The 70771-nt window shown below is 44.5% G+C and overlaps 5 protein-coding genes across 9 annotated transcripts in view; 3 read left to right on the top strand and 2 right to left on the bottom strand.

Moving 5' to 3' along the window:
• Window positions 1-9006: 9006 nt before the first annotated feature.
• On the top strand, window positions 9007-10506 carry LOC103650790 (serine/threonine-protein kinase SAPK3). The gene is made up of 4 exons (XM_008676356.2): window positions 9007-9071; window positions 9607-9711; window positions 9811-9909; window positions 10104-10506. Exons 2-4 carry the CDS (start codon window positions 9646-9648, stop codon window positions 10359-10361), a joined length of 423 nt encoding a protein of 140 aa, XP_008674578.1. The 5' UTR covers window positions 9007-9071; window positions 9607-9645; the 3' UTR covers window positions 10362-10506.
• A 1473-nt stretch (window positions 10507-11979) lies between these two features.
• Window positions 11980-23634, top strand: LOC103650791 (probable potassium transporter 2). The gene is made up of 9 exons (XM_008676357.2): window positions 11980-12216; window positions 12769-13006; window positions 13255-13503; window positions 13620-13670; window positions 20593-20853; window positions 20967-21019; window positions 21667-21781; window positions 21861-22115; window positions 22246-23634. Exons 1-9 carry the CDS (start codon window positions 12175-12177, stop codon window positions 23331-23333), a joined length of 2352 nt encoding a protein of 783 aa, XP_008674579.1. The 5' UTR covers window positions 11980-12174; the 3' UTR covers window positions 23334-23634.
• A 209-nt stretch (window positions 23635-23843) lies between these two features.
• LOC103652296 (spermatogenesis-associated protein 20) lies at window positions 23844-36673 on the bottom strand. Its single transcript, XM_020550375.2, has 15 exons — window positions 36293-36673; window positions 36106-36178; window positions 35843-35864; window positions 35642-35720; window positions 35475-35507; window positions 35167-35315; window positions 34936-35092; window positions 30927-31167; window positions 30596-30837; window positions 29719-29982; window positions 29538-29648; window positions 28513-28737; window positions 28183-28386; window positions 24627-24803; window positions 23844-24254 (listed from the first exon to the last, which is right to left on the bottom strand). Exons 1-15 carry the CDS (start codon window positions 36551-36553, stop codon window positions 24045-24047), a joined length of 2448 nt encoding a protein of 815 aa, XP_020405964.1. The 5' UTR covers window positions 36554-36673; the 3' UTR covers window positions 23844-24044.
• Window positions 36674-66509: 29836 nt separating this feature from the next.
• Window positions 66510-68466, top strand: LOC100280091 (uncharacterized). Of its 2 annotated transcripts, XM_023301878.2 has the most exons (4): window positions 66510-66714; window positions 66800-67233; window positions 67302-67877; window positions 67973-68466. In XM_023301878.2, the coding sequence occupies exons 1-4, from the start codon at window positions 66684-66686 to the stop codon at window positions 68264-68266; spliced, it is 1335 nt and encodes a 444-aa protein (XP_023157646.1). In that variant the 5' UTR covers window positions 66510-66683; the 3' UTR covers window positions 68267-68466. The 2 variants fall into 2 exon arrangements, with proteins under 2 accessions (XP_023157646.1, NP_001344878.1); NM_001357949.1 differs by lacking the exon at window positions 66510-66714 and having other exon boundaries at window positions 66828-67233; window positions 67973-68408.
• Window positions 68467-68843: 377 nt separating this feature from the next.
• LOC100282292 (cullin-1) overlaps window positions 68844-70771 on the bottom strand; it is a 5969-nt gene continuing 4041 nt past the window's right edge. For 2 of the 4 annotated variants that reach the window (NM_001155204.3, NM_001412103.1), the window contains exons 4-9: window positions 70496-70681; window positions 70351-70398; window positions 70089-70271; window positions 69922-70008; window positions 69480-69566; window positions 68844-69366 (exon numbers count right to left, since the gene is read on the bottom strand). In NM_001155204.3, coding sequence (NP_001148676.1) covers window positions 69316-69366; window positions 69480-69566; window positions 69922-70008; window positions 70089-70271; window positions 70351-70398; window positions 70496-70681 — 642 coding nt within the window. In that variant the 3' untranslated portion in view covers window positions 68844-69315. The remainder of the gene's footprint in view (window positions 69367-69479; window positions 69567-69921; window positions 70009-70088; window positions 70272-70350; window positions 70399-70495; window positions 70682-70771) is intronic. The other 2 variants (XM_020549720.3, XM_035965846.1) reach the window with 2 other exon arrangements.

Consider the following 70771-nt stretch of genomic DNA (forward strand, 5'->3'; position numbering starts at 1 on the left):
ATGAAATAGGGCAATACCTCGATCCAGAGTTTGAATCACGAAATCCCAACAAGATCGAGGGAGATGATGGAGAACGCCGGGATGAACGGATCTCCAACAAATCTTCCAAATATGAGAAGGCACAAGTGGGTTTTGGAGTGGAGAAGGTGTGAAGGAGAGAGAGGAAAAAGAGTGGGCGGCGACGACTGGAAAGTGAAACTGAGAAGAAGAGAAGAGAGGAGGGGGAATAGGGGAGGCGTCGGTCGGTCAAAAGACAGAAAACCGGTTCAACCGGTTATAAAACCGGTTCAACCAGTTTCTGGTCAGACTGCACAGTAAAAGCGCGTAGAAAAAGGCATTGATTGCGCGGAATTTCTGGCAGACTGACAGCGCAGACTGCGAAACTGACGGCGCAGACTGCGACGTAGCCTGACAGCACGGACGCGGAGGTGGTCAAAACCAGTTCAACCGGTTTTTATACCGGTTCAACCGGTTTCCACCAGGGGAAAACCGGTTGAGTGACCTACTCAGCCGGTTTACTCAACCAGTTTCCAGATATTTCCCGGAAGGGCTATAATAGCACTTAGCAAATATGACATGAGTGATTTTAATGATAAAAATGGTATTTCTCATGACATATTGCACAAACAATCAATTTACATCCATCAAACTTGATCAAAATTTTAGTTATTAAGACACGTTTCGAGAATCCAAGATATTTAGTTCACTCCTAAGAAAGCAAAACCTAGTCTCATTGAGAGGTTTTGTGAAGATATCGGCTAGTTGATTTTCGGTGCTCACATGAAACAATTCGATATCTCCTTTGGCTTTGTGGTCTCTCAAGAAATGGTGTCTGATGTCAATATGTTTAGTTCTAGAGTGTTGCACCGGATTGTTTGCAAGTTTTATGGCACTCTCATTGTCACACAAAAGTGGAATTTTGTTAAACTCACAACCAAAATCTCTAAGGGTTTGCTTCATCCATAACAACTGTGCACAACATGCACCAGCTGCTATGTACTCAGCTTCTGCAGTGGAAAGTGCAACACAATTTTGTTTCTTGGAACTCCATGATACTAAGGACCGCCCAAGGAATTGGCAAGTCCCAGTAGTGCTTTTTCGATCTACTTTGCAACCGGCATAATCTGAGTCAGAGTAGCCAAGTAAATCGAAAAGGGAGCCTTTGGGATACCATAATCCTAGGTTTTGGGTGTGGACTAAGTATCTTAGAATTCTCTTAACTGCTACAAGATGACAATCTTTAGGGTTTGCTTGAAAGCGTGCACACATGCAAACACTCAACATGATATCAGGTCTAGATGCACATAAGTAAAGCAGTGACCCTATCATTGATCTATATAATTTTTGATCTACAGGTTTACCTTCCTCATTTAGGTCGAGATGTCCATTTGATGACATTGGAGTCTTGGCGTGTTTTGCCTTTTCCATGCCAAACTTCTTGAGCATATCTTGTGTATATTTGGTTTGGCATAGAAAAGTACCTTCCCTGAGCTGTTTGACTTGAAATCCCAGGAAGTATTTAAGCTCGCCCGTCATAGACATCTCAAACCTGTTCGTCATTACTTTGCTAAACTCAAGCTCTAGGGGCTTGTTTAAGCCCGTAGAGTGCCTTGTGAAGTAGATAAACATGGTTTGGCTTCTTTGGATCTTCAAAGCCCGGTGGTTGCTCCACATAGACCCTCTCTTGTAGTGGTCCATTTAGAAATGCGCTCTTGACATCCATTTGATATAGCTTGAAATCATGGTTAGTAGCATAGGCAATTAATATTCTAATTGACTCTAACCTTGCTACCGGTGCATATGTTTCACCAAAATCAAGTCCTTCCACTTGAGTGTAGCCTTGGGCAACCAATCGTGCTTTGTTTCTTGTAACTATGCCATGTTCATCTTGTTTGTTCCTAAAGACCCATTTAGTCCCAATCACATTATGTTTGGGTCTTTGGACTAAGGACCAGACTTCATTCCGGGTGAAGTTGTTCAACTCCTCTTGCATGGCAATTATCCAATCCGGATCACTCAATGCTTCTTCAACCTTAAGTGGCTCAAGAGAGGAAACAAACGAGTAAAATTCACAAAAATTAGCTAAACGAGATCGAGTTGTTACCCCTCTCCTGATGCTACCCAGGATGTCGTCCACCGGATGATCCCTTTGAATAGTATGATGGACTCTAGGATGAGGCACTGATGGTTGTCTTTGTATTTGCTCCTCCTCATCATTCACTTGATCAAGAGGCACTTCACCATCAACACTTTCGTGTTCATCCTCTACCACAGTTGGCATTCTTTGATGATTTTCTTCATGACTTGGATGACTTGAGGTTGATGGGTTTGCTTGGGTAGAGAATTTGTCACCCACCACCTTTGCACCCACATCAACAACCTCATTGGTCATCCAGAAAGTTCCTTCCTCATCATCCTTTTCTTGAGGTCTCACTTCACCTATTGCAAGTTTCTTTATGGCCTCACAAGGTAGTTCTTCTTTTCCTGCAGTGTCATTAGAAACATGCCCTTGCGAGCCATTAGACTCATCAAATGTCACGTCTATCGCTATTTCAACAAGACCGGTGGTATTGTTGAAAACACGATATCCATGCGCATTTGATGCATAACCAAGAAAGAAGCCCTCGTCCACTCTAGGAGCAAACTTTGAGCTCTTGACTTTCTTGTTAAGAATAAAACACTTACAACCAAATAATCTAAAATAATCAACTTTAGGTTTGTTACCAGTGAGAAGCTCATAAGCAGTCTATTTGTAGATCTTGTGAAGATAGAGACGGTTGATTGCATGACAGGCGGTGTTGACCGTCTCTGCCCAAAAGTTGTCAGGTGTCTTATACTCATCCAACATGGTTCTAGCTGCTTCAATTAAAGTTAGGTTCTTTCTTTCCACAACACCATTTTGTTGTGGAGTGTAAGGAACCGAGAACTCATGTTTGATTCCTTCTTCGCCTAAGAATTCTTCGACACCTGTGTTCTTGAATTCCGTCCCATTATCACTTCTCACTTTCTTGATTTTGAGCTCAAACTCATTTTGAGCTCTTCTCATGAATTTCTTCAATATTTCTTGAGTTTCACCTTTATCACTCAAAAATAAAACCCAGGTGAATCGAGAAAAATCATCAACAATGACTAAACCATACTTACTACCACCAATGCTAATGTAAGCCACAGGTCCGAAGAGGTCCATGTGAAGAAGCTCCAATGGCCTCTTTGTTGTGACCACATTCTTTGATTGATGTGGGACTCCATGTTGCTTTCCTGCTTGGCATGCGCCACAAACCCTATCTTTCTCAAATACAACATTTGTTAGTCCAATGATGTGATTATCCTTTTGAAGTTTGGCCAAATTCCTCATACCGACATGGGCTAGCCGGCGATGCCATAGCCAACCCTTGTCGGACTTTGCCACTAAACAAGTCTCAGGCGTCACTTTACTTGTTGTGAAATCAACGAGATAAAGCTTGCCCTTCAAGCGACCCATAAAGGCAACTGAGGAGTCCTCCCTTCTAAGGATCTTCACATCCACATCAGAGAATAAACAATTATAACCCATTCCACAAAGTTGTGAAACGGACAACAAATTATAGCTTAAAGAATCTACCAATAAGACATTTGAAAGTGATTGTTGGTCAGAGATAGGAATTTTACCAATACCAATCACCTTACTCTTGCCACTATCTCCAAACACAATTTCTTGTGCTTCTTGAGTTAGTTGCAATGAATGAAACATGTCTTCCTCCCCGGTCATGTGATTTGTACATCCACTGTCAAGCACCCAACTTGACCCACCAGAGGATTAGACCTGCAAAACAAGTTTAGGCTATGCTTTTAGGTACCCAAATTGAATTGGGTCCTACAGTGTTAGTTATAGCCTTGGGTACCCACACACTTCTTTTCATGACTTTTCTTTTAGTGTAGGCACCCACATATTTGACAACCAATTTCCCTAAATCCCTAGTCAACATATAATCACAAAGATAAGAGTGAGAGATGGGAGCATTAAATTGTTGTCCACTTGAGGATCCCACTTCCTTCATCTTACTCTTTGTGGAACTCAAGTTTACCTTAACTTGAGGTGACTTGTCATTTGAGGAGTGAATCCTCCCCAAGGCATCATATAGGGTGGTTCCCTCTATGAACTTGGGGGATCTCCACCCCTTATGCACTGTGCTAGGGTTTTCCTTGGATGAGTTGAACCCAAGCCCCCTTCTTCCATTGTTGGACTTTAGGGACTTGTACTTGGGTTCAACTTTCTTTAACCCATCATTGCTAGAGCATCTTTTCAATATTCCTTTGACCTTCACCTATGGGTTATTCTTCCTTGCATGGTTAGTTAGACAACAAGAAGCATGATATTTGGCACAATGTTTGCAAAAATTATCATTTAAGGAGCTAGACTTAGATTCAATCACTAAAGATGAGGCATTGATGTTCTTGCAATTTTCAAGTTGCACTTGAAGTTCTTGATTTTGAACATTCAAGCTTAACATGCTTGTTTCAAATGCATTCTTTTCATTTGCAAGATTAGCTATAGAGGTTTTCATATTAATTATTTCTTTATCTTTATTCTCTATAGTTATCTTGACTAAAGATACTTCCTTAGTCAATACATCTAGCATTTCATCTTTATTGTGAAGCAATTCTTGAAGCTCTAGGTTTCTTTCCTTTTCAAGGATAAGCAAGTCTTCTTGAGCATCAAGAGTTGCTTTTCTTTTATCTAGCTTCTCCATTAATTTGGTGATAACATTGTATCCATTCAAGCCAAATTCTTTAATCATTTTATTTTTCATGGCAATTTGTTCATCATCATCATCATTTGGAAAGTCATTACTAAATAAGGTTACCTTATCTCCTTTTGCCATGAGGCAAGTTGGAGTGTAGGAGTCGTCTTGTAGGTTAGTGAAGAGTTGCGAGCTTGACGTAGATTGGATGGCCACGTTTGCCACCACTTCCTCTTCCTCGGAGCTAGAACTCTCTTCATCGGAGTTCCATTCTTCACCAATATGGGCTTGACCATATTTCTTCTTCTTGAAGTATCCCTTGGTCTTGCCTCCCTTTTTGAACTTGTCCTTCTTGTATTCCTTCTTGGCTTCTAGTTCCTTTTTGTTAGGACAATCCGCTATGAAATGACCTGTTTGGCCACATTCATAGCATGCCCTCTTCTTTCCTTTCCTTTGGAACTTGTCATTCTTCCTTACAAATTTCTTGAATGTTTTGATGAACATAGCTGTGTCTTCATCACTTGAGCTATCTTCATCACTTGAGGTCTCGACCACTTTCTTTGCTTTGTGGTCTTTGTTCTTCTTGGGGTGTCTTGTTCATTGGTGATTAAGGCATGAGAGTCTCTTGTCTTGATGGGGGCTTCTTCGGACTTGTGTTGTTGAATCTTTGCAAATAATTGATGAGGCGTCATATCCTCATAGTCATCACGATCCCTTATCATCCTTGCAAGGCTCTTATCCTTTTCTTTATATGCTCTCATGAATAATCTTGTGACCTTGGAGTCACTCCAATCTTCATTCCCATGTACTCTTATTTTGTTGACTAACACCATCAACCGATCAAAGAGTGATTGAAGCGACTCACCCTTTGTCCAATCATATCTTGCGAGCTCACTTTCCAAAGCTTCAACTCTATGTCTCTTAGCTTTGGGATCTCCTTCATGTGACATTTTAAGAATATTCCAAATGTCACGGGCATCTTCTCTTCCTTGAACTTTCCGGTATTCTTCCGGACAAAGACTTCCTTTAATTATGCTCACTGCTTGAGCATTGCGATGAACCTCTTGCATCATTTCCGGAGTCATCTCTTCTCCTTGGGCGGGCTTATACATACCTACATTAACAATCTCCCAAAGACTAGGATGCACACCGATTAAATGCGACTTCATCTTGTCGGCCCACTCGTCATAGTTTAACTCACTAAGAGTTGGTAACTTTCCAAGTGGGGCGGAAGAGAAGTTGGGAATATAATTTCTAGAGTAATCGAATTGAACTTTACTAAATTCGTTACCTTTGCTTTTGGTAGATGATCCTTTAGTGTTGAGACTTACCTTGCTCAACACCTTCGACACCAAAAGATCCACTAGATCGTCATTGTAATCAAATGTTCCCTTACCTTTATCTTCTTCGGCCTTTCTTCTTGATTCTTCTTCCTCGGCCTTTTTCTTAGCATCTTCCTCTTTCATTTTGAGGAACATTTTCTCGGCAATCTTCATGGCGAGGTCGAGGACCTTGGGGTCCACTTCCTCTCCGGAAGATGTGATGGGGATTTCCTCAAGGAGAGGATCCACATGGTCCCGTTGAGTAGACATGATCGTTTCCTCACGTGGTTAAGCATAAAACAAGGTACGTACCTCTGATACCAATTGAAAGTAGCCTAGAGGGGGGGTGAATAGGCTACACCTGAAAATTTTCACTAAAAACTTCGAGATAGGTTAAATTAAAGTTGCACTGGTGCAAACCGGTTCAGTTGATTTTAATTACAACTGAACAAGTTTGAACCTGCTCAACTTAAATTAGATAATCTGTTAAACAAATACGAAGTAGTGAAGAATATAGCTAAAGACTTGCCCTACACAAAATCTACTCGAATGGATAATATGAACCGACCAACGAATTTAAAGCGCTTAACAACAACACACAAGAACACGCAATATAACCCGAGGTTCGGCAACCACCACAAAGGTGTCCTACTCCTCGTTGAGGAGCCCACAAAGGGCCAGGTCTTTTCCAACCCTAATCCTCCACAAGCCGACCACAAAGGTCAAGGCAATCTCTTCTCAAATAAGCTCAAAGAGCGGGTGATACAAACTTCTTGGGGTCGTCCACAAGTTTGGAGACTCCCAAGCAACCTCTAACCGTCAAGGAACACGAGGTTCCAAGAGTAACAAATCCGCACAAGGTTAAGTTTGCAACGAGCTCAAGAACAAGGAGAATAGGAGAATCGAGATGAAATTGACAGCGTGTTCGATCGAGTTCACCTCACACCAAGGGTCCTTCAAATGATTGAAGGAGATGCGATTGCGGGTGTGAAAGGTGAAATGAATGCGCTTGTTGGAAGTTTGGTCAGCCAAGATTTCGTGGGAGAGGCAGAAGTAAATGAGAGAGAGAGAGTGTGAGGGGGTATATAAAGGATCCCCCAAAAGCTGGCAGCCGTTGGGAGAAAAGGAGTCAAAACCGGTTGAACCGGTTTTCAGACCGGTTGAACCGGTTTCTACCAGGGAGATCCCGGTTCACTGACCTACTCAGCCGGAGACTCGACCGGTTTCAAAACTGGTTGAGTAGAGGAAAAATCCGGTTGAACCGGTTTTCCAAAAAGATCTGCAACGACTTTTCTGACAGCTCTGACTGTCAGACAGGTCAGAGCAGGGATGGCAGAGGAGCAGTCCCAAAACCGGTTGAACCGGTTTCCGGACCGGTTGAACCGATTTCCAGGGCTGAAACCAAATTTTGAGTAAATTTAAGAGAACAAACATGGAGTATTTGTGGGAAGTGAAATTTGTTTTTCTCAAGGGCATTCATGACCTGGAAAAATATTCTCGAAGATGTTTTCAAAGGATTTTGAACTTAGCTCATTGCACAACTTACTTAACCATCGCGAATCCCTCTTAATTGCACAGCGATTCCTATGACTCAAGAATTATAAATTTAGCACCGTCGATGTTTCTAAGCACTTGGAGCACGCCATTTGATGTGGAATTTTAAATCCGCTGTGCTTTCTATTTTTATGCTCGTAAGATCTGTGCTTCTCCTGTCTGTAGAATTACTGTGTACATGCTAGGAGCAAACTTGTTAGAATCTCAGTTTGTTTTGTCATTTAATCACCAAAACTCTCAATTAGGTTTGATTGCACTTACAATATAAAAGAATTATATTTTAGAATGATGTAATAGAATCAATACTAACTATTAAGGGGGCAGTGTAGACTGCCCCCGCCTGCTATCCCACCCGCGCTGATCCCTCTTCGCGAAACCCACACGCACGCCCGCCTCCGCCGCCGTGAATCCCTCGCCGCGAAACCCACCTGCGCGCCTCCCCACAGCGAATCCCACCCGCACGCCCGCGCCTCCTTCGCCAGCGCCTCCCCCGCAGATTCATCCGGCAGAATCATCCGGCAGAGTCATCCTCCGATAGCCACGCGCGGGTGGCGCCCCAAATCCTCATCTTCAAGCCGCGAGCAAACAAATCCCACTCTGACCGTGATCCCCACGCCGTTCTCCCCGTCAACTACCACCTCCTTAACTCTCACGCCATGGATTGCAGCGATATACCCGCCCTCTGTGCCGTCAAAGATCTCATCTCCATCCCATCCCGACGTCGTCCCCATCCGTCTCGCCCCGCCCCGCAACCAAATCCCGTGCGAGCAAGCAGCGGCGAGGGAGAAATCATCGGTCGCGAGCTCCAAATATCGGTCGCGAGGGAGCAAGCAGCGGTGAGGGAGCAATCATCGGTCGCGAGCAAGCAGCGACGAGGAAGCAGCAACGGTGAGGGAGCAGCGGCAGGTCCCCATACTAGCAGCGGCGAGGGAGCAATCATCCGGCAGACTCATCGGTCGAGGGAGCAAAATCATCGCCGCTAGGTCCCCATACTAGCAGCGGTGAGGGAGATCGTGAGCCACCAGCCGATGGGATACCGGTCACGAGCTCCGCGTAGCAGAAGCAATGTCGATTTGCAGCCGTGGAAGCCTAACGACCTCGCCATCGCTGCCAGGTATTCCCAGTTTAATATCACCACCAGTTCTAGGGGATTGAGCTCTGCCAAACATAGTGAAATCTTGCATCATATGGCAGCATTACATCGTCGCTGCTCGGGGTTGTAGGCGAATTTTGGGCGGAGAACGTGCTGTGTTTGGACCGCCAGTGTGGAGGCACACGATGTTGTCCTAGACCATGCCGAGCACGGGCTCGTTCTGCGCGATGTTGGGGAGCCCCCGCAGGTCGCCGTCGCCATCGTCGTCCTGTGGGGACGAGACGCGGATGAGCCAGGCGATGTCCTCGAGCATAATCAACAGTTGGAACTCCAGCATACATAGCCCTCGAGGTTCTTTCCAGAAAAGAGTATGATGGAAAGGTGAGTTGTAATTTACTTCACTTCATGCTTGATAATTCTCAGTTCTTTGTTGTATGTGTATCTGCTTTTTCCCCTACATCAATCAATGAGATAAAAGGTTCGTGGCCGCGGCACTTAACAAAACTGGAAGTCGTAGTTCCTTCAGTTTTTGTTTGTATCATGTATCTTTAGGACTTGAAGTCGGCATCTTTCAGACAAACATGTTTTGTTTTCTAAGTACTGCAGCAGTACTTACTGCAACTCATAAAAAGAAGGCCTTGAAAGTAACTGACTTATCTTGTGTCTAGAGTTTGACTCGTGCTGCATATAGAATTAGCATTGGGATTTGTTTCTAATGTTGTGTGGTCACAGTAACTTACCATTTAGGTACCAGTTGGTTTCTTGGCTCGTTTTCACTGAAAATGCTTGCATTGAAGACAAGCAGGAATATGGAGTTGTATATCCTTCAAGTGCTGCTTTTAGGCTTCTGAATCTCACATCGGTAGGGTAGATTTTAACACTGCATGTTGTGACAGAACTCATTCTCCTCGTCCAGGTAGTAGACGTTTGGTCCTGTGGTGTCACGCTGTACGTGATGCTCGTGGGATCATATCCATTTGAAGATCCTGAGGATCCAAGGAACTTCCAGAAAACGATCAGCGTAATCATCTCCCTTTTCCTTCTGTTGGTTATCATAGCTTGCTTCAGTTGCTTGTTTGGTGATTCTGAAAGCAATTTCAATGTCTCTTGTGCTTGGCAGAGAATTCTTGGCGTGCAATACTCCATCCCGGATTATGTGAGAGTGTCTTCAGACTGGAGACGCCTTCTGTCTCAGATATTCATTGTCGATCCTTCAAAGGTACTTCCTCTCTCAGTTCAGTAAATCCAAATCCAAGCTGGCCTAATCGTCAGAGTTCAGATCACCTCCAAAAGGCAAATATTTCATATGCTGATTATACTGAGGTGTGGATCCTGCAACCCTGGACAAACAATTTTCAGCGTGATGACTGACAGTGAATTTCTTGTGAAACGTCCTCTACCTGAAACTGAAAGAGGATCACGATCCCGGAGATAAAGCATCACCAGTGGTTCCTGAAGAACCTCTCGAGGGAGATCTCGGAGAGGGAGAAGGCCAACTACAAGGACACGGATGCCGCCGAGCCGGCGCAGGCCGTGGACGAGATCATGCGGATCGTTGAGGAGGCCAAGACCCCCGGTGACATGTCCAAGGTGGTCGACCCGGCGCTGCTGGCCGAGATGGCAGAGCTGGAGAGCGACGAGGAAGAGGCAGACACCGATGGCACCTACTGATCGCTCCTGCATGCAGCTCAGCAGCTGCTCAGTCATGGTGTCCAGTCCTTGTGCTGCAGACATGGCGCCGCCGAGCGCCCGAGCTTAACCCGTGCGTGTGATGACGGATGTTGTATTGCACTCTTTACTCTGTTTGTATAATAAAAGTATGTACAATATTGTACAATTGCAGATTGCCTTGTACAGATAAACTAGTGTGCACTGATATACTCTGTCCCAAATTCTATGTTCCAAAACGGTTTAAATAATTTTATTTTTTAGAGAGATCAAAGTAGTTTTAAGTATGATTAAATTTATATAATAAAATAATACTAATTATGATACCAAATAAGTATCATGGATATTTAAGTATGATTAATTTATAAATAATATTACATTATAATCAGCTACTACAGAAAATTAAAGATAAAACGAAGCGTCGATCATGACAGAAGCCAAAATATATTATAGAGAGGTCATATCGCGGATGGTGTCGAGGGCCAGAACGCGACGCTGGGGCTTCTTTCGTGCTTGAGCGGCAGGAGCGAGGCCCACGAGACGGACAATGTGGACGCCCTCGTTCCACTCTTATGCTATTTTATATCTTAGAATGTGAATACTTATGTTTTTCTATAATAATCATGGGTCATTTTCACTATCATGGGAAATTCGGATCTGTGTTCGTCTCATTTCCTGGACCCATCTTTGCAGCTCTATATCTGTTTCAGACCACGTTACGTTATTATGTGTTTCCATTGCAACGCACGGGCACTCACCTAGTATAATAGAAAGTACTGATTGAGGAAGAATATGGTGGCAGGGAATGGTTAGAGGTGGCTTAAGCCAGCACGATGGTAAGACTGAGACATAACTTAAGGATTGTTTAGTTCGTGACTAACTGTGCCACACTTTACCTAAAGTTAGTCGTCCGAATTAAAGAAGTAGGGTATGTTTGGTTCGTGACTAACTATGCTACATTTTGTCTAATATTAATCGCCCGAATTGAATAACTAACCTTAGATAGAAAAAAATAGATAAAGTGTAGCAAGTTAGTTAAGCTCTTAACTTTAGACAAAAAAAAGTTATACAAAATATGCTAAGTTACTAAACATGTCTTTACTCTCTCGCCAAGGTAGACATGGTGGACTCTGTGCTGAGCCAAGTTTGGGTCGTGAAAAAAAATCGGCCTTCAAATTGGGCTGTCATGTGTGTCATGCTGCGTGGACATCTATAATAAAAACTAGACTCAATCAGAATATAAATAAACAAAAATAAGATAAAATAATAATTGCACATTGAGAAACGAGTGAATTAATGAATCAGTCATCATAGCCTAGGCCCTTCCTCCGCCGCTCCGCGTACGCGCCTCCACAGGATCGGGCCAGCAAAATCTAAGACTCTATACAAAATTCCGGAAGATCAACCTATAAAGTAGAATTACACTAATATAGGCTATAATAATATGATAAAAATGATATATTAAAAGTTATGTGATTGTATCTAACTGTCTATTCAATTTTGTATTATATAATTTTACTTGGATAGTATTATTTTGTTAGTGTTATTTTTAAAATGAAATCTTGAACGACATTCCCCATGTTAAAATGGAGATATAGTCATGATGAAAGACAAAGACACCATACACAACTGAGTTAACTCATGAGATAAAGATTTACCTAGAGATTAGTTGATTTATTAGCCTAATGTGCTAGAACTGGAGACCATTGGAACTGGGGGGCTGTTTCCTTGAACAGGCTGCACACCCACTGGTTCGGGCCTGCGCCTCCACCGTGCCCGCGAGGTTCGTGACCTGACGCAGCCGCCGATCGAGTTAATGGACGCCGAGGCTGGCGTCGCCGGCGCCGACCAGCTGCCGGTAGGGAGGCCATCTCTCATTCTCTCGTTGCCGTGATTCCGCTCTCCTCCTCCTTGCCTGTCGTTGGTGGAGACATTGATGTTGGTCGACCTCGGGGTGGGCATCGAACGGCCCGTGCCCGCCCACCCCGGTGGTCTGTGCGTGTGCCCGCGTCGCGATCGGGGTTGTCCGGGGGGTCGGATTTAGGGGATTCCGGTGCGGATTAGATCGATCTCTCTGTCTTGCCTGATTCATTCCTCCCCCTAGGTTCCAATGTAAAGGGTACATTACTCAAATGTTTCGGTTCTGTCGTGGTGACAATGGTGGAGCAGGAAGCTGAAACTCGAGACCAGCTTATGCGTTTTGATTTTAACCGGGGTATCACTGATGTTAAGCAGATATGGACGTATATTCTATATCACCATGTTGTTATTATATATAAACAGTCGTAATTAACGAGCATTGTGCTACTGCTACTTTAGAGCGAGCATTGTGCTACTACTATTTTAGAGCGCTGCTTTGAATATGCGGAGCATGGTTCCTAACGGATGTCGTTCTGCCTTGCAATTTCAGCGGAGGCAGTACTACATGAATCTATTGCTTTTGGCTTACCAGAGCTTTGGTGTTGTTTACGGTGACCTAAGCACATCGCCTCTTTACGTTTATAAAAGCACATTCTCTGGAAAGCTCAATCAGTACCAAGATGAGGAGACAGTGTTCGGTGTGCTTTCCCTCATCTTCTGGACCTTCACTCTGATTCCTTTGCTGAAGTATGTCACTATTGTGCTGAGTGCTGATGATAACGGTGAAGGTGCCTATAAATCTCTTTCTTAACATCCCCTGTCTTTTCATGTGCCTGGATGGAGTGGGATTAGTTTGTTGTAATCCAGCATGTATATCGGCTAGCAACGATATGCAAGAAAAATTAAGGCTATATTGTTTATCGTCCTAATAAATCTTATATTAAATGAATAATATCCCTTAATGTATCTTCTGAAAGAAGGCCTATCTTCGCACTTGTAGCTTACAAATGACTAAGGGCTGCCTACACTTTTGTAGGCGGACCATTTGCTCTCTATTCGCTTCTTTGCAGGCATACAAAACTCAGCTTGCTGCCAAATCAACAAGCAGCTGATGAGGAACTATCTTCATACTACAGAAATGGGTTTGCACCTAGCAATGGATCTTCACCTTGGTTAAGAAGGTTTCTGGAGAAGCACAAAAAAATGAGAGTTGTGCTTCTTCTCATAGTTCTCTGTGGCGCTAGCATGGTGATTGGTGATGGTGTCCTCACCCCAGCAATCTCAGGTGGATACTTACCACAATAATCTATTTGATTTCCTCTCATGTTGAGCAAAATTGCAGTTATCAACCTTTTCTATATATTTTTATCATGCTTCATTCTGCTTGTTCTTTTCTTGCAGTCCTCTCATCTATGTCTGGATTACAAGTTCGAGCTACTGGTTTAAAGCATAGTAAGTACAAATCATCTCGTGAACTCATAACTCTTGATGCAAAAATATTGAAAACACACCTGGTTTTTGTGGGAGTACCAGCAGTTGCAAATTTATGTCAATTTGTAAATTTGTTTGATAAATAGTAGAAGAAATTTCAAAGGGCTATATTTGGGTTCTCAAAATTATCACAAAACTATGCATTTTAGAATTATTATCATAGAACTATATAAATTTGTTTTAGAATTAAGGACATGTACAACAATGTTGTGACTAGTGTTTGAACAAGTGATGAAGACATGGATGACTTCCTGATTAGAATATGACTACATCAAATCATTTTGAGCCCTACCTTTTTTTGTCTTGGTGATGAATAAGGTCACAAGGGACATATAAGGGATATCCCTTGGTGTATGCTTTTTGCATAGTCTAGTTGATGAAAGTCGGGCAGGAGTAAATAGGAAACTAGAGTCATGGCGAGAGACTCTAGAGTCCAAAGGTTTTAGACTCAGTAGAACTAAAGCCGAATATATGATATTATCTTTGACATTACTACATATGAGAAAGGAGATGTTAGTTTGGAAGGTCAAGTAGTGTCCATTGTTAGCTGATATATCAGACTTGTGTCTCCTACCATATAGGCGCAGGATACCCTACCATACATGTGCAGGCATCCTTGCCTTTCTAGCTACAGCCGCATATAGGAAGATATGGATTCAATCCTCCCATTTAGGGGCAGTGATTGTTTCCTTCCATTCCAGGAGATCTCAGGGTACTGTTTCTATAAACCTGAGATCTCCCACCTCTCTGTCCCTCTATATATATGTGCGCCTGTACTACTCTATTCATCAATCAATATAGACAGCAATTATCTTGCTATCATGGTATCACGAGTTCAAGTTCACATCCTCCTTCCGCTGCCCTCACGCGCAGACCTCTAGCTGCGCCGCCTTCCTCCCCCTGCGCGCCACGTTTTGGCTGCGCCCTCTTCTTCCCTCTGCGCGCCATCCAGGCAGCGCCCTCCCCTGGCCATGGCTGGTCTGGAACAGCCACCCCTCCTCGACGACGCTGCGACCCAGGCCGCAGCAGAGCATGAAGCTCGCCTCCAAGCTGCTGCTAGGCGTGATGCTGCTCTCGCCCAAGCCCTTCAGGCAGAGCAGGAGGCGGCCACCGCGGCCCAGGAGCGCGATGTTGCTGCCGCCCGGGTTCGCGCTGCTCGAGCGCGCAGCCCATGCACGCGCCCTTGCTGCTCAGACTGCCGCCGATGGCAGCCCTGTCGACGACACTCAGTCCCACCACTCTGATCCAGCGGGTGGTGATGACAAGGGCCTCCACGACGCCATCCTCCTTCACGAGGCTGCTGCGATCGTCAACCTCCACTCCCAGGCCGTCGCTGTGCAAAACATCCGGAGCCTCGTTCACGTCGTCCTCGACCTCGCCAACAACAACTACACTCGCTGGCGTGATGAGTTCCTTCTCGTCACTGGCAAATACTCCCTGGACAGCCACATCCTCGACGACACTCCCGCGCATCACTTCCCCGACTGGGCACGCATGGACTGCGTTGTCAAGTCCTGGATCTCCGGCTCCATCTCCCCGGATCTTGCTGAAATGGCCATGGAACGCGGCGCCACTGCCCGCACCACTTGGCTGACTCTCGAGAATCAGTTCCTCGGGAATCGGGAAACTCGCGCCCTCCACCTCGACGCTCAGTTCCGACACTTTGTCCAAGGTGATCTACCTGTCTCCGATTACTGTCGCCGTTTCAAAACCATGGCAGATGCCCTCGGTGATCTTGGTGAACCAGTCACCGACCGGACGTTGGTCCTCAATGTTCTGCGCGGCCTCAGCGACCGGTTCTCCGACATCGGCCGTCATCTTCGCCTCGGTCGCCCCTTTCCGACGTTCCACGACGTCCGGGCCACTCTCCTGTTGGAGGAACTCACGATGGCCCATCGTGCGTCTTCTCCATCCGCCGCCCTGCTTACCTCCACCAAACCTCCACAAGGCGGGACTTCGACGGCCTCCAACAAGGCTCCCGCTGCTTCCAACAAGGCGCCTTCGGCTCCACGCTCCGGCCACCCCAACCGTCGCAGCAAGAGGGGTGGCCACGGCCGCCAGGGTATTCTCCCATTCCCTGGCACTGGTCCCGGCCTGTGGCCCTCCCTCCAAAACCCTTGGACTGGGGCCATCCAGATGTGGCCCGGCCCACGGGCGCCAACCCCACAGCAGCAGCAAGGTCTCCTGGCGCAGCACCAGGCCCTGCTGCCTCCGGCGGCCCAGCAACAGCAGGTTTTTTATGCTGCTCCTGTCTCCATCGCCCCTCACCAGGCGCTGCTGGCCCACCAGACCCAGCAATATGTTCATGGTGCTCTTCAAGGACAGGGAGGCGCCCCCCTGCAACACACTCTGCAGACCGGCCCCTTGCAGGGAGGCGCTACCCACGGCATGCTGGCTCCGCCGACTACTCCTTCTTGGGACGCTCAGTCCCTTGCATCCGCTTTCAGCACTGTGTCCCTGACTCCGCCCCAGCAGACTGACTGGTACTTCGACACAGGTGCTACCTCCCACATGACCTCCAACGCCGGTACCCTATCCAATACTTCAACTCCCTCCCTTACTGCACCTTCTTCCATTATTGTCGGTGACGGCTCACTTCTTCCTGTCATTTCCACTGGCTCCACTACTTTACATAATTCTTTACATCTCAACAATGTTCTTGTGTCACCTAAACTTATTAAGAACCTCATTTCCGTTCGCCAGTTTACTACCGATAATCACTGTTCCATTGAATTTGATCCCTCTGGTTGCTCTGTGAAGGATCTACTATCTCGGAACGTGATCGTCAGGTGCAATAGCTCCGGGCCCCTATACCCCCTGTGCCTCCCTGCTGCACACAGCTTCATCGCCAGCTCCACTCCGTCACTTTGGCATCGCCGTCTTGGTCACCCTGGCCACGAGTCCCTCTCCAAGCTCGCATCAATCGTTCCCATGTGTAATAAAGATGCTAGCTCTCCTTTATGCCATGCTTGTCAGTTGAGTCGTCATGTTCGCCTTCCGTTCCGCACGTCCACTTCTCGTGCGGTTAACAATTTTGATCTTATTCACTGTGACCTGTGCACATCTCCCGTTTTAAGCGTCTCGGGCTTCAAATATTACTTAGTCGTTCTTGATGATTGCTCACATTACTTATGGACTTTCCCTTTACGACTAAAGTCTGATGCTTTTCCAACTCTCACTCAGTTTTTCGCCTATGTGAAAACCCAGTTTGGTGTCACGATTAAAGCTGTGCAATGTGACAACGGGCGTGAGTTTGACAACTCCAGCTCCCGAACGTTCTTCCTCACCCACGGTGTCCTCCTCCGCATGTCCTGCCCCTACACCTCATCTCAGAATGGTAAAGCTGAGCGCATCATCCGTACTACCAATAACACCATTCGCTCTCTTCTCTTTCAGGCCAGCATCCCTCCAACCTTCTGGGTTGAAGCGCTTCACACAGCAACACTACTTCTCAATATTCTACCCACCAAAACCCTTCATTTTTCCACTCCTCATTTCGCCCTCTTCAAAACTGTACCCTCCTACGAACATCTTCGCGTGTTCGGGTGCACCTGCTATCCCAACCTATCTGCCACCACTACCCACAAACTTGCTCCCCGTTCCGCTAAGTGTGTTTTTCTTGGCTACTCGTCGCACCACAAAGGGTACCGATGCCTCGACCTCCTATCCAACCGTGTCATTCTTTCCCGACACGTTGTTTTCGATGAGTCCACCTTCCCCTTCGCCGAACAGCAACCCACTGCCTCCTCCCAAGATTTTGACTTTCTGGACACAGTTACCACTAACCCGGTGCCGCCACCTATAGGCCCACCACCTCTGTTTTTTTCAGGAATCCCACCGGACACTGCTGCTCCTCCCAGCACACCTACAGGCGCTGCTGTTCCTAGCGCCCCTGCTGCTCCCAGCGCCGCTGTTCCCGGCACCCCAGCAGCAGGCGCTACTCCCCCCAGTGCTGCTAGTGGGGCGCACGACGCCACTGCACCACGCCGGTTTGGCCAAGTCTTCACGCGCCGTCCACACCCCTCTGTCCAGGACCCGGCCACTACAACCAACCCGGCCGGTCTGGACGGCCCTGCCATTTCGCTTGGCAGTGCCGCTGCTTCATCGCATCGCCATCCTCCACCCGGAGCGGTGGCTGTCTCCCCAGTGATTAACCATCATCGCATGGTCACGCGCGCCAAGGCTGGCTTCCGGGTGCCAGCATTGTTCCACGCCGCCCCTCTATCTCCAATTTCGAAGACTTTCCGTGGCGCTCTTGCTGATCCTAATTGGCGAGCTGCCATGGAAGATGAGTATGCTGCACTATTGCAGAATCACACATGGGATCTGGTACCTCGACCCCATGGGGCCAATATTGTGACCGGCAAGTGGATTTTCAAGCACAAATTTAATGCTGATGGCTCTCTTGAAAGGTACAAGGCTCGCTGGGTTCTCCGTGGATTTACGCAACGACCCGGCATTGATTTTGATGAGACCTTCAGCCCTGTCGTGAAGCCTGCTACTGTGAGAACTGTCTTATCATTGGCTGTCTCTAGCAGCTGGCCGATTCATCAACTTGATGTCAAGAATGCTTTTCTGCACGGGACTCTTTCTGAGACTGTTTATTGCAGCCAACCCTCAGGCTTTGAGGATACAGCCAGTCCACAACATGTTTGCAGACTCAACAAGTCCCTATACGGACTGAAACAGGCACCACGTGCCTGGCATTGTCGCTTTGCCACTCATCTGCTTTCCCTGGGATTCATCGAGGCCAAAAGTGATACATCTCTGTTTGTCTACCATAAAGGAACTGACACAGCATATTTGTTACTCTATGTCGACGATATTATACTCACAGCATCTTCCATTGTTCTCCTCCGACACATCATTCAGGCCTTACAATTGGAGTTTGCTATGAAAGATTTGGGTGACCTACATCACTTCCTGGGGATGCAAGTTCAACGACGAGATGGCGGCCTCTTTCTCTCGCAACGTCAATATATGCTGGATATTCTGGATCGGGCTGGTATGGCAGATTGCAAGCCTTGTTCTACGCCTGTCGACACAAACCCAAAGGTTTCTGCAACTACTGGTACTCCTGTTTCTAATCCATCGGATTTTCGCAGCTTAGCTGGTGCACTTCAATACCTCACTTTTACCCGACCAGACATAGCATATGCTGTGCAACAGATTTGTCTTCACATGCATGATCCTCGCGAGCCTCACCTTGCCGCCTTGAAGCGCATTCTTCGTTATGTTCGTGGCACTCTGCATTTGGGTCTTCAGTTGCGCCCTTCTTCTCAGGCTGAGTTACTTGCATACTCTGATGCTGACTGGGCTGGATGTCCTGACACACGTCGATCCACTTCAGGCTTTGCAGTTTTTCTTGGTGATAACCTTATTTCTTGGTCCTCCAAACGACAGATGACTGTGTCTCGCTCCAGTGCTGAAGCCGAGTACCGGGCCGTCGCCAACACTGTTGCTGAATCCACCTGGCTGCGCCAGCTTCTGGCCGAGCTTCGTCACCCGTTACGTCGTGCCACGTTGGTCTATTGTGACAACATCAGTGCAGTCTATATGTCTTCAAATCCGGTCCAGCATCAGCGCACCAAGCACATTGAGATTGATTTGCACTTTGTTCGGGATCGGGTGGCTCTCGGCGATGTCCGCGTTCTCCAGGTGCCTACTACCTCCCAGTATGCAGACATCTTCACCAAGGGGCTTCCCTCTACAGTCTTCACAGAGTTCAGATCCAGCCTGAACGTCTGCGGTACCGACGATCAGACTGCGGGGGCGTGTTAGCTGATATATCAGACTTGTGTCTCCTACCATATAGGCGCAGGATACCCTACCATACATGTGCAGGCATCCTTGCCTTTCTAGCTACAGCCGCATATAGGAAGATATGGATTCAATCCTCCCATTTAGGGGCAGTGATTGTTTCCTTCCATTCCAGGAGATCTCAGGGTACTGTTTCTATAAACCTGAGATCTCCCACCTCTCTGTCCCTCTATATATATGTGCGCCTGTACTACTCTATTCATCAATCAATATAGACAGCAATTATCTTGCTATCATCCATGAAGGACATCTTTTAGTATTTAGGATCGATGCTACAGAGAGACAACGATATTGATAAAGATGTTACTGGAGAATCAAAGCAGGGTGGCTAAAGTGACGTCAAGCATTTGCCGTTCTATATGATAAGAGGGTACCACATAAGCTAAAATGCAAGTTTTATAGGACGACGGTTATACGTATTATGTTGTATGGTGCAAAATGTTGGCCTATAAAAAGATGACATTCAATAGACAAGTGTTGCAAAAATGTGTATGTTGCGTTGGATTTATGGCCATACAAGAAGAGATTGAGTTTGGAATGATGATATATATGATAGGCTAGAGTTAACACTAATTGAAGAAAAGCTTGTCCAACACCAGCTAAAATGGTTTGGACATGTCCAACGGAGCCCAGTGCGTAGTGGGATCCTAAGACGTGATAGCAATAGGAAGGGAGGCAGAGAAATAGCAAAGTTGACATGAGAAAAATAGTAAAAGGAGACTTGGAAGGATTGAATGTATCTAAAGATTTAGCTTTGAATAGGAGTGCATGGAAAACAAATATCTATGTGCCTGAACCTTGACTTGTGGTTTTTGTTGGGTTTCAAGTCTAGCCTACCCGAACTTGCTTAGGGTTAAAAGGCTTTGTTGTATATTATCCTAGTCTCCTAGAACATTAGTCAATGAACTAAAATGCTTGCATTTTTCCTGTATTTCTGTGTCTTTTATGAAGATTACCTTTTATCATTTATATATCAAAATTCTCTGGCATGCTTTTTAGAATCACTAGTTTACTTCAGAAATTGATCCTGCTGTGTTTCGCACGTGGTTTGTGTCGTATCCAGGTTCTGTAGTTCTCCTTTCGTGCATTGTGTTGGTTGGTCTATTTGCCTTGCAACACCGAGGTACTCAGAAGGTTGCATTCGTGTTTGCACCCATTGTCATCATCTGGCTGCTTTCCATTGGAGGAATTGGTTTATACAACATTCTTCATTGGAATCCAAATATATATCAAGCTCTCTCTCCATATTATATGGTTAAGTTCTTTAGAAAGACAGGTAAAGATGGTTGGATTGCTTTAGGAGGGATCCTTCTTTCTATGACAGGTTAGTTACTATCAGTGTGGTGGTGATGTATCATGTTTGCCTTTGCCTTCCTGTTTTTTATAACCTGGTTGCCATTTAGGACTGAATCACCAGGTCTACTTTCCACTTTTCAGGCAGTGAAGCAATGTTTGCTGACCTTGGTCACTTTACGAGTGCATCTGTCAGGGTGAGTAGAACTAGTATGATCCTCTGTCCATCAGATTTTTTTCTTGAATAACACAGGAGAGTTGCTTATCATTTCATTGTGAGAAAAGGTACAACAAGCCATGTTTATAAAAACCAGACTCGAGGTCCTAAACACACACCCAAGTTGAACTAAAAAAACTTGCCCAAAGAAACTACATGATCACCTGACTGCACCGGTATCTATACCCCTGGGGTCAGCGACCTAACTAGGATCTGTCCATTAGAATTTCAAGTGGAAAACATTTGGTTCTTTCAGGTATATCTTTTTATGTTATATAATTCTGTTAGGTGGTGAATTGTGCTGTGTGATGAAGTAGACATGAAAAATGACTTAGATATAATCTTTATGTTTCCTTGCAAAAATAACAGCTAAGTTGTTGCACTAATCAAATTGTACATGTAAAAGAAATTTATTTCAACATGCTCATTTTAAAGTACATAGCCTGCATATTTGAGACATGTCAGAAACCCAAAAGAAGCCAGCCTAGTTAATTGGGTAGTTCCTAATAGATTTTTGAAGTGTCTGATTTGTCTGTAACTAAAGGATACAACTTATGTTTGGTTGAACTATGCACCTTCTGAAACAAAATATATTTTGAGTGTACAATTGTTTTCTCCTCGGTTCAGGTTGCCTTTATTACTGTCATATACCCATGCCTTATACTACAATATATGGGTCATGCTGCATTTCTGTCAAAGAACACATTTCACATGCCGACAGGTTTTTATGATACTATCCCAGGTTTGTGTCTCCTCCCTCACCCCAACCCCTCCCCTTTTTTCCTGGATGCAGTGTAATTTAAATTTGTAATTTCATGCAGAACCTGTGTTTTGGCCTGTATTCGTGGTGGCCACACTCGCTGCAGTTGTTGGTAGCCAAGCTGTTATTTCAGCAACATTCTCCATTGTGAAACAATGCCATGCTTTGGGATGTTTCCCACGAGTGAAGGTTGTTCACACATCGAGGTGGATCTATGGGCAGATATATATTCCAGAAATAAATTGGATTCTTATGGTTCTTTGTGTTGCTGTCACTATTGCATTTCGTGATACTACTCTTATCGGCAATGCCTACGGTAAGCTTTTAGCATTGATTCACAAACATCAGGATCCTTCTTGTATATTTTTTTTAGAAAAAAAAATCAGCATTCTCATGCACTGGGAGTCTGAGCGTAGTAGTTTACTTCTTTCTTGCTGTGTTTCCAGGTATTGCCTGCATGACTGTTATGTTTGTTACTACATTCTTGATGGCATTGATAATCATCTTTGTTTGGCAAAGGAACATAATATTTGCCCTAGTTTTTCTGGTTTTCTTTGGATCCATTGAAGCTGTATATCTTTCGTCATCTCTCATGAAGGTTACTCAGGGAGGATGGGTTCCTCTTGTGCTTGCTTTCATATTCATGTCAGTCATGTACATTTGGCACTATGGGTTAAGGAGGAAGTACCAGTTTGACCTACAGAACAAAGTATCAATGAGGTCCATCTTATCTCTCGGTCCAAGCCTTGGCATAGTTCGGGTTCCTGGTATTGGATTGATTTACACGGAGCTGGTCACTGGTGTACCCTCCATTTTCTCACATTTTGTCACTAATCTCCCTGCCTTCCATGAAGTCCTGGTCTTCCTTTGTGTGAAATCAGTGCCAGTGCCGTATGTTTCACCGGACGAGCGATACCTTGTGGGTAGGATTGGACCTAAAGAATATCGGATGTACCGTTGCATCGTTAGATATGGTTACAAAGATGTGCAGCGGGACGATGACAATTTTGAGAACATGTTAGTTATGAACATTGCAAAGTTTATTATGATGGAAGCTGAGGATGCATCTTCTTCAGCAAGTTATGATGTCTCTAATGAAGGAAGGATGGCGGTCATAACAACCACCGATGCCTCTGGCAGTCCATTGGCCATGAGAGATTTCGACGGCCTAGCCGACTCCATGACTATGAGGAGCAGCAAATCAGAAACCCTTCGAAGTTTGCAATCCTCCTACGAGCAAGAATCCCCTAGTGTAAGCCGGCGCCGCCGTGTTCGCTTTGAGGTACCAGAGGAGGATGGCATGGGCCGGCAAGTGAAAGAAGAACTCATGGCGCTGGTGGAAGCGAAACATGCTGGGGTGGCATACATCATGGGCCATTCTTATATCAAAGCTAGGAGGAGCTCAAGTTTCCTGAAGAAGTTTGCTATTGATGTTGGCTACTCTTTCCTCCGGAAGAACTGCAGAGGTCCATCAGTTACGCTGCACATTCCACACATTAGTCTGATAGAAGTGGGCATGATCTACTATGTTTAGCCTAATGCCCATGGCCAAAGTTGACATGTGGATACCCGGCTGGGACAATTCTGTTTTCCCTTCAGTCCTATCTGGCAGCTTGTGCTTTCTGGGCCAAGGATCCTCGTGCGCTTAAGTTTCAGCTTGTAGAGAAGAAGGCAGACTTTCCTTGTTAATATTATTTTTTAGCCTAAATAAACAAGCAGAATGTTGCCGGTTATGTTTCTCATTTGGTATATTTGCATGCATGCTCTGTAATTTTTTCTGCGGGCTATGTGATGGAAATATATGCACTCCTTATAAACTGGTCAGCGTTCCTCTCTCTCTCTCGAGCAGGCATGAACCTGTATTTATTTCATTAAAGAATGGAGTTTTAAACAAACTATAACTCACTAGCGAGGCACGAGCTTCAGTCGATTTCAATGTTGGCAGCGTTTTCAATGTTGTTCCACAACCGCAAAAACTGGTCAGTTTTCACCAATCGACTTACAATTTTGGATGCTCCTGTTCTTTGACTAAAACAACTCGAAGAAAACGCTGAAAAGGAAACCATTATGCTCCGTGCCTTATTATTGTGAACATGTGTACAGCTGAGAAGGCTTTAACAGGCTGTACAGCTTAACTGACAATCCTATTTATATTTCTCACATGTAAATATGTACACAGGTTTTTTTTTAACTATTGTTACACTGGTATCAGAACATCTACGAACATAGCAGGAGGCAAAAGGCCTCAGGCTGAGCTTGCAGCAGCCAGTGTCTTGTTCAGCAGCTCGCGAAGCGACCCAGGAGAGGTTACCGGCGGGCTGCACTTGAAGTCCTGGCACACATGCGCCACCGCCGGTTTCCCCGGAGGGCTGCCCCGTGCCATTTGCGCGATGTTTGCATTGTTGCCGTCCCAGAATTCCATTTCTTCTGTGTTCCTAGGGTCGATTTGGATCACCTGGTTCAACAAATAAGGTGCCCAAAGTCACTATCATACAGCAGGAACCAAAAATCATGCATACAACTCACAAGGGTGGTTAGATTTGAAGGAACAACACATATATCGAGTTCATACCTGAATCAGATAGATGCAACGTGGTAAAATAGACTGACTATGATAACGCGCATAGTTCCCTAGTAACTTTATTCATTTGGACAGAGGGCTTGACCAGCAACTTGTGCTGGCACTCATTCTAGTCACAAGTGGTTTTATGTATAGAAGACAGGTGCAGCAATGGTTATGTGGTCATAATATCTGAGGCACATTGGCTAGCAGAACTGGTACACTAACCAAAAAGAATAATTTGGCCACAGAACAATCTTCACTTACTGTTCTATTCGGATCATATGACGAAAACGTAGCTGCTACCATGTCCTGAAATTCTTCAGATCCTTTCTGCCCCACTATCACTACCTGCTTCCTTGAAGGAACAGAGAGCATATCTGCTGCGCAACACATTAAAGGCAACGCTATGCTAAGTTGTCGTAGCCTGGTCTCAAAGACCGCCTGCAAAACCAAAAAAAAGAAGGAAAAAAAACTGAACATAAGCAAATATGATGTTCAAAGATAAAGAGCTTGAAAAATATGACTGCTTGCATGTAGAGGCTTTTAGCAATTCTTATGTGTTGAAGCTACAGTTTTTTTCTTATAGAAAAAAGGTTTTAATATTGATGTCTATTTCAATATGATATCCAGGAAAAACAAATGAAGTTCCCTATCCTAGTATTGTCACACATCATGTTCCAATAAAGAGAATCAATTTAAACCATAGTCACAGGAAATGGGATCAAGGCCGCGTTCTGGGTTTGTCGTCCCAAATCGTGGGTCGGAGTCACACCGGGACATCGTCCTCATCCGTACAAGAATTTCATGAAGCATGGACTCACGATAGATGGGACCAGGAGGTGGAGAAGCTTACCACTTACAAGGTGTTAGATGCCTATGCATGTGTCTTTGTTCTATTAGATCTATACATAGTCCTTGTTGTACACGGTCTCTATCCTGTATTAGTGTATATATTTGGGCCTAATACTCATATATTAAATCAGTGTTAATCACAACATGGTATACAGAGACAAAAACAAGGGTTATTGCTTCCTTTCCCTAATTGTTCCTCTTACGTCGCTTGGTGGCTCTGTCCTGTTGCCTTGCGGCTCTGCACAGCTTCGCAGTCGGCTCATTTGGCCTGGTGGCACTCATCTTCATGTCCGCTTGTTGGAGTTCACCCGACAACTGCAACCACCCGTCTATCGGCGCTCGCTCGTCCGTCTACCTGCCTCTAGCAAGCGCACCCATCTGGCCACCCGCTCCAGTCGGCTCGCTCGTCTGCCCGCTTCCCGCCCGCGTAGGACGCCTCTTGCCGGCACCGCCCGCACAGTCAGCCTCTCCTCACCTGCACCAACCACCTCTGCTCGATCAAGTGCCATGTGTGGCCTCATGTGTCACTCCTCTATCTATGAACTTTGTTGGGTTCTGACAGGTGGGAACCAAACAACTTGAGCGACTAGGTGAAACAACGAGACAAACGAGGAACAGTGGTTCTCAAAATGTCTTGTCAAGTGTGTCCTCTCCCCGTTTGAGTGGGGGTATTTATAGGGTAACCAAGAGGTAGGGCTCTAAAATATATCCCTACCCTCGGTTACATGCCACATTCCCGAAATATATTGTACAACGACGTAAATACAGGGTGCGGCCCAAACCCTAATTACACCCATTATTGTACCCACAGTTGGAACAAAAGTGTTCCCTGGACCAACAGGTGGGCCTGCTGGACCGATATGTGGGCCTGCTGCGTTCAACGGAAGGCCCACCATGCCCTTGCTGCCTAAACTCAGCTATTCGACCCCTCATGTTGAGGGCCCTCGACTCCAAGTCTTCGCAGAAGTCCCCTCAGTTCACCCTTGGGCTCTACTTATGCCTTCAGGGGGCCAAGGGCTTTGCCTTCAGTGGAACCTTCGTCTGGGCCTTCACGGCCCACACTGGAGCGAGGGACTGCCGCAGGTACCCAAGCCCTTCGAAGGACTCGGTTCTTGGTAGGTGAAGTCCCTTCGAGAATTTGGATCCTCGATGATTTGCTGTTGCTTAGGCTCGGCAGCATTTTACTTCTGTGATCATTGCTACTGGTTTTTTCTGTTAGTGCTCATGATCCTGCTCTTTTTGTGCACACATAATCTCATGGGCAGACTTTCTTTATGTTGATGATACGATACGATTATAATTGGTGATGATGCACAATATATTGCCGTTGTGAAGGCACGTCTGAATGAGACGTTTCTTATGCTTGATCTTGGTCCTTTGTTATTTTCTTGGAATTGAGGTCTCCACCACACCTGAGGGCTTCTATCTATCTCAAGAAAAGTATGTACATTTAGGGTCTTCTTGATCATGCTTCTCTTCCTGATCACTGTACCGTTGAGACTCCGATGGAGCTCAATGTTCATATTAGTGCCACTGATGGTGAGCTTCTTGGTGATCCTACCCATTATCGTCACATAGTCAGGAGTCTTGTTGTCACTCGTCTCGATATTTCTTATTTTGTGCATATTCTTAATTTGTTTCAGCCCCCACTCAGCTTCACTATAGTCACCTGCTTCATGTCATCTATTCTTTCCATTCTTTCCACATACAAGTTCTTTATAGCTCTAGGCTGGCTAGTGATTTCTCTGATCGCCAATCTCTTTCTACGGATTGTGTTTTTCTTGGTGTCTCTCTTATTTGCTTGGAAGACTAAAAAGCAGACAACAGTTTCTCTTTCTAGTGTAGAGGCCGAGTTGTGTGCTTCAGCTCTTGTGACTGTATAGGTAACTTGGTTACGCTGGTTGCTTGCAGATTTTATGTTTCTATACAAACTCCTCTTTTGACTGACAGTACAGGTGTTATTAGCTGTTTCCATAATGACTCCTCTTTTGATTGACTGTGTTATTAGTATCACTCGGGATCCGATCAAGCATGAGCTTATTAAGCATATAGGTGTTGATGTCTATTACACGCATGCACATGTTCAAGATGATGTGATTGATCTTCACTATGTGCCTTCAAAGCTTCAGTTGGCAGATTTCTTCACGAGGGCGCAAACCAGATCTTGGCATAGGTTTTCTTTCCAAACTCCATGTGTTGATCCACCTTGATTTCGATGGGGTTTTTAGATACCTACGCATGTGCCCTTGTTGTATTCGGTCCCATATAGTGTCCTTGTTACACACAGTCTCTATCATGTATTAGTTATATTGTTATATATTCGGGCATAGTGCCATTAAATGAGTGCTATCCATAACACACCACATCGGAGAGGAGCAAGGATGCACAGAACCACTGCCTGCCATGTGCAGTCACCATCATTGACGTCACTCGTCGTGCGCATCCACCGTGCTTGTTGTAGGGGTGACCTCAGGTGCATGCACATCCGACGCAGCACGCTGTCGCCGCCGTGCACAGCTGTTGCCGCCACAACTTCATCCGAGGAGCATGCTACTATTGCCGTTGTGAAGTGTATCGCCAAGAAGCATGGATCTAGATAGCTCTACTCATTTTTTCTGTATTGACCCAAAATGCTTTGGAACGTGACCCTAGCCACTCTTAAACGTCTCGGATTCATCGAACCCCGTATTCATCAACCCAAACATATCATGAATTGTGACACTCGACCTAGATGTTTGACCCGGGATCATCCCCAACTCCAAGATTTGTCCCATCGAGGTGTACCCCCCTTGTACCATACCTCTTCCAAATGTCAACCATCGACCCGCGACCCCGTCACCCCGAGAACTTTGTGGCTATGATTTAAACTAGGAGTACAAAAACGATGGCTATGATACTGAAAGTAGTGTATGACATCCAGCTGCTGCTGGAATGTAGTGATATGACCTAACATAAAATAACCACATACCAAGAGATGTTCCACATTGCGCTTGTAACCGGTAGATTTTGACGCATCAAATATACTGGATAATCTGATCAAGTTGATTGCTGCAACTGAGTTACCAGAAGGTTCTGCACCATCATAATCCTCTTTAACATGCAAGAGAACAGAAGGGTCTTCTCCAGGAGTATTAAAATAGCCACCTCCTTGTTTATCCAAAAATAACTCATCCTACCAATGCAAAAAATTATGATATAATATGATTAATTAAGAGTGAAGATGGTTTCCTCAAGAAAAATGAAGAGAGAGAATGCAACACTGAAGTGTTTAACGAATACAGAAATACAGTTAACTTGCCTGAGTGACTTGCAGTTGGACAGCCCACAGAAGCCACTCTATCTTTCCACCAAACTCATAGAGATCCAGCAAGCCACTGATTAGGAAAGCATAATCATCTAAAAATCCTGGTGCTTTTGATGGCCCATTACGATAGCTATGATGCAGCCTCTTTGAGCTTGCATCATAAAGTTTCTCCTTTATAAAGTTAGCGGCATTTTCTGCAGTTTCAAGATATTCAACTGGCTGCAAAAACACCAAGAAACATGAGTGTCTAACTTGTCCAAAAAAAGTGATCATAGATATACTTTGAGTAAATAACATTGTGTTATGGAGCACAGGAGCAGGGTAGACCCAGTGCCGGAGCTCATGTGGGTCTGGGGAAGGGATAAACCAAGGCAAGCCTCCCTTGCAAATGCGGAGATGCTGCTTTGAACACGCGGCATGGTGACTCAGTGCACCCATGGCATAAAGAAATTATTTGTAGGGTGACTAGAGTCCACCAAGTCAGTGCAGACCACTGACAGCTTTATGTAATTAATATAATTTCATACATATTGTGAAGACAAAGAATGAACGGGGTATGATGATATTCAAATCATAGCAGCCACAACTGTTATGACCCCATAGGCTTCTCTCATGCATTTTATGGATTTCCTTTCCAAAAGAACAGAACAGGTGCAAATATGTGGAGCATACGAAAAAAAATCTGACACATTTTCCTCTCATAAGCATGAGATGACAGATAAAAAATGCAATATATCACAAGGGATAACTGGTGCAAATATGATGGACAACATCATGGTACCTCCTTTGACATGCAAGGTGCAGGCATCAGAGTCACTAACAACTTAACAGTTAAGAAATTATTGTCATGGATTCCCATTAATCAGTTTGGGCAAGGGAAACTATCATAACACATGTTAAGAGAAATACAATTGAAGCAAGCAAAATGAATACTCCTGGAAGTCATGCTATATTGATTAGATCATCATGCAGTACAGCTGCAAATGAAAGATGGGATAGAGGAAGAATCAAAGCCTTACTTTGCATCCAGTTACAGGGAAATTGAATATAGTTCCAGATGGTCCTGACTTCAGAATTTGCGAAGCCCTTGCGAAAGCAGATATTGCTAGCCCATTCCAGGAAACAATAACCTGAAAACTATTCGTAGTTAGTAGATTGTAGCCTGGTTAAAATGAGATGTGATGATATGTAAAAGAGAACCTTATCATCCAAATGAGGTCTTGGCCTTTTTGACCGGACATCAAACAATTTCTGCCGGCAATCTCCCAGGATTTGAGAATATTCATCAAGAGATTTTCCACACTTCGATGACATCGAAGAAGCTGGTTTTCTTTCTATGAGCACATTCTTACAACTGAACTCATTGTGAGGATCGCTCATCGGTGAAAGATCACAATTGCCAGATGATTTCACATAGTAATGGTTCTTGAATAGCTCTGCATTCTCCCCAAGTGTCTCTTCGATCTTTTTCAAAATGCAGAAATTAATCATAAAATCAGTTCTAACTTCTAAGTATATAAATACTGTTATATTATACAGGTATTCAATGATATGACAACTATCAATAAGCAGTTGCCAACAAGATTGTAGGACTGTCCAGCCTCAATCCCACCTTGTTCACAATTTTATAAAGGAATAACTTTTTAGGTGGATCCAAAACATCAAACTGAAAACTCAGATTTGAGGTAAAATGTGCAGTCCACTTCAAATTGATTCTTTGCTAGGAGTTAACATAACGTAATGAGACGGGCAGGCCTGGCGCAGTGGTGAGAGATGCCTCACTGAGTCACCAGGTTGCGGGTTCAAAGCAACCTCTCCGCATATCCAGGGGAAAGGCTTGCCTAAGTTTATCCCTTCCACAGGCCCTACTCATGTGGACCTCTGCCACTAGGTCTGCCCTAATATAATGTAATGAAACATAAAATAAACTTAAATAGACAATGGTGTATAACGGTAATACGAATGCAACAAGGTCTGAAGACCTTCAATGTCAGCAAATCAAGTGGGAAACATTTTCAGGAAAGTAATCAAATGTCCACATTATGTTGAAGTATATAAGAAGTCCGCATATATATACCTCTTTACTGGTCCACACATAAAAAGCTCCCTCCTTTTTTCTTGGAGCACCTTCATATTCTGCACTGTCAGCATCTTCTGCTGAGAAAATTTCACCTTCTTTTCCTATCATGTCTCTCCTCAAGTAATCTAGTATGTCGCGTGCAACTATAGAATAATATTTCTCTCCCGTAACCAGAAATGTATCCAGGTATACATTTACTATCTGTCCCTGATCGTACAACATCTTCTCAAAATGTGGAACTGAAGATGCAGAGGGCATGTGAGAGGAGCATTATGCAAAGTCCGGAAAAGAAATTTGTCCATGAACCATGATATTGGAACAAACTTACCATGCCAGCACTCATCCACACTATATCTGTGAAAACCACCACCTATGTGGTCATGAACTCCACCTCTTGCCATACAGTCCAATGTGTGAGTCACCATCTTCTTTATGTTCAAGGCTTCAATCTCCTTCCCAGCCTCCATGTACTTATGGAATTTGTATAGCATTATATAATCTTCAACAGGTCTTGGAAACTTGGGAGCAGAGCCAAATCCACCAAATTTTGGATCATAGCTGCTCGCTAACTGCAACAACATAAGGTGAAAATCTTTTAAGGAAAATGATAAAGGATAAGTCCATGAGTTGTCAGGTTTTCCACAAACTACATTCTGTAGGCAGCATTAGGTTAACAACAGTTATTGTTAGAGTTGTTGTACTTCTCCTATTGTAATGGGCTGGCTTTGTGCAATGGGCTTAGACCCAACTGTTCTATATAAATATAACTCCCACCCCTGGTTAGGGTTTCCAACATGGTAATCAGAGCATAGGTTTTTTTCTCCTTTCCTGTAGCTACACCCCAGCCACCGGCACGCTCCCTGCTCCGGCCACTCTCCCCATCTCCCGGCAGCCCCTCCATGGCCGACTCATCCCCGAACTCGGCCGGCCTCCTCCCTGGCGCATGCGGTCTCTGCCCAGGTGCTGCCACAGAGCTCCTCCCCGATGCCCTGCGCGCCTCGACAGCGGGCACCCTCCCCGTGGCCGGTGCGGCCGCGTCGACTCCCCGACGCGCAGCTGTTTTCTCGACGGCGGCGCCCCCCCCCCCCCAACCGTGCCCTCGACCGCGGCGGCCTTCATGCCCCCCATCGCGCCTCCTCCCCCTACCGATGTCGTGCCGTGCCTCTCCCACCGCCGGGCGCGGGTCCCTGCACGCTGACGCCGCTGCTCCCTGCTGCCTTCACTGCGGCAGCCACGCGCGCCCTTCTGAGCGCCGCCTCTTCTCTGCACGGCGTGTCGCCTGCCACCGCGCAGCCACCTCCCCTTCCCGTGCCCTTTGTTGTTGCGCAGCCCTCTCGCGCGGATGGCGCCTCATCCACCGCCGACGGTCTCCTCTCCGCCAGCTATACCACCCTCCCCAGCACATCCATCTCTGTCGGGCTCGCCACCGCGGACGGGGGCCCTTCATCGCCCGCAGGCTCCATGTTGTGACCGTCGCGCAACCACCACCCCCTCCCGCCGGTTGCTCAGCGTCTTGTTCCCGCGAGTGCCGACATTGCTCTTCCTCTCGCCGCCGGTGGTCCTCTCCCTTTTCATGCACCAGAGCGGCTTCCTGGGCACGCTTCTGTCATGCCCTCAACGCACGTCCTTCACTCCGATGTGGTTCCTGTCGGTGTTTATGACCCGACTGCGCACCACGGGGTTCCCCACATGATGCTTTTGAGCAGGACGGCGTCGTTGACTGCGACTCGATGGTATGTGCGGGAGCACGTCGGATTACACGAGGATTTATACAGGTTCGGGACGCTAGAATGCGTCCAGTTGAGGCTATATTTGGAATTGCACTGGTGTTTATGGATTACAAATGAGCTGAGTGGTGGAGGATGAGTTCACCTGCCGATCTAGTAGTGCGAGGTTGCTACAAGAGGGCTAATGAGCTTTGAGGTGGGGCTAGGATGTGGCAGATGAGAGATGGTATGAGATGTTTTCGTAGGGGTACCCCCTCGGCCTTATATAGGTGACCAGAGGGTTATCCCTTTACAAGTTGTGATCACTATCTACTCTACCTGAATCCTCCTTTAACGCGGCATGTATTCCTACTTATCCGGAGTTCAATCGCTTCCATTCAAGTGTGCACAACCTCTTCGCCCGAGATATCAGTGCTTCGGTCTGCGCATAACTCAAACGTTCGGTCTTCGTCTTCCTAGATCGAGCTCGTCCGGTCTGTTGTGGCCTGATGGCCTGTCTCGCTAGGCAAGCCATCGGGAGGTCCATCAGGCAGCTCATGATGTGTTTTTGTGTTCGTGAGGATCCGGGGGATAGCTATCCCTCATAGTTCCCGTGCCTTCCTACCGCGTGTGCGTCTCCCTTCACGACGTCCTCTCTTGACTCTCAACCACCTCGGTCATCCCTTGCCCCGCAGCAACGCCACCCCGCTTTGCCATGCCTGTCAGGGGCATCACACTCGCTTACACTTCTCTTCTTCCACGTCCCGAGCTACTCGTCCCTTCGACCTCATCCATTGTGACCTCTAGACTTCCCCTGTTACCAGCATCTCCGGGTATTGGTACTACCTGGTCGTTTTGGATGACTTCTCTCACTTCTTGTGGACCTTTCTTCTTCGCCGTAAGTCTAACATCTTTCCCAGTCTTTCTCACTTCTTTGCCTAGGTGCCGACTCAGTTCGGTCACACCATACAGGTTGTTCAGTGTGATAATGGACAGGAGTTTGATAACTCCACGTCTCGTGCCTTCTTTCTCTCCCACGGTGTGTAGCTTCGGATGTTGTGCCCTCACACCTCCCCTCAGAATGGCCGAGCCGAGCGCATGATTCGCACCACCACCAGCATGTTGTGTTGCCTCCTCTTTCAGGCTTCTCCCCCCGCTGGCTACTGGGCTGAGGCGCTGAATACCGACACCTACCTCCTAAACCATCTTCCCTTCAAGGCGGTCGCCCATCCCACCCCGTTTTTTGCTCACTTTGGCACCACCCCCTCCTATGAGCACCTTCGGGTCTTCGGGTGCGCTTGCTATCCCAACACCTCCGCCATCGCTCCACACAAACTTGTCCCCTGATCCTCTCGTTGTCTTTTCCTCGGGTACTCCCCTGATCACAAGGGGTATCGGTGCCTCGATCTTCTCATCCACCTCGATATCATCTCTTGTCATGTTGTCTTTGATGGGGATGTTTTTCCCCTTGCTGATTCCTCCCCACCTTGATTCCCTCATCGATGTTGATTGTGTCGATGTTTCTCTTCCGTTGCCCTCTTTTGTGCCGCACGCGGTCACATTGAAACATCAGCATTTTATTATTTTAGTGGCTGATTCAAATGTTATTAATTGATGGAAACAACTTCCATTCCATCATAAGGTAATGTTTGAATTTTATCCTGAACCCATCCATACAAAAGAACAAAACCATGCTAGTAAACTCATAGCATGTTGTTCAAGCCTAATCACCCATAAAAGACATCTGCACAGTGCATGCCAGTTTTTTTCTCGAATGCGCAGGAGAACCGTATATCTTTGTATTAAAGAAGAGAGAAAGGGGTAGAAACCCCCAAGTACACACACACCCTTTTAGTTTGTACTTGTGCACCAGATTATAAATTTCTCCAAAATATTTTCATGTAAGAACAAGTGTGTACTTCAGTACATGTCCGCGTAGTCATAGAACCTCTGCAGAAGCAACTCTGGGAAGCTAGATGATATGGTTGGGCTAACTGATGCTTTATTAGATGGCTGGAAGGATAACAGAGACAGATTAGATCTAATTTGCCCTGCCTAGGAGACTCTGAGCCTTTGTGATCTATATCTGCTTAATGATCACATCAGTTGGAATAGTTTACATAGAGCCTTAGCTAACCAAATCATAACAAACAAACAAACTTAATGGGAAAACTAAAAACTTCTTCAAACAATGCTGCTAATAAGTCTTGCCCACAAATGCATCCGTAACATAGAACAGAGTAGCATACATAATAATATGACTGCTCGGTGCAAGCCCCTCTTATTTAAGCATGTTCGGTACCTAGTTAAGAAAAGCATGAGCTTAAGAATAAACTAAGAATCTAGTTAAGTCTGAATAACTAGGAGGTAAGCTAACTTTATCTGGTGCCTTGAATCAGGACCCACCAACACTGAAAAAGATACATTTTAGCTCCTGAGATCAGTAAATTCGCATGTTCTTTTTAAAATTTTTTAGGGGGGGGGGGGGGCAGGAAGAAGAGGCATAGACTCTGTTTCTCTTGAAAGGCATTATTATTTTCTGAAATAATACTAGTACAGTAGTACTTAGTTCAGAAGAATATCTTATTACAGTACCCCCAACAAAAATGTACAATAGAGTACTTGTCAAACCTTTTCGACACATTGATCAACAGAGACAACTGCTAGGTCATTTGGCACATCTTGAGAGCTAGCCTTAGCAGATAATGCGTCCCTTAATTGTTCGATAACAAGATTTCCCGTCCGCTCAAGCGCTTCACGTTTAGTTTCCCAGGCTTCCTTGACCTTCCTGAAGGTAAGTATGCAGTAAATATTTAGTAGGGATGAAGGATAGCTTCTGAAACTACGCACTTCTGCTTATACCTCAATACAGTCTTGAACCCTGGTCTTCCATAATTATCATCCGGTGGAAAGTATGTACCACCCATCAGAGGTTTCAAGTCAGGTGACAAAAAGACGCTTAGAGGCCAACCACCACCACCATGCAGTGCCGATACATATGTCATATAAACCTAAAATATGTGAGGCTATATTCAACAAAGAACCTAGTGTGCCACCCAATACAAACACGCCCAGAAACCTTTTCGAGCTAACTACAGGAAAAAGGGGAAAGGGAGCCGTAAGTCGGCTAGAAATGGAACTGATGCATTGGAGCACTTGAAGAAACTTACCTTATCAACATCAGGGCGCTCTTCACGGTCAACCTATCAAAATTAATAATCAGACTGAAAGAGGTATGGTCAAGTTGCATATGTAAAGCTTTTGACACATCAAAGACAGGTAAAGACTAAAGAGTGAGACACAACGGAATAACTTTCTAAGGGTCCAACAAAATTACCTTGATGCTAACAAACCAATCATTCAGCAACTTTGCCACTTCCTCATTCTCAAAGGACTCCACCTCCATCACATGACACCTTCGAATTCAGTCCCAGACCAAATGAACAGAAGCTTACGTTAGTGCGAACGTATGGTGCATAGTAAAGGTCACAGATGGCAAGAATATAAAATATCGATGAAAGAAATAACAGAAACTCACCAATGGCATGTGCTATAGCCAACTTGTGGGACACAACCGGATTGCAATGAAGCAAAATAAGAACGTTAGGTACAGAACGTTTGAGTTGACTAGAACGGAATCAGAAAATTCGATTACCATTTTAACTTAGTTCTCTCTTGACAAGACCATCATAATATGGTTAAGCAAAACAATTTACCATGTCACACATTGGTGGCACTACATGCCTGCAAGGCTGCAACAAAACTACTGAGCTAACACAATGGTATCAGGAGAGTTCATACTCGAGAGGAAGATGGGGACGTCCTTGGCGCGCGCCTTCTGGAAAGCCTCTTCCCCCCAAGGGTACCAATCAACCTGCACCAAGCGAAATTAACAGAAGGGAGAGCTCAATACTTGCTATCCCATCCACGGGATCAAATCGGTCGGATAGACAGGAGAAGGCTCGGGAAGGAGACACAAACTCCTCACCGGGTTGTGCGCGTGCTGCAGCAGGTAGGGGCTGTGCTCGGCGGCGAGGCGGTTCGGCTTCCGGCCGCCGTGAGGCGCGGACGCGGACGACGACATGGCTGCGGCGAGGGGGCGCAGACGGAGAGGCGTGCTGTGGGTCGGCGACGAGGAGGAGGCGGCGGCGGTGAGGCGGTGGCGGAGAAGAGTGGAGAGCATTGGAGTTGGAGGAGGGATGAGGGGGCCGAGGTGGGAGAAGACCGGTGCGGAAGCGGCGGGGGACATGTGGGCTGCGCGCCCAGCGACACCTGCCTGCCTCCGCTCGGCACACGCTGGCGTCCGCAAGGCCCGCGCGCCTGCTGCTAGTGTGTGTGCGCCACTTTGTTCTGGGCTTGGCCAGTAGGCCTTGTGGGCTGCTATGCTCCCCTTATATAAGGGAAAACAAGCAAATGAATTTCAAAAGATTTTCACCTACATACAGCCGAGGGTAAAAACTTGGACAGAAAAAAGTCCTACTTCTGTTTTGATATTTAGTTGTTATTTAAATATACTAGCTAACTAGCTAACAAATTGCTAGCTGAAATAGCTGATTAAGAATAGCTCCAACAACGAATTTTATATGGTTCTAAACTCTAAAATATAGCGGTTGCAGCCTCCTTTTTCCTTTAACAAAAGACTCTAAAAGGTCCTCTAAAATTTGGAGGACTGTGTGCGTCAGCTAGAAATGGAGGTCATCCTCTATACATTGTGCTTATTTGTTGTGTGTCTCATTCATGTGCCCACAATCGGTAAAAAATAATGTAGAAAGTGAAATCGGACACACTGTTGATATAGATGATGAAATTTAGAAGACATTTCTGGAGATGGAGAAGATATAGAGCACATATTCTTTTAGAGAGTGGTGTAAATGACATATAATATTCCTTTACAAGATGAAATTTAGAAAACGTTGCTGGAGAAAGTCTAACTATGTATTTTGATTGGTAGTGTCATGGGACCATAGTTCATCGCCCGACCGCCGCGCCGACTTAGCCAGAAGCTAGGCCCTGTTTGTTTATGAACGTCTAGAGGGGGTGGATAGGCGAAACCTAAAATTATAATTCTAAATCCAAACTAGATCCCTTGATTAGTGGTTAGAACAAGATTCACAATTATCAGAGTATAAAACTAAGTCCTTTACTTGCAACGAGTATTGTTTTCAAAGAGTGCGGAATTTAATCAATAGCAATACTACTAGAAATGTTTAGTGAAGAATAATGCAAGAGGTCTTAGACAAGAAGAGAAGAAACACAAGTTCTTTCTAGCATGGAGTTGCTTCTCTAAATGTGAATTTAACTTGAAGCAACATAAAATAATATTAACAAAGAGTAACGCAAGAGAACTTAGAAAGGGAGAAAACAAACAAATCACGAGCAATAAACACAAGAGACACGGGTGATTTGTTTTACCGAGGTTCGGCCCTCGAAGGCCTAGTCCCCGTTGAGGAGTCCACTAAGGACGGGTCTTTTTCAACCCTTTCCCTCTCTCCACCGATCACCAAGAATGGCGAGATCTTCTTTTTCTCAAGGATCACTTAAGATCCCGCAAGGATCACCACACTCGTAGGTGTCTCTTGCTAGCTTTACAAGCCTCCAAAACTTTGAAGGAAGTTCAATGGGAGTCAAAACTCCACGCACAAATGATCACAAGATGTAGCACACACTTTCTCTCAATGAATCTCACAAGGCGCTAGTGCTAAACTCACACGAGTAGCTCTCTTTTGCTTGATCTCTCTTTTGTGGCACTTGTGTTGGTTGTAGTGGCCTAAATCTTGCGTATAGGATGGATCAATGAATAGATGTGGCTGGGAGGACTTAGATATGCCAACTATATGACTTGGAATGTTGCTTGGGCTCCCACACATTGAAGTGGCCGGCTGGAGTGGTATTTATAGCCACCAACCAAATTGTAGTCGTTGGAGAAGGCTGCTGGCGATGGGCGCACCGGAAAGTGTTCAGTGCGCCGCCACGTCATCCTGTCGTTAGGGCAGAGAGCTGGTCGACCGTTGGAGGCTTTGTCCTCATGCGGCACCGGACAGTCTGGTGCCCCTCTGACCTTTTGCTCTGACTTCTGTCGCGTTACTGTGCTGCACTGTTCATCCGTCAAAGTCGACCGTTGCGCGCAGATAGTCGTTGCTCTGCTGGTGCACCGGACAGTCCGGTGAATTATAGCGGAGCTGCGCCTGGAAAACCCGAAGCTGAAGAGTTTGGAGTGTACGACCCCTGGTGCACCGGACAGTCCGGTGCGCCATACCAGGGAACACTTCGGTTTCCTTTTTGCTTCTTTCTTTTGAACCCTAACTTGTTCTTTTTATTAGTTTGTGTTGAACCTTTGGCACTGTAGAATGTATAATCTAGAGCAAACTAGTTAGTCCAATTATTTGTGTTGGGCAATTCAACCACCAAAATCATTTAGGAAAAGGTTTGACCCTATTTCCCTTTCAATCCCCCCTTTTTGGTGATTGATGCCAACATAAACCAAAGTAGATATATAAGTGCAGAATTGAACTAGTTTACATAAGGTAAGTGCAAAGGTTGCTTAGAATTAAACCAATATAATTATTTTAATAGATATGCATAGATTGCTTTTTATCATTTTGGACCACGCTTGCACCACTAGTTTTGTTTTTGCAAATTCTTTTGGAAATTCTTTTCAAAGCCTTTTTTCAAATAGTCAAAGTTATATGAATAAGATTTTGAGAAGCATTTTCAAGATTTGAAATTTTCTCCCCCTTTTTCAAATGCTTTTTCCTTTGGCTAAACAAAACTCCCCCTTGATGAAATTCTCCTCTTAGTGTTCAAGAGGGTTTTATCAAATGAAAAAGATCAAATATTTTAGATACTAATTTTTTAAAAACTCCTCCTTAAAGTGTAGATACTAGATGAGATAGAATTTCTTAGAGGAATACCAATTGAAAACATTAAAAATCTTTGTTTCGAAAAAATTTGAAATTAGCATGGTGGTGCGGTCCTTTTGCTTTGGGCTAATACTCTCTCCCCCTTTGGCATTAATCGCCAAAAACGGAGTCTTTAGAGCCCTTTTTACTTTCTCCCCAATGGTGCAAATGAATATGAGTAAAGATTATATCAATTTTGAGAGATGGCGGAATACCGGCAAAAGGACAGATAATACCGATGGTGTAGAGTGGAAGCGATGTCTTTGTCGAATACTACATTTCCCTTTCAATCTAAGACTTAATACACAAGATACTTATGGAAACATATTAGTCTTAGCCTTGGCACAAGAGAGATAGGAAATATGCAAATGTACCAAAGGAAAGAGACATGGTTAAAAGGATATGTCAATTAAGCTTAAACAGTTCTATATGATATAGATTGCTCTCCCTAAATATGTGCCTTGAGAGGAATACATATTTTGGCCTTAAATGTCAAGAGCACATAATTAGGTTAGTGAGAACACATCTATATCATAGAAACTGTGAAGTGCAATGTGTCATAATATAAGTGTGATGCTCACGACAGACTATGCATTTATGAAAGCATGTTGGAAACATTTTAATCAATTACCCTTAAGGATTTCAAAGAAACTTAAGGAACCTCCACCTTTGGAACAAAGGTAGCTTATCCTCGTTACAAGATTAAGCTTTAAGCTCTTTGACAATAAAATCACTTCACCTAGTTTTAACAAAAATGCATAAATGCAGGAATGAAATTTTTGAGAGGTTAAACTAGGTATGAAGCAGGGATAATGCATAGACATGCTTTCTCTTCCTTTTATACAAGATATGCAAGGAATGTATAGACGAGGAAGATTTAGGTACATGTGTAAATGAGAGGAAGTAGTTTTACCCTTTTGTACCTTCACATAGAGACGCTCTCTTCATTGTGCTTTGTCCTTAGTCTTAGTTGCTTAAGACCTATATTCAAGACAATGTATGGAAATATTTTGCACAAGAGAGAGTTCTACAACTAGTGATCCTTTTCTAAGTCATTATTATTATATATCAAGTAGATCATAAATTGCATAAATGTATCATGAATTCTCCTTTTAACTTAGTGCACATCAAGAGAGATATCGATTGAAATTATATGAGGCACTAAAAAACATAAGTGTTAATTGAAGTTATTCAATGATCGAACAAATAACAGATGTGATCAAAAGAACAACATATGCATTAGATTATCAAACAAACTTAAACTAGGAGGATCCGGTAAATATGCTACTTTAACAGTGAAAGATACAATCCTTGATAAAGGTGACATTACTTTACCAAGTTGGATTGAAATATAGTAGCATACTTCATGAGAAACTTATTCTCATACTTGAGACTATATGAAATTACTAAGATAAAGTGTTAGTCTCAATATAATCAAGATATAGAAATAGGCTCCCCCTAAAGGTATGCATCAAAGTTTGAAAGAATTGAATAGATGCACTCACTTTTAAAGACAAATAGGGAGAAGCATTATTCATTTTGATCAAGGCTTATAAAATTTGCAATAAACAACTTATGCCTAGTATTCTCACAATGAAAAAGATTTATAATGCTTACAACCACACCATTGATTGTTTTGAAGATCTTATTGTCCAAGTAGATGTTGTTGTTCTTGATGTCTTTCTCTTTCATTTGAGTGTCCTCCTTTTGTAGTTGTATCTTTTTCCTTCCAAACTTATTGAAAATACTCAAGAGAGATGTTAATAGCACAAGGGAGTATATGATGAAGGATGATTTCTTTAGATAAGAAATATAAACAATTCATCATCCACAAGTCACACAGACATGAAGCAAAATCTTTAACATTGATGCATAGAATAGGCACCTTTTAAACATTTTGATCAATCACAGGAAATTACTTCTTCATATTGAATTTATTATCATAACTTAGAGGCATATCAATATGAGAATGAATATAGCAAAGGCATGAATTAGATTCTAATGGACAAGTGCATTTGTGAGAACGAGATTTAATGCACATCTAGCTGATTTATGTCCGATAAGGAATATATTCTTCACATAGGTAGAATATGATAATTTAGAGTAAATAACCATTGATGGGAACTATATTTTATTAAGAAGATGAGTTCCCATACCTTTGCTTTTACCTTTCTTCCTTTGGGTGAAGAGTAACCCTTGAGGCTTGTGGCTTGCACTTACTCTCTTGTAGATTTTCATAAGTAAGCTCAAGAGATATGTCATTAGTAACACAAGCACTAGTTTTCCTTTTTGTAATCATTTTTGACAAGGAATGAAAAGTGGATTACTAAAGCACGGAAACTTTATAATATGAACTAGATTATTCCATGATGTATACTCAGTTTTAACTTTATAAAACAAGCATAGTTAATGAGAATAAATCTAATTCATAACGTGGAGAGCGATGAATGTAGAAGAATCATATCCAATTTAAGCAAGAAGAAATACAACATAAATCATTGGATTGATTTTTCTTTTCATGTTAGATTACACATTTCCATAGAGAAACTTATTCTCTACATGTGAGACTACTTAGGTTATTTAGACAAAAACATTAGTCTCACGATTCTAGATATAAAGAGAGATTCCCTTTATAAGTGTCCTAAGGATTTGAATTCCTTATATGACACTTTACTCTTTTAAGAACTTGGAATATCTCTCTCTATGTCTAGAACATGGCAACAACAGGATAATTAATGTAGATCATGCCATAAGGTAGTTAAAACAATTTAAAGCATGTAGATTGCCATAATATAGAAATGATAAATATGCAATCTACCATATGAGAGTAACTTCTTCCAAAGAATGGTAGCATAATTTAACGACTTTCTTTAAGTGCATCCCTTTTCTATGTGACTACACAAGACACAAGAGAAATGATATTTGAAGATACTTGCACTTAAAGACATAAGTGTTACCATCCTTTGGCTTTCCTCCATGTTGTAGGCCTTGATTTTTCCGCATAGGATAATTCTTTATTTCCTACAACATCACTATCTTCCCCGAGATGATATGAGTTTTAGATATAATAATTCAAAATAATTTTGGGTCAATCTTGGATATATAGATCATTGAAAATTGATAGCTTGAGTTAATAAGACTTGAATTGACTCTCTCAAGCACTCCAAAGCTTCATATCATCTCCTTCTCTTGCAAAGCTTGTCAGACATATTTTGGTACCCATCGCTTGATGGGTCCATCAAGATTAGTCAACAAAGATCTAGAAACCCAAATGTCCTTTGTGTTAGCACTTGGTAAACTCATTACCTTTATAGCACAAGTTGCAATTTTGGGTTGCCTAGTTATATGTGAATTAATTGACAAGCTAGAAGCGGAATAGTTACCAATGGGACAATCCTTGCATTGATGTCCCTTCTTTCGGCATATGTAGCAAAGGCGATCTTCAAGTCTTGAAGATTTCTTCTTTCCTTGTTTCTTGCTTGCTACATGGTTAGTTAATATTTTCTTTTTTCTTTCCTCTTGGCAATCCTCAAGTCCTTGACATTTTCTTCAAGGGATTTAGTGCATGCCACGGTTGATCCTGTCTCAAGCTTCTTCACCATGTGATCACGGTTATCTTGAGAAGGTTGAGCAGTGCACTTCCCTTTTAGTTGTGTCAAGCTCATCTTTAGCCTCTCATTTTATTCTTTGGGCTCTTGACATGTATCATCTTTTGTTCCTGGAAATTTTGGCTCAAAGGAGGATTTGCTTGTCGATGAACAACAAGCATTAGCACATGGTAATATAGTTTCAATTTGAATACATGTGCATGAGTGAGGTTGTTGGGATTTTAAGTTTTCTATAACAACCTCATGAGCAACGTTTAACATGATATGATCATCCATAAGATTTTCATGAGAACATAGAAGTATATCATGTTTATCTTGAAAAGCTAGATTTTCAATTTTTAGCTTTTCTACTTGGTCCTTAAGCAAGGCATTCCTATTTACTAACTGAGCGATACGAAATAAAGAGTTATTTTGCTCAATTGTAATAGATTCATACCTTTGGACCAAATCAACATGAGAGCACTTTAGCTCCTCATGTTCTTTAGTCAACTCATCAAAGCTTAGCATTTTTATGGAGAGAATATCTTGTAGCATTTGACGAGCTTCGCCTTGCTCTCTTGCTCTTTTTAGAAGTTTGAGCATGACCGCCTTATCTTCTAGGCTTAGTTGAGCGCAGAGTCGCATGAAGCTCCTTTCATCCTCTTCATCCTCATTTGTGCTTCCGCTATCATTTTCATTAGCCACACAACATATGTGGGAATCGAAATGGGAAGACAAACCTTTTGGAGAGATGGATTCATCGTTTGGTCTCCAACGTTCACTTTCTTCTTCTTCTTTCAAAGGGTTAATTTCATACGGACTAAAGGAAGTAGAAGCATAAAATGAACCATCATGTTTGGACTCATCAAATTTATTTTTAATTCTAGTCCAAATATCATGCGCATCAGGAATAGATTCATTATAATTCATTATGAAGGCACGATAATCTTCTTTGCTGAGAGAATTACTTAAGATGTTATAAGCTAGGTAGTTTAAGCGTATACATCTTTGATCTTCCTCGGAAGCATTTTTCCCATTATAACTAGAGGGTATAATACTCTTTTCTAAAATTAGCTAGTAGCTAAAAAATTGTTATTAAAATTAGCTAGCCAACTATTACCTAATTTACTAAAAGTAGCTAGTAGTTGAACTATTAGCTATAGTGTTTGGATGTCTTCAACTAATTTTAGCAGCTAACTATTAGCTATAGTGCTTTCAAACACCTCTTGGTCAAAATCGCCCAAAATTAATGTAAACATAGAATCAACTGAGTCATTGTGGTATTAGAAAACCGTTACTTTCTACATTCTAAACCCTATAAATCTTTTTATATTACTTCGCATATAATCTCCATTATACTTGGATTCTCTTTACCGTTAGATTCTTCCGTATCGAGATTTAAAAAAACTCCTCAATAAAGTTTAACCAAACAAGCCGCTAGGACACCGCACCGCCGCTGCCAGGATCCTCCTCACAATCTAGATGCCACGCTGTGCTTCCCCACATTGCTCCCGGACGTTGCGCTGCGTTTCTCCACACCACGCCTCGTCCACCTCCAGCGCACCTACATAGCATAGCTTCTGTGCTCCTTGAACATGAGAAAGATGTGTCTGTGCTGCTTGAACGTGAGAATGTTGAACTAAGAAAAGAGCAAGCAGACCATCAACCTCTAATTGAACGTGAGAAGGCTTCAACATGAAAAAGCTTGCACAAGAAGATAAGATGGAAAACCATACGAGGAACTTGCTGTCCAAATAAATCAGGACACATGTTGTCCATTAAAAACAGGACTGAAGTGTTAGGAGTCTGCCTTGTCGAAGGTTTTCAAAATACCTTTGCTTCGGTATAAGCAAAATGTTTTCAGCCATACAATGAAGGACAAATAAAGGTGACCTTCGGCTGAAGCGGTATGTAAAGATGTTTCGTCCATTTACGCAAGTAACAAAGGTGCGAGCCAAAATCACTAGCATCAACATGGAGAAATCTTCGGATGCAAAGTGACGAAGGAGAAGAAGTCCAATACTTATGCAGCAAGAAAGAAAAGAGAGAGAAAACATGATGTCCCTACATCATTTGTAAATTATGTGTGTAAATTTTATGGGCACGTTTGTAATTTCTGCGAAGCTATTCAACTTCCCTATAAATAGGTGAACATTGCCTACATAAATTCACTTTTGGAGGGCCTTAAGCTTTATTTTGCTTAGCCTTCGAAATACCTTCGAGCTATCTTGTGCAAAGAAGTTGAAGGTTGTTTGTAAACTTGTATAATACGAAAGAAGATGAAATAAATAATGCTAAGGTTCAAGAGATGAGTTTCGTACTTTATTATCTATTGTCATCTCGTTCAATATTGTTTTGTATGCATCTCCTTTTAAAGACCTTCATCCTCAAGCTAACACTTCAAAGAAGTGATAACTTAAGGACGAAGGTCCAGACTTCTTAACTTGTGTTGCCTTGTTTTTGATGCCATAAAACAATTTAAAACAAGTGATCAATATTGGCGTCCACCTCCGGTGATTCCATGACCACAACAACCTACATTATGTCGTCGAAGAATGCAATGGCGACTGGCTCTGTCCTTAGGACCTTGGATCCCAGTCAAGGGGATGAATCTCTCATTAGGGAGGCAAGGAACCAAAAGAGGAAATTCGTCAGCCCAGAACCAGAAGACGAGGAACTTGATCGTAAGATCAATGACCTCGAACCAATCCATTAGCAAATGGAAAAGTGAAGAGAGAAGATGCTTCTTCTCTCTGAGCTTCAATAGAAGATCGATGAAGCAACTGAAGAAATGCGCAACATCGAGGAACACGAAGATCAGTACAACTACAAGGACCAAAATCATGAGGGCCATAATCATGACATCAATCTTCGTCATGAGGCATTCAACTTCTAAGATTTCCTTTACAACGAAGCTTCATCGCTGACACCAAAGTTGTAGGCTACACCTTGACCACCAATGTACAGACCTACCCACTACCAATGTATGATGGTTTATCCAACCCAAAGCAGTTCATCATGAGCTACGAAGCTACCATATCCTCATATGGTGGTAACTCAGCAGGCATGGTGAAGTCATTCGTCATGTCAGTCAGAAATGTGGCCCAGACTTGGTCCTCATCGCTTTGGCCAAAGACTATCACTTCGTGACAGAAGCTTAAGGAAATGCTTCTTACCAGCTTCTAGGATTTCCAGACAAATCCCATCACTATATAAGCCTTGTTCTAGTGCACTCAAGATACAGATGAATACCTCCAGTCATTTGTACGAAGGTTTCTCCGCCTTCGAGCCCAAGCACCAGCAGTCCAAGATGATATCGTCATTGAAGCTATGGTCAAGGGGCTCAAGCCGGGATTGACAATGAAAGGGAATTAGGCTTACACCTTTTTCCTAATTGATTTTGGTGGTTGAATTGCCCAACACAAACAATTGGACTAACTAGTTTGCTCTAGTCTATAAGTTTTACAGGTGCCAAAGGTTCACAATAGGCCAATAAAAAGACCAAGAAAGGGTTCAAACAAAGAGAGCTAAAGACAACCCAAAGGCACCCTGGTCTGGCGCACCAGACTGTCCGGTGTGCCACCGGACAGTGTCCGGTGCACCAGGGCACTCGAAGCAGAACTTGCCACCTTCGGGAAAATCAGAGAACGCTCCGCTATAATTTACCGGACTGTCCGGTGAAGCACCAGACAGTGTCCGGTGCACACCGGACTGTCCGGTGTGCCAGCGGAGCAACGACTACTTCGCGCGCAACGGTCGACTGCAACCGCATTCAATGCGCTACAGTGCGCGCCAGAGTCAGAGCATGCGCAGTTGGCACACCGGACAGTCTACAGGACCTATCCGGTGTACCACCGGACAGCCCAGAGGCCCCACAAGTCAGAGCTCCAACGGTCGAACCCCAACAGTCTGCTGACGTGGCTGGCGCACCGGACAGTGTCCGGTGCGCCATGCGACAGCACACTTCCAACGACCATTTTTAGTGGTTGGGGCTATAAATACCCCACCCACCCCACATTTAATGGCATCCAAGTTTCTACACTTCTACACCTTACAAGAGCTATAGCATTCAATACAAGACACACCAAAGAGATCAAATCCTCTCCCAACTCCACACAAAGCTTTAGTGATTAGAGAGAGAGATTTGTTGTGTTCATTTGAGCTCTTGCGCTTGGATTGCTTCTTTTCTTTCTCGTTCTTATTGTGATCAAACTCAATTGTAACTGAGGCAAGAGACACCAATTGTGTGGTGGTCCTTGCGGGAACTTCGTGTTCCGTTTGATTGAGAAGAGAAGCTCACTCGGTCTAAGTGACCGTTTGAGAGAGGGAAAGGGTTGAAAGAGACCCGGTCTTTGTGACCACCTCAACGGGAAGTAGGTTTGCAAGAACCAAACCTCGGTAAAACAAATCATCGTGTCTCGCTCTTTATTTGCTCACGATTTGTTTTGCGCCCTCTCTCTCGGACTCGTTTCTATTTCTAACGCTAACCCGACTTGTAGTTGTGCTTAAGTTTATAAATTTCAGATTCACCCTATTCACCCCCCCTCTAGGCGACTTTCAATTGGTATCAGAGCCTGGTGCTTCATTAGAGCTTAACCGCTCGAAGTAATATCGGGAGATCACGCCAAGAAGGAGATGATGACCGGCGAGAAGCCCGCTACAAGCCATGGGAAGGCTCCATCCGGGGAGTCCGCCAACAAAGTGAAGGGATCCCCTTCACACAGCAAGTCGGGTCGAAGCGGTGACAAGAAGAAGAAGATGAGGAAGGTGGTCTACTACGAGACCGACTCTTCGTCGCCATCTACCTCCGGCTCCGACACGCCGTCTGTAACTTCTAAGTGCCATGAGCGCAAGAAGTTTAGTAAGATTCCCCTACGCTACCCTCGCATTTCCAAACGTACTCTTTTACTTTCCGTCCCATTAGGCAAACCACCTATGTTTGATGGTGAAGATTATAATATGTGGAGTGATAAAATGAGGCATCATCTAACCTCACTCCACACTAGCATTTGGGATGTTGTTGAGATTGGAGTACAGGTACCATCACCGGGGGATGAAGATTATGATTCGGACGAGGTTGCCCAAATCCGGCACTTTAACTCTCAAGCCACCACTATACTCCTCGCCTCTCTAAGTCGAGAGGAGTATAACAAGGTGCAAGGGTTAAAGAGCGCCAAAGAGATTTGGGACGTTCTCAAGACCGCGCACGAAGGAGATGAGGTGACCAAAATCACCAAGCGGGAGACGATCGAGGGGGAGCTCGGTCGGTTCCGACTTAACCAAGGCGAGGATCCTCAAGCCATGTACAACCGCTTGAAAACCTTGGTGAACCAAGTGCGCCTCCTCGGGAGCACCAAATGGGATGACCATGAGATGGTCAAGGTTATTCTAAGATCCCTCGTTTTCCTTAACTTTACGCAAGTTCAATTAATTCGAGGAAATCCTAGATATACACTAATGTCTCCCGAGGAGGTGATAGGTAATTTTGTGAGCTTTGAGCTAATGATTAAAGGCTCAAAGAAAATCATCGAGCTAGATGGCCCATCCACGTCTGAAGCACAACCGGTCGCATTCAAGGCGACGGAGGAGAAGAAGGAAGAGTCTACATCAAGTAGACAACCCATCGACGCCTCTAAACTCGACAATGAGAAAATGACGCTCATTATCAAGAGCTTCCGCCAAATCCTCAAACAAAGGAAGGGGAAAGGTTACAAGCCCCGTTCCAAGAAGGTGTGCTACAAATGTGGTAAGCCCGATCATTTCATTGCTAAATGTCCGTTATCTAGTGATAGTGACAGGGGCGACGACAAGAAGGGCAAGAGGAGAGAAAAGAAGAGGTACCACAAGAAGAGGGGCGGCGATGCCCATGTGTGCCGCGAATGGGACTCCGAGGAGAGCTCCTCCGACTCCTCCTCCGACGAGGACGCCGCCAACATCGCCGTCACCAAGGGACTCCTCTTCCCTAACGTCGGCCACAAGTGCCTCATGGCAAAGGACGGCAAAAGGAAGAAGGTAAAATCAAGATCCTCCACTAAATATGAAACCTCTAGTGATGAGGATAATGCTAGTGATGAGGAGGATAACTTGCGCACCCTTTTTGCCAACCTTAGCATGCAACAAAAAGAAAATCTAAATGAATTAATTAGTGCTATTCATGAGAAGGATGAACTCTTGGACACCCAAGAGGACTTCCTAATTAAGGAAAATAAGAAGCATGTTAAGGTTAAAAATGCTTATGCTCTAGAAGTAGAAAAGTGTGAAAAATTATCTAGTGAGCTAAGCACATGCCATGATGTTATCACCAACCTTAGAAATGAGAATGCCAGTTTAATTGCTAAGGTTGATTCAAATGTTTGTGATGCTTCAATTCCCAATTTTAGAGATGATAATGTTGAATCACTTGCTAAGATTGAAGAATTGAATGTTTCTCTTGCTAGCCTTAGAAATGATAATGAAAAATTAATTGCTAAGGCTAAAGACTTAGATGTTTGCAATGTTACAATTTCCAATCTTAGAAGTGAAAATGACATTTTACATGCTAAGATTGTTGAACTAAAATCTTGCAAACCCTCTACATCTACCGTTGAGCATGTTTCCATTTGCACTAGATGTAGAGACATTAATGTTGATGCTATTCATGATCACCTAGCTTTAATTAAGAAACAAAATGATCACATAGCTCAACTTAATGCTAAAGTTAATGAGCATGACTTAGAAAATGAAAAGTTTAAATTTGCTAGAAGCATGCTCTATAGTGGGAGACGCCCTGGCATCAAGGATGGCATTGGCTTCCAAAAGGGGGACAATGTCAAACTTAATGCCCCTCCTAAAAGATTGTCCAACTTTGTTAAGGGCAAGGCTCCCATGCCTCAGGATAACGAGGGTTACATTTTGTACCCTACCGGTTACCCCGAGAGCAAAATTAGGAGAATTCATTCTAGGAAGTCTCACTCTGGCCCTAATCATGCTTTTATGTATAAGGGTGAGACATCTAGCTCTAGGCAATCAACCCATGCTAAATTGCCTAAGAAGAAAACTCCAATTGCATCAAATGATTCTAAAATTTCATTCAAAACTTTTGATGCATCTTATGTTTTAACTAACAAATCTGGCAAGGTAGTTGCCAAATATGTTGGGGGCAAGCACAAGGGGTCAAAGACTTGTGTTTGGGTACCCAAAGTTCTTGTATCTAATGTCAAAGGACCCAAAACCATTTGGGTACCTAAAATCAAGAACTAAACTTGTTTTGTAGGTTTATGCATCCGGTGGCTCAAGTTGGATCATTGATAGCGGGTGCACAAACCACATGACCGGGGAGAAGAAGATGTTCTCCTCCTACGAGAAAAACCAAGATCCCCAACGAGCTATCACATTCAGAGATGGAAATCAAGGTTTGGTCAAAGGATTGCGTAAAATAGCTATATCACCTGACCATTTCATTTCCAATGTTTTTCTTGTAGATTCTTTAGATTACAACTTGCTTTCAGTTTCGCAATTATGTAAAATGGGTTACAACTGTCTTTTTACGGATACATGTGTCACTGTCTTTAGAAGAAGTGATGATTCAATAGCATTTAAGGGAGTGTTAGAGGGTCAGCTATACTTAGTAGATTTTGATAGAGCTGAACTCGACACTTGTTTAATTGCTAAGACTAACATGGGCTGGCTCTGGCATCGCCGACTAGCACATTTTGGGATGAAGAATCTTCACAAACTTCTAAAGGGAGAACACATTTTGGGACTAACAGACGTTCATTTTGAGAAAGTCAGGATTTGTAGCGCATGTCAGGCAGGGAAGCAAGTTGGTGTTCATCATCCACACAAGAACATCATGACAACTGACAAGCCACTCGAGCTCCTACACATGGACCTATTCGGCCCGATTGCTTACATAAGCATCGGCGGGAGTAAGTACTGTCTAGTTATTGTGGATGATTATTCTCGCTTCACATGGGTGTTCTTTTTGCAGGAAAAATCCCATACCCAAGAGACCTTAAAGGGATTCTTGAGACAGGCTCAAAATGAGTTCGGCCTGAGGATCAAGAAAATAAGAAGCGATAACGGAACGGAGTTCAAGAACTCTCAAATTGAAGGCTTCCTTGAGGAGGAGGGCATCAAGCATGAGTTCTCTTCTCCCTACACCCCACAACAAAATGGTGTAGTGGAGAGGAAGAATAGAACTCTATTGGACATGGCAAGAACCAAGCTTGATGAGTACAAGACTTCGGATCGGTTTTGGGCCGAAGCAGTCAACATCGCCTGCTACGCCATCAACCGGTTATATCTACACCGAATCCTCAAGAAGACATCTTACGAACTCCTCACCGGTAAAAAGCCCAATGTTTCATATTTTAGAGTCTTTGGTAGCAAATGCTTTATTCTTGTTAAAAGAGGTAGAAAATTTAAATTTGCTCCTAAGGCTGTAGAAGGCTTTTTACTAGGTTATGATTTAAACACAAGGGCATATAGAGTCTTTAATAAGTCCTCTAGATTAGTTGAAGTCTCTTGTGACATTGTGTTTGATGAGACTAACGGCTCTCAAGAAGAGCAAGTTGATCTTGATGAATTAGGTGATGAAGAGGCTCCATGCGTCGAGCTAAGGAACATGTCCATTGGGGATGTGTGTCCTAAGGAATCCGAAGAGCCTCCACAAACACAAGATCAGCCATCTTCCTCCACACAGGCATCTCCACCAACCCAAGATGAGGATAAGGCTCAAAACGATGAAGGAGAAGATCAAGAAGTTGAGCCACCTCAAGATGAGAGCAATGATCAAGGGGGAGATGCCCATGATCAAGATGAGGAAGATGAACAAGTTCCAAGGCCGCCACACCCAAGAGTCCACCAAGCAATCCAACGAGATCACCCCGTCGACACCATCCTCGGCGACATCCATAAGGGGGTAACCACTAGATCTCGTGTTGCACATTTTTGTGAGCATTACTCTTTTGTTTCCTCTATTGAGCCACACAGGGTAGAGGAAGCACTACAAGATTCGGATTGGGTGGTGGCGATGCAAGAGGAGCTCAACAATTTCACTAGGAACGAGGTATGGCATTTAGTTCCACGTCCTAACCAAAATATTGTAGGAACCAAGTGGGTCTTCCGCAACAAGCAAGACGAGCATGGTGTGGTGACAAGGAACAAAGCTCGACTTGTGGCCAAGGGATATTCACAAGTCGAAGGTTTGGATTTCGGTGAAACCTATGCACCTGTAGCTAGGCTTGAATCAATACGTATATTACTTGCCTATGCTACTTACCATGGCTTTAAGCTTTACCAAATGGACGTGAAAAGTGCCTTCCTCAACGGACCAATCAAAGAAGAGGTCTATGTTGAGCAACCTCCCGGCTTTGAAGATAGTGAGTACCCTAACCATGTGTATAAACTCTCTAAGGCGTTTTATGGGCTCAAGCAAGCCCCAAGAGCATGGTATGAATGCCTAAGGGATTTTCTTATCACTAATGGCTTCAAAGTCGAAAAAGCGGATCCTACTCTATTCACTAAAACTCTTAACAATGATTTGTTTGTATGCCAAATTTATGTTGATGATATTATATTTGGGTCTACTAACGAATCTACATGTGAGGAATTTAGTAGGATCATGACACAAAAGTTCGAGATGCCTATGATGGGGGAGTTGAAGTACTTCTTGGGATTTCAAGTGAAGCAACTCCAAGAGGGCACCTTCATTAGCCAAACGAAGTATATTCAAGACATTCTAAACAAGTTTGGGATGAAGGATGCCAAGCCCATCAAGACACCCATGGGAACTAATGGGCATCTCGACCTCGACACGGGAGGTAAATCCGTAGATCAAAAGGTATACCGGTCGATGATAGGTTCTCTACTCTATTTATGTGCATCTCGACCGGATATAATGCTTTCCGTATGCATGTGTGCAAGATTCCAAGCAGACCCTAAGGAAGCTCACCTTACGGCCGTAAAACGAATTTTGAGATATTTAGTTCATACTCCTAAGTTTGGGCTTTGCTACCCTCGGGGTTCCACATTCGATTTAATTGGTTATTCGGATGCCGATTGGGTGGGTTGTAAAATTAATAGAAAGAGCACATCGGGGACTTGCCAGTTCTTGGGAAGGTCCCTAGTGTCTTGGGCTTCAAAGAAGCAAAATTCTGTAGCTCTTTCTACCGCCGAAGCCAAATATATTGCCGCAGGCCATTGTTGCGCGCAATTACTTTGGATGAGGCAAACCCTTAGGGACTATGGTTACAAATTAACCAAAGTTCCTCTTCTATGTGATAATGAGAGTGCAATCTACATGGCGGATAATCCCGTTGAACATAGCCGCACTAAACACATAGCCATTCAGTATCATTTCTTAAGGGATCACCAACAAAAGGGAGATATCGAGATTGCATATATTAATACCAAGGAACAATTAGCCGATATCTTTACCAAGCCATTAGATGAACAAACTTTTAACAAACTTAGGCATGAGCTAAATATCCTTGATTCTCGGAATTTCTTTTGATGTTTTGCACACATCGTTCATTAATATACCTTTGATCATATCTCTTTCATGTACTATGACTAATGTGTTTTCAAGTATATTTCAAACCAAGTCATAGGTGTATTGAAAGGTGAAAGGGAAATGTGCCCTTGGGCCATTTCTAAGTATTTTAGTGATTTAGTGTCCAACACAAGTGCCTAAGTGTAAAAAGGTGGACAAAGTACAAATCAAGGATAAAGGTATGTTTATCAGACTTAGTACATTGTTTTATGGACTAATGTATTGTGTCTAAGTGCTGGAAACAGGAAAAATCCAATTGAAAATGCCTTGGCTCGAGCAGACAGGACTTTGCTCAGTCTGGAGCACCGGACTGTCCGGTGGTGCACCGGAAAGTGTCCGGTGCGCCAGGATGGCTCTGGCGAACAGGCTGCTCTCGGGACTTCGACGGCGGTGTACGGCTATAATTCACCGGACTGTCCGGTGTGCACCGGACTGTCCGGTGGGTCGTTCACAGGCGAACTCGTCGCTCTCGGGAATTCATCGTCGACGTACGGTTATAATTCACCGGACTGTCCGGTGTGCACCGGACTGTCCGGTGAGCCAACGGTCGGCAGGGCCAACGGTCGGCCGCGCGATCTGCGCGGGACACGTGGCCGAGCCAACGGCTAGAAGGGGGCACCAGTCTGTCCGGTGTGCACCGGACATGTCCGGTGCGCCAATGGCTCTCAGGCTGCCAACGGTCGAATACGCCATTTATGGAAAGAAATCGGGCACCGGACAGTGTCCGGTGCGCCAGTCGACAGAAGGCAAGATCAGCCTTCCTAGATTGCTCTCAACGGCTCCTAGCTGCCTTGGGGCTATAAAAGGGACCCCTAGGCGCATGGAGGAGAACACAAAAGCATTCCTACAACATTTCTAAGCACCAAGACATCGATTCCGCGCCTTTGATTCTTTGCGATAGCAATTAGAGCTCTAGTTGAGTGGTGAACTCATTGAGTTGTGTTGTGAGCTCTCATTGCGACTTGTGTGCGTGGTGTTGCTGTGATTTCTTGTCTTGAGTGTGTTGCTAATCCCTCCCTTGCTCCGTGCTTCTTTGTGATCTTAAAGTGTAAGGGCGAGAGGCTCCAAGTTGTGGAGATTCCTCGCAAACGGGATTGAGAAAAAGCAAGCAAAACACCGTGGTATTCAAGTGGGTCTTTGGACTGCTTGAGAGGGGTTGATTGCAACCCTCGTCCGTTGGGACGCCACAACGTGGAGTAGGCAAGCGTTGGTCTTGGCCGAACCACGGGATAACCACCGTGCCATCTCTGTGATTGATCTTGTTGGTTATTGTGTTTTGTTGAAGATTCCTCTCTATCCACTTGGCGGTTATTGTGCTAACACTTAACCAAGTTTTTGTGGCTTAAGTTTTTTAAGTGTTACATGATCACCTATTCACCCCCCCTCTAGGTGCTCTCAATTGGTATCAGAGTCGTTCTCTTCATAAAGGGACTAACCGCCCGAAGAGATGGATCCTAAGGGGAAGGGTATCGTGATCAACGATAAAGAGAAGGAATCCTTCATCAACGAGCCGAAGGACGACAAGCCTACCGACTCCGGCTCGGGCCATAGACGGAAAGAAGGGAAGAAGAAGAAGACGAGGCACATCAAGGAGATCGTCTACTACGACGACAGCGATGAGTCTACTTCCTCCCAAAAGGACGACGACCACAACGACTACGAGAGAAGGAAACCGGTCAATTCGAACTTTTCTTTTGACTACTCTCGTATTCCTCAAAGTGCAAATGCTCATTTATTATCTATTCCACTTGGTAAACCTCCTCATTTTGATGGAGAGGACTACGGATTTTGGAGTCACAAAATGCGTAGTCACTTGTTCTCTCTCCATCCTAGTATATGGGAGATTGTAGAGAGTGGAATGCACTTTGATAGTTCGGATAGTCCCATGTTCATTAATGAGCAAATTCATAAGAATGCACAAGCTACTACTGTTCTTCTAGCTTCATTGTGCAGGGATGAATACCACAAAGTGAGCGGCTTGGATAACGCCAAGCAGATCTGGGACACCCTCAAGATTTCACATGAGGGGAACGACGTCACCTTGCTCACCAAGATGGAGTTGGTGGAGGGCGAGCTTGGACGATTCGCGATGATAAGGGGCGAGGAGCCGACACAAACATACAACTGGCTCAAGACCCTTATCAACAAAATAAGGAGCTACGGAAGCACGCGATGGACGGACCACGACGTCGTCCGATTGATGCTAAGGTCCTTTACCGTTCTTGATCCTCATTTGGTGAATAACATTCGTGAGAATCCCAGGTACACCAAAATGTCGCCCGAAGAAGTCCTTGGAAAATTTGTAAGCGGGCGAATGATGATCAAGGAAGCGAGGTACGTGGACGACGCTCTAAACGGTCCAATCAATGAGCCTCAACCCGTTGCTCTCAAGGCAACAAGGAGCAAGGAGGTGTTACCCAGCAAGGTAGCACAAATTGAGGCCGCCGAACTTAATGATGAAGAGATGGCCCTCATCATCAAGAGATTCAAGACGGCGCTTAAGGGTCGCAAGGGACAGCCAAGCAAGACCAAAGCCAAGGGGAAGCGCTCATGCTTCAAATGCGGTAAGATTGGTCATTTTATTGCTAACTGTCCCGATAATGAAAGTGACCAGGAACACGGGAGCAAGAGGGAAAAGAAGAAAAATTACAAGAAGGCCAAGGGCGAGGCACATCTAGGAAAGGAGTGGGACTCGGATTGCTCCTCCTCCGACTCCGACAATGAAGGACTCGCCGCCACCACCTTCAACAAGTCATCCCTCTTCCCCAACGAGCGTCACACATGCCTTATGGCAAGGGAGAAGAAGGTATGTAGTCAAAACTCTACTTATGCTTCTTCAAGTGAGGACGAATCTAGTGATGAGGATGAAATAGATTATTCATGTTTATTTAAGGGCCTAGATAGAACCAAGGTAGATAAAATTAACGAATTGATTGATGCCTTGAATGATAAAAATAGGCTTTTAGAAAAACAAGAGGACTTGTTGTATGAAGAACATGACAAATTTGTAGAAGCTCAAAAATCTCATGCCTTAGAAGTTAAGAGAAATGAAATGCTTTCTTGTGAATTATCTTCTTGTCATGAGACAATTTCTAGCTTAAGAAGCATTAATGATGATTTGAATGCTAAGTTAGAAATAGCTAGTAAATCAACAACTTGTGTAGAAAATGTTTTTATTTGCAATAGATGTAAAGATTTTGATATTGATGCTTGTAGTGAACACATAGCTTCTATTGCAAAGTTAAATGATGAAATGGCTAGTCTTAATGCCCAACTTAAGGCTAGCAAAAGTGATTTTGATAAACTAAAATTTGCTAGGGATGCCTACACGATTGGTAGACACCCCTCAATTAAGGATGGGCTTGGCTTCAAGAGGGAAGCCAAGAACTTAACAAGCCATAAGGCTCCCATCTCCGCCAAGGAGAAAGGGAAGGACCCTATGGCAAGTAGTACTAAAAAGAACCATGCTTTTATGTACAATGATAGAAGACAGTCTCATAGGAGTTGTGATGCTTTTGATTCACATGCCTATGACTCTTATGCTATGTATGCTTCCAGTTCTTCCTATATGCATGGTAGAGATATGCCTAGGAAAAATATTCATCATGTGCCTAGGAAGAATATTGTTCATGTTCCTAGAAAAGTTATGAATGGTCCCTCTACAATTTATCATGCTTTAAATGCTTCCTTTGCTATTTGTAGAAAGGATAGGAAGATAGTTGCTAGGAAATTAGGGGCAAAATGCAAGGGTGATAAAACTTGCATTTGGGTCCCTAAGACAATTTTGACTAACCTTGTAGGACCCAACAAGAGTTGGATACCTAAGACCCAAGCCTAAATTTGCCTTGCAGGTTTATGCATCCGGGGGCTCAAACTGGATTATCGACAGCGGATGCACAAACCATATGACGGGGGAGAAGAAGATGTTCACCTCCTACGTCAAGAATAAGGATTCCCAAGATTCAATCATATTCGGTGATGGGAACCAAGGCAAGGTGAAAGGTTTAGGCAAGATTGCAATATCCAATGAGCACTCTATCACTAATGTGTTTTTAGTTGAGTCTCTTGGATATAATTTACTATCTGTCAGTCAATTATGTAATATGGGATATAATTGTCTATTTACAAATGTAGATGTGTCTGTCTTTAGAAGATATGATGGTTCACTAGCTTTTAAGGGTGTATTAGACGGCAAACTCTATTTAGTTGATTTTGCAAAAGAGGAGGCCGGTCTAGATGCATGCTTAATTGCTAAGACTAGCATGGGCTGGCTGTGGCATCGCCGCTTAGCACATGTGGGGATGAAGAACCTTCACAAGCTTCTAAAGGGAGAACACGTGATAGGTTTGACTAACGTGCAATTCGAAAAAGATAGACCTTGTGCAGCTTGTCAAGCAGGTAAACAAGTGGGAGGAGCACATCACAGCAAGAATGTGATGACCACTTCAAGACCTCTGGAGCTGATGCATATGGACCTCTTCGGACCCGTAGCCTATCTGAGCATAGGAGGAAGTAAGTATGGTCTAGTTATTGTTGATGACTTTTCCCGCTTCACTTGGGTGTTCTTTTTGCAGGATAAGTCTAAAACCCAAGGGACCCTCAAGCGCTTCCTCAGGAGAGCTCAAAATGAGTTTGAGCTCAAGGTGAAGAAGATAAGAAGCGACAACGGGTCCGAATTCAAGAATCTTCAAGTGGAGGAGTTCCTTGAGGAGGAGGGGATCAAGCACGAGTTCTCCGCTCCCTACACACCTCAGCAAAATGGTGTGGTAGAGAGGAAGAACAGGACGCTCATTGATATGGCGAGGACTATGCTTGGAGAGTTCAAGACCCCCGAGTGTTTTTGGTCGGAAGCCGTGAACACGGCTTGCCACGCCATCAACAGGGTCTATCTTCACCGCCTCCTCAAGAAGACCTCATACGAGCTGCTAACTGGTAACAAACCCAATGTATCGTACTTTCGTGTATTTAGGAGTAAATGCTACATTCTAGTGAAGAAGGGTAGAAATTCCAAATTTGCTCCCAAAGCTGTAGAAGGGTTTTTATTAGGTTATGATTCAAATACAAAGGCGTATAGGGTCTTCAACAAATCATAGGGTTTGGTTGAAGTCTCTAGCGACGTTGTATTTGATGAGACTAATGGCTCTCCAAGAGAGCAAGTTGTTGATCTTGATGATGTAGATGAAGAAGACGTTCCAACGGCCGCGATACGCACCATGGCGATTGGAGATGTGCGGCCTCAGGAACAACTGGAGCAAAATCAACCGTCTTCCTCAACTATGGTGCATCCCCCAACCCAAGATGACGAACAAGTACCTCAAGTGGAGGCGCATGATCAAGGGGGAGCACAGGATGATCAAGTTGAAGAGGAAGAAGCACCTCAGGCACCTCCAACCCAAGTTCGAGCGACGATCCAAAGGGATCATCCCGTCGACCAAATATTGGGTGATATTAGCAAGGGAGTAACTACTCGTTCAAGATTAGTTAATTTTTGTGAGCATTACTCCTTTGTCTCTTCTATTGAGCCTTTCAGGGTAGAAGAGGCCTTGCTAGATCCAGACTGGGTGTTGGCCATGCAGGAGGAACTCAACAATTTCAAGCGCAATGAAGTTTGGACACTGGTGCCTCGTCCCAAGCAAAATGTTGTGGGAACCAAGTGGGTGTTCCGCAACAAACAGGACGAGCACGGGGTGGTGACAAGGAACAAGGCTCGACTTGTGGCAAAAGGTTATGCCCAAGTCGCAGGTTTGGACTTTGAGGAGACGTTCGCTCCTGTGGCTAGGCTAGAATCAATTCGTATTTTGCTAGCATATGCCGCTCACCATTCTTTCAGGTTGTACCAAATGGATGTGAAGAGCACTTTCCTCAACGGGCCGATCAAAGAGGAGGTATACGTGGAGCAACCCCCTGGCTTCGAGGATGAACGGTACCCCGACCACGTGTGTAAGCTCTCTAAGGCGCTCTATGGACTTAAGCAAGCCCCAAGAGCATGGTATGAATGCCTTAGAGACTTTTTAATTGCTAATGCTTTCAAGGTTGGGAAAGCCGATCCAACTCTTTTCACTAAGACTTGCGATGGTGATCTTTTTGTGTGCCAAATTTATGTCGATGACATAATATTTGGTTCTACTAACCAAAAGTCTTGTGAAGAGTTTAGCAGGGTGATGACGCAGAAATTCGAGATGTCGATGATGGGCGAGTTGAACTACTTCCTTGGGTTCCAAGTGAAGCAACTCAAGGACGGCACCTTCATCTCCCAAACGAAGTACACGCAAGATTTGCTAAAGCGGTTTGGGATGAAGGACGCCAAGCCCGCCAAGACGCCGATGGGAACCGACGGACACACCGACCTCAACAAAGGTGGTAAGTCCGTTGATCAAAAAGCATACCGGTCCATGATAGGTTCTTTGCTTTATTTATGTGCTAGTAGACCGGATATTATGCATAGCGTATGCATGTGTGCTAGATTTCAATCCAATCCTAAGGAGTGTCACTTAGTGGCTGTGAAGCGAATTCTTAGATATTTAGTCGCTACGCCTTGCTTCGGGATCTGGTATCCAAAGGGGTCTAACTTTGACTTGATTGGATATTCAGATTCCGACTATGCTGGATGTAAGGTTGATAGGAAGAGTACATCGGGGACGTGCCAATTCTTAGGAAGGTCCCTGGTGTCGTGGAACTCTAAGAAACAAACTTCCGTTGCCCTATCCACCGCTGAGGCCGAGTACGTTGCCGCAGGACAGTGTTGCGCGCAACTACTTTGGATGAGGCAAACCCTCCGGGACTTTGGCTACAATCTGAGCAAAGTCCCACTCCTATGTGACAATGAGAGTGCTATCCGAATAGCGGAAAATCCTGTTGAGCACAGCCGCACAAAGCACATTGACATCCGGCATCACTTTTTGAGAGACCACCAGCAAAAGGGAGATATCGAAGTGTTTCATGTTAGCACCGAGAACCAGCTAGCCGATATCTTCACTAAGCCTTTAGATGAAAAGACCTTTTGCAGGCTGCGTAGTGAGCTAAATGTCCTAGATTCGCGGAACTTGGATTGATTTATAGCATACATGTATTTATGCCTTTGATCATGTTCCTTATGCATTTTGTTGCTTACTTGTGGTGCTCAAGTTGTACAAATACTCCCTGGACCTCACAAGTCCTTTTTGCAAGTGATGCACATATTTAGGGGGAGCTGTGCTACAACTTGACCCTTTGAGACTAACTGTTTGCTTGAGTTTGCTTGATTTAGTCTCAAAGGAGGTTTGAAAGGGAAAGGTGGACTTGGACCATGAAAGACTTCTACTGCACTCCGATGAAAAGAGTAACTTTTCCGAGTTCATCTTTATACTCTTATTGCCTTTGTGTTCTCATTTGAAGATTTTGGTGAGGCAATGGGGTTAAAGGGCCAAGATTAATCCCGTTTTGGTGCTTGATGCCAAAGGGGGAGAAAATAAAGGCCAAAGCGATAAATGGATCAGCTACCACTTGAGAGATTTTGAAAATAGTAGAATAGAGCTTTTGGTTTGTCAAAACTCTTTTGTTGTCTCTCTTGTCAAAAGTTGGCTTCTTGTGGGGAGAAGTATTGATTATGGGAAAAAGGGGGAGTTTTTGAAATCTTGAATCAATTTCTCTTGGAATGACTCTCTTTATGTCTTAACATGTGTGTTTGACTTAGAGATAGAAAGTTGAGTTTGATTTGCAAAAACAAACCAAGTGGTGGCATAGAGTGATCCATATATGTCAAATTGAATCAAAACAATTTTGAGTTCTTAGTTGAATTGATTTTGTACTTGTTCTACTTGCTTTATGTTGTGTTGGCATAAATCACCAAAAAGGGGGAGATTGAAAGGGAAATGTGCCCTTGGGCCATTTCTAAGTATTTTGGTGATTTAGTGTCCAACACAAGTGCCTAAGTGTAAAAAGGTGGACAAAGTACAAATCAAGGATAAAGGTATGTTTCTCAGACTTAGTACATTGTTTTATGGACTAATGTATTGTGTCTAAATGCTGGAAACAGGAAAAATCCAATTGAAAATGCCTTGGCTCGAGCAGACAGGACTTTGCTCAGTCTGGAGCACCGGACTGTCCGGTGCGCCAGGATGGCTCTGGCGAACAGGCTGCTCTCGGGACTTCGATGGCGGTGTACGGCTATAATTCACCGGACTGTCCGGTGTGCACCGGACTGTCCGGTGGGTCGTTCACAGGCGAACTCGTCGCTCTCGGGAATTCATCGTCGACGTACGACTATAATTCACCGGACTGTCCGGTGTGCACCGGACTGTCCGGTGAGCCAACGGTCGGCAGGGCCAACGGTCGGTCGCGCGATCTGCGCGAGACACGTGGCCGAGCCAACGGCTAGAAGGGGCACCGGTCTGTCCGGTGTGCACCGGACATGTCCGGTGCGCCAATGGCTCTCAGGCTGCCAACGGTCAACTGCGCCATTTATGGAAAGAAATCGGGCACCGGACAGTGTCCGGTGTGCACCAGACTGTCCGGTGCGCCAGTCGACAGAAGGCAAGATCAGCCTTCCTAGATTGCTCTCAACGGCTCCTAGCTGCCTTAGGGCTATAAAAGGGACCCCTAGGCGCATGGAGGAGAACACAAAAGCATTCCTACAACATTTCTAAGCACCAAGACATCGATTCCGCGCCTTTGATTCTTTGCGATAGCAATTAGAGCTCTAGTTGAGTGGTGAACTCATTGAGTTGTGTTGTGAGCTCTCATTGCGACTTGTGTGCGTGGTGTTGCTGTGATTTCTTGTCTTGAGTGTGTTGCTAATCCCTCCCTTGCTCCGTGCTTCTTTGTGATCTTAAAGTGTAAGGGCAAGAGGCTCCAAGTTGTGGAGATTCCTCGCAAACGGGATTGAGAAAAAGCAAGCAAAACACCGTGGTATTCAAGTGGGTCTTTGGACTGCTTGAGAGGGGTTGATTGCAACCCTCGTCCGTTGGGACGCCATAACGTGGAGTAGGCAAGCGTTGGTCTTGGCCGAACCACGGGATAACCACCGTGCCATCTCTGTGATTGATCTTGTTGGTTATTGTGTTTTGTTGAAGATTCCTCTCTATCCACTTGGCGGTTATTGTGCTAACACTTAACCAAGTTTTTGTGGCTTAAGTTTTTTAAGTGTTACAGGATCACCTATTCACCCCCCCTCTAGGTGCTCTCAAAAGGGAATTGGAGTCTTCGGCGAAGACAAAGGCTTCCACTCCACTCCATCGAATTACTCATCCTTCGCCGTCGCTTCGAGCAACTCTCCAACTTTGGTATAATCTTCACTCATATTGTGTTCGCCAAAAAGGGAGAAAGTAGTTAGAAAGGGCTTATATTTCACTCAAGTATCTGTTTTTGGCGATTCATGCCAAAGGGGGAGAAAGTATTAGCCCAAAGCAAAAGGACCACACCACCACCTAATTTTAAGATTTTCAAATTGGTATCTTATTGTGTTCAAAAGGGGGAGAAAGTAGTATTTTCAAAATTGGTATATTAAAACCCTCTTGAACACTAAGAGGAGGATTTTATTGAGGGGGAGTTTTGTTTAGTCAAAGGAAAAACATTTGAAACCGGGGGAGAAAATTTCAAATCTTAAAAATGCTTCTCAAAATCTTATTCATTTACCTTTGACTATTTGCAAAAGGACTTTCAAAAGAATTTACAAAAGGATTTGCAAAAACAAAACATGTGGTGCAAGTGTGGTCCAAAATGTTAAAAATATAAAGAAACAATCCTTGCATATTTTATGTGAATTAATATTGGCTCAATTCTAAGTAACCTTTGCACTTACAATTATGCAAACTAGTTCAATTATGCACTTTTATACTTGCTTTGGTTTGTGTTGGCATCAATCACCAAAAAGGGGAAATTGAAAGGGAATTAGACTTACACCTTTTTTCTAATTGATTTTGGTGGTTGAATTGCCCAACACAAACAATTGGACTAACTAGTTTGCTCTAGTCTATAAGTTTTACAGGTGCCAAAGGTTCACAATAGGCCAATAAAAAGACCAAGAAAGGGTTCAAACAAAGAGAGCTAAAGACAACCCAAAGGCACCCTGGTCTGGCGCACCGGACTGTCCGGTGCACCACCGGACAGTGTCCGGTGCACCAGGGCACTCGAAGCAGAACTTGCCACCTTCGGGAAAATCAGAGGGTGCTCCGCTATAATTCACCGGACTATCCGGTGTGCCAGCGGAGCAACGACTACTTCGCGCGCAACGGTCGACTGCAACCGCATTCAATACGCTACAGCGCGCGCCAGAGTCAGAGCACGCGCAGTTGGCGCACCAGACAGTCTACAGGACCTGTCTGGTGCACCACCGGACAGGCCAGAGGCCCCACAAGTCAGAGCTTCAACGGTCGAACCCCAACGGTCTGCTGACGTGGCTGGCGCACCGGACAGTGTCCGGTGGCGCACCGGACTGTCCGGTGCGCCATGCGACAGCACACTTCCAACGACCATTTTTGGTGGTTGGGGCTATAAATACCCCACACACCCCACATTTAATGGCATCTAAGTTTCTACACTTCTACACCTTACAAGAGCTATAGCATTCAATACAAGACACACCAAAGAGATCAAATCCTCTCCCAACTCCACACAAAGCTTTAGTGATTAGAGAGAGAGAGATTTATTGTGTTTATTTGAGCTCTTGCGCTTGGATTGCTTCTTTTCTTTCTCGTTCTTATTGTGATCAAACTCAATTGTAACCGAGGCAAGAGACACCAATTGTGTGGTGGTCCTTGCGGGAACTTCGTGTTCCGTTTGATTGAGAAGAGAAGCTCACTCGGTCTAAGTGACCGTTTGAGAGAGGGAAAGGGTTGAAAGAGACTCGATCTTTGTGACCACCTCAACGGGGAGTAGGTTTGCAAGAACCGAACCTCGGTAAAACAAATCATCGTGTCTCGCTCTTTATTTGCTCACGATTTGTTTTACGCCCTCTCTCTCGGACTCGTTTCTATTTCTAACGCTAACCCGGCTTGTAGTTGTGCTTAAGTTTATAAATTTCAGATTCGCCCTATTCACCCCCCCTCTAGACGATTTTCAGACAACACAATACTTTTTGCAAAGTTTCTTTAAGAAAATGGTATAGTAGCCCATTACTCAACCTAGGTGAGCCCCAAGAAAATAGGGCACCAAAAAAAAAAGAAATCATATTCTGATGGACATGGTAAGGAGTATGTTGAGTTTCTCTAGTTTACCAATGAGTCTATGGATGAAGGCTTTTTTTAAAAAAAATATATGCATATACTCAATAGAGTCCCAATCAGTACATATGGCCCCATATAAGTTGTGGACTAAAAGAAAACCCACATTAAATTATTTACATATTTGGGTTGTCTAGTTGAAGCAAGAATCTTTAATCTCGGATAGAGAAAACTAGATGAAAGAACCACAAGCTACCCTGAGAAATCAAAGGGTTGCATATTTTAAAGTCCCGATAAGCATACCAAGTTTGTAGAAACGAGACATGCAATATTTCTGGAGAATGAATGATCAATGAGAGTATGGTACCCCAAGAAATTGACCTTGAGGAAAAAAGAGTGTATGCCCAATTTTAGTGGTTGAAAAACCATATTTCTGGATATATGCTGAGGTTTGACCACTAGTTCTTCCAACTGTACATGAAACCCTGTAATAAATGTTGCATTATCAAGCAGAACAATTAATGAGCAAGTTGCATCAACTCCTATGTTGTCTAATCCTCTAGTGCCAACAACCCATGAGCACTCAGAACCAAGACATGATGTTGTGCAAAATGATACACCATGCAACAAACACCAGAACACTCACAATAAAGTAAAATTATGAAGGTCTTAGAGAGGCAAAAGATCTTCGATTTCCGATGACTATCAGGTATATGTTAGTGAATAAATAGAAGACTGTGAAATGTATGTTAGTGAGGATATGTACTTCGAAGAAGATTCCACTACTTATGAAGAAGACATAAGAAGTCCAAACTCGTCTAAGTGGTTCTCTACCATGAATGATGAAGTATAATTTATGAGAATGACTAAAGTTTAGGTCTTAAAAGTCATTTCAAAGGAGCTACAACTGTAAACTTCAATCGGGTCTACAAGATTAAATGTGACTTCAGAGAGAATGTAGGAAGACACAAAGTTAGAATTATGACTAAAGGAAAGGGCTCACATGGAGAGACGAGAGATTATAATAAAATATTCTCATCAGTCTCAACCAAAAATTCATTCAAAATAATCATAACATTAGTAGCTCACTATAATGAAATAAATGTAAATTGAAAATAACATTCCTAAATAGAGAATTACAAGAGAATATGTATATGGCATAATCTAAAGATTTTATCATAAGAAAAAAAAATAGGATGTCACTTAAAAAAACCTCCTCTCTTGAGCCGCTCTCACCTCACTCGTGAGCTCGCCGCCAGGCCGACGAGCATCGGACACTGCATCTGAGCGCCGCCAACAGCGTTGATTTGGCGAGGAAAATCCGTGTCGCCGCCCTCCTCATGGTTGTCGAGCTTCCATCTGCGGCCACGACGAAGTTTGAAGCCGCCGGCGGCGATCCGGCGGGTGGAAAGCCGCCCGAGTCACCCTGCCTGGGGAGCGACGCGGGGGCTTGGGGAAAGAAAGTATGTTCGCCCCACTACTACCGTAAACTTTGTTACAAATTAGACGAAATCATGATCCACACCAATAGCCGAATCCGAGATATTGTTCTAAATTGATGAGTCCGATCTCGTAAGATGCTGACCAACCAACCCAGAGTGGTTCGTCTTGCGTCGGAGTAAAGAAATAATGTCAAATCATGGAGCAAAGACCACGGTCACGAACCACTTCGGCAGAGAGCTAAAGCAGTAAAGCGCAGTGCCGCCCAGTAACTACGAGAGACATGGACTCGTCACTGCATTTGGGACTATTTGTTTTAGCTTTTTTCCGATGAGCTTTTCGAAAAATCTAGTGAGAATAATCTGAGTATCATAAGAATTATGTGTTGACGAAGATAAAGTAGTCTACAAGATTTTGGGATATAAAAAGTAACGGATTCCTACTATTACGACAACGATACAATATTTACAGCGAGCTAAAAAAAGTTGAAACAAACACGCCCAATGCTCTGTGACCTCATCAGCATCTCAAACAGATTCCCTGAATCTTGGGTTCTTGTTTATGACCGAACATCCACCATCAGGCTACAATGTAAAATGCATATGTATGCATGCATGTCGTCAAGGACACCTAGAATCAGTAGCAGTAATGTTGGATTGTTGGCCAGCTGATGCTGCCTGCCACCACTGAGCTATGAGTCTATATGGGCCATATGGCTGACTGCATGTGGCACACACAGGACTGCTGAATTGCTGATGATGCCGTGCTGTGTGGCAGATCGATGCAGGGAGGGAGCATGCATGGTGATGGTGGTAGGCCAGCCGCAATGCAACTTTAATTTTCTCTAGCTCCTTTCACTAAGCTAGTGACCAAGTTGATTGGCCTTATCTTATAAAGCAGGACAGGCAAAATCATTCCTCTCGCCAACAAAAGAAACGGACGGCTATGAGAAATCTTGGGACCCGGCTATACATATGGCCACCTCACATAAAGACTCGATCGACGATGCAGGGCAAGACGAGATCATCTTGGTTCGCAAGCAAACCAAGATAGGCCAGGTCGTCTCGTTGGTTGTTGCATTGGAGGAGCGAGCAGGTGCCATGGCAGCCGCTGAGATCAAGATAGGCCAGGTCGACGACGTCCAGGAGCTGCACCGGACGGGCCTGCAGACGGTGCCGGACCGGTACATCAGGGACGGCGACGACCGGCCGGACGGCGACAACGTCTGCGCTGTCGCGCACATCCCGGTGATCGACGTCGCCGAGCTCCAGCGCGACGACGTCGGGCTTGACAAGCTCAGGCTCGCCTGCGAGGAGTGGGGCTTCTTCCAGGTGGACAGCCGGGTTGTTGCTTGATTCATCGCGCGCGCGGCGTCATGCTGAGATATATATATGTGTAGGTTGTGAACCATGGCATCGCGCACGAGCTGCTGGACGAGATGGAGAGGCTGGCGAGGGAGTTCTTCATGCTCCCGCTGGAGGAGAAGGAGAAGTACCCCATGGCGCCGGGCGGGATCCAGGGGTACGGCCACGCGTTCGTCTTCTCCGAGGACCAGAAGCTGGACTGGTGCAACATGCTGGCGCTGGGCGTGGAGCCGGCGTCCATCCGGCAGCCGAGGCTGTGGCCGACGGCCCCGGCCGGGTTCGGGGAGACCCTGGAGACCTACTCCGCGGAGGTCGGGGAGCTCTGCCGGAGGCTGCTCGCGCGCATCGCCGAGACGCTGGGCCTGGCGCCGGCCACGTTCGCCGACATGTTCGGCGAGGCGGTGCAGGCGGTGCGGATGAACTTCTACCCGCCGTGCCCGCGCCCGGACCTGGTCATGGGGCTCAGCGCGCACTCGGACGGCAGCGCCGTAACGGTGCTCCAGCAGGACGCGGGCTGCGCCGGCCTGCAGGTGCGCGGCAAGGGCGGCGCCTGGGTACCCGTGCACCCCGTCCCGCACGCCCTCGTCGTCAACATCGGCGACACCCTAGAGGCGAGCATAGCAGATTAGCAGCACATGGTTTCCGTACGTCCATGTAAGACACACACACACCCCACTCGACACTGACCACGCTGCCGCGTATGCAGGTTCTGACGAACGGCAGGTACAAGAGCGTGGAGCACCGTGCGGTGGCCAACGGCGAGCAGGACCGGCTGTCGGTGGTGACGTTCTACGCGCCGGCCTACGACGTCGAGCTGGGACCGCTGCCGGAGTTCGTCACCGACGAGGCGCCGTGCCGGTACCGGAGGTTCAACCACGGCGAGTACAGCCGCCACTACGTCACCAGCAGGCTCGAGGGCAAGAAGACGCTCGAGTTCGCCAAGATTGATCCGCTGGCCGGAGAGCACGACGGCACAGCTCCCGAGGAAACCTCTACCTAGTACTACTGTCTAGCTGCATAGAATACGGTTTGGTCGATGAAGCACAAGCTGCCTCTCTACCTACCTGGGCTTTGCAAATTTGCAAAAGGAAACTACTGTGCTACCGAAGCATGCAGTGCCGTATCAATCACCTTTCTTATCTGAAAACAAGACGTATTGACGTATTGTATACATTATTTGCTGTGTGTGTAGTGCATCAACCTGTGCAACACGTGTCAAAGCTGATCGTGCGTCAAAATACACATGAAAAGCTGCTTTGAACCCTGGCCATCCAAGTCCATAGTGGCCTTACACATGGGAATGGGGATGACCGGCCGAGCTTATCCCTTGAACTTGAACATGAGGTGCCAAAAGGCAGGAGAATTAGGCCGGCCATCACTTTTTTTTTCCTTCAAAGTTTATGATATACTCCCTCCATCCCAAATTATAGTTCTTTCTAACCCACTTTTTTCTGTCCTTTCTAGCCCATTTTTTTCTGTCCATATTTATTCAAATCATAATGAATATAGACATACATGCAAAGTGCATTTATATGTTAATGAATGTATTATTAGCCTAAAACGAACTACATTTTAGGACAGAGGAGTATTTTCTTTTTCCACACACATAATTTCTTCTTGAAACAAGTTATGGGCAGTAAAGCACAAGTGCCACATGTACATTTCTAAATTCTGCCAGTACTTAGGTAGGTAGTAACAGAAACCACATGTACATTTCTAAATTCTGCCAAATAACACGCAACATGAGGCAAAAGGGTCATGACGCTTGAGTTACACAGCCCTAGATCCTGGGAATCAAATGTCATCCACATAAACCTCAACTGAATCGTGCATTCGTATCGGCAGCTAGATCTGCTTGTAACAAGTCTACGCTAGGAGTAAGCTGGGGGTAGCTTTGAGCAGTACCAAAAACAAGCTACAGCAAAAGTCATACTTCAGGCACGCCATGTTCTAGAGCTCTCCTGTAGGTAAGCTGGGTCATGGATGGATGTTAGGCAAGGTTGCCTTCCCACTCCACTCAGTCCAAGGAACTGCTGCGGCGCTGCCCGGTTAACCAAGTGTCAAGCTACTGCATCTGCCGAGCAGTTCCTCCTCAACAATCTGAAATGAATGAAGTACTGGATCAGATGCAGGCTAGTAAAGAACAAACAAACAAACCATTAAAGATTAAACTGTGGTACTGTACTGTAACAGGTAGCCGCAGTTGAATTTACCTTGTAAGTTTCAAGCATCAGCTGACCACCGATTTGTTTCTCTGTCACATAGCTGACATATGTTTCCATCAAAGGAGCATTAACAGCCTGCAAAGAGTAAAATCAGCAGATTGTCTAATGCTTGTTGCATGCATGCAATGTACAGAATCCCAATAAAGCATAGGCAGCAGCAGATTCCACTTCCCAATTTAACACTTCACTCCTGGTAGCCAAGTGTAGAGAGCGCATAAATTGGGAAATAAACAAGGAACATATGAATTTTGAGTTCAAAACGAAGTGCTTGTCCAAAATCAAATTTCCTTGCCCACGTGCAAGTGTAATCAAGTTTGGGCAAGGAAACCAAACATAACAACAACACTGGATAACCTACATCAATTGTATGATACTACTTCCAACAGAAGCAAGAGCGACAAATACTGTTAACGTGACAGTAGAAAGAAACCTGCAAACAGAGCGGGTAGCTATCCCCACTTGAAATTTCCAGATAGTAAGCCAGCCTCTTGGTTTCCATTTCCATACTTTCCTCAACCTGTAAGACACCATAATCAGCAGTGTCTACAAGCTGTAGAAGAATGCCATTGATTCCTACAATATTATAAATATATTGACCTTAGCAAGGTAATCTGGCAAGGAGTAGTGCTTAATCCATTCGGAACTTCTCACCGAGTAGTAGCCATATATTTCATCAAGAAAAGCATTTTGCATTATGGATTTTGCTTCAGAACAACATATGCCATGCATAACATCCCGAAGGCTCGAATCCATCCTGATCCCATCACGTTCTTGTTGGATCTAGGATCAGCTTGAATGTTATGTACAGAAGGAACACGTTGAACAAACAAAAGGTGAAAGACAGCTATCTAGAAATTACCATAGTAAGAAGAGCCGTTCTTGCTTCATCATTGAAGTAGGAAAAGACCTAGCAGATGGGCAAAAGACATAAGAAGTGGGTAAGCAGTCACCTTCACAAGCAGGAGGAAATGTGGAAGCAAAACATTTTCTTGAATAACACTCACTGGATCAAAGAAAGAGGTAGCAGCAGTGTTGCTAAGCGATGGTAGTTTGTACTGCTTCACATAGCAGCGGTCCAAATAGCTGAAGAAGCCAATTACACATCTAATCATGATGCAATAGTTTGACCACATTTTCACAAGCTCTCTGAAAAAGCTGTCATTTTGCTTGTGCATGAGATGGGGCAGAACCTAATATACAAACAAGAGTGAAATATGTCAAGACGGGGTAAAGGAAGATATCCTTGCCAAAATCAATTAACTTGGTAAGCATCTCTAAAC

Source organism: Zea mays, chromosome 3 (genome assembly GCF_902167145.1).
Source record: "Zea mays cultivar B73 chromosome 3, Zm-B73-REFERENCE-NAM-5.0, whole genome shotgun sequence".
Classification (NCBI taxonomy): Eukaryota; Viridiplantae; Streptophyta; class Magnoliopsida; order Poales; family Poaceae; genus Zea; species Zea mays.

Bases quoted from the DNA above. Each gene is read 5' to 3' on its own strand.
- LOC103650790 (XM_008676356.2), top strand. From the start codon at position 9,646: ATGCTCGTGGGATCATATCCATTTGAAGATCCTGAGGATCCAAGGAAC. The intron at 9,712-9,810 runs GTAATCATCTCC...TGTGCTTGGCAG, and splicing joins ACTTCCAGAAAACGATCAGC to AGAATTCTTGGCGTGCAATA. The intron at 9,910-10,103 runs GTACTTCCTCTC...TGAAACTGAAAG, and splicing joins TCATTGTCGATCCTTCAAAG to AGGATCACGATCCCGGAGAT.
- LOC103652296 (XM_020550375.2), bottom strand. From the start codon at position 36,553: ATGTCCCCCGCCGCTTCCGCACCGGTCTTCTCCCACCTCGGCCCCCTC. The intron at 35,316-35,474 runs GTAAGTTTCTTC...CACATATTTTAG, and splicing joins AGCGCCCTGATGTTGATAAG to GTTTATATGACATATGTATC. The intron at 24,255-24,626 runs GTAAGTGAAGAT...TTGTTGAACCAG, and splicing joins CATATGATCCGAATAGAACA to GTGATCCAAATCGACCCTAG.
- LOC103650791 (XM_008676357.2), top strand. From the start codon at position 12,175: ATGGACGCCGAGGCTGGCGTCGCCGGCGCCGACCAGCTGCCG. The intron at 13,007-13,254 runs GTGCCTATAAAT...ACACTTTTGTAG, and splicing joins TGCTGATGATAACGGTGAAG to GCGGACCATTTGCTCTCTAT. The intron at 13,504-13,619 runs GTGGATACTTAC...CTTTTCTTGCAG, and splicing joins CCTCACCCCAGCAATCTCAG to TCCTCTCATCTATGTCTGGA.
- LOC100280091 (XM_023301878.2), top strand. From the start codon at position 66,684: ATGCAGGGAGGGAGCATGCATGGTGATGGTG. The intron at 66,715-66,799 runs GTAGGCCAGCCG...TATCTTATAAAG, and splicing joins GAGCATGCATGGTGATGGTG to CAGGACAGGCAAAATCATTC. The intron at 67,234-67,301 runs GTGGACAGCCGG...ATATATGTGTAG, and splicing joins AGGAGTGGGGCTTCTTCCAG to GTTGTGAACCATGGCATCGC.